A 72,089-nucleotide genomic window follows, 5' to 3' on the forward strand; every position below is an offset into this window, starting at 1 on the left:
ATATGTCATTATGTGATCGGTTCATTCATTATATATGTCATTACGCTCCTACCTACAAGCCCTCTCACCTGCCAAGCTGGGGTTTCGCCCTACACCCCTACACCTCGAGCTACTCATGCTTGCTCAGATAAGAAGGTCCTGGAGGGGCTTGCGCTTCCTAGTGCAAGGAAAGAAACTGGCAACAGCAGACAAACTCTTCTACGCATCGAAAGGAGGCTTTGAATTGATTCTAGCAAAGCGCTAGTAAGCACCCATTTGTTTATAGACTTCAACAGTTATCGAGATCGAAGGTATCATCCATCTTCGGACCATTTTGACTGGAATATTCTATATAAAAAATCGAAATATATGACTAGAACCGAACCTCCTTGGCTTGGATAGCGGGGTGGTGCCTCGAACCCTAGACTTGCCTCGCTAACAGGAACCCTTACAGTCTGTTTATAAATGTATGATTGAGTCCGGGGCTTCCACACTGGGGTCGCTGAGAAAGAGCCGCCCTTTCCTACTGCGGATCCCTGCTGAGCCATAGGAAATGTATTAGATATACTACTTTCTATCTTTCATTTTCCCAGGGAAATGACATTATAGTTGTATTTTTCAGGACCTTCTCGGGTCTTTTCTCATATCAAAAAGGCCTCTCCTTCCTCCCTTTTGTTGGTGCCTCTTTATTGGCAATCCCCTATGTTAGTGTCGGTCTTGAGCCCTCCATCGGTGATCAAAATCTCTTTGCATATGCATAGGTAGGTGTCTCATCAGTGTCAGTTTTGCATCCCGTTAGGCATGCCATAAAACTGATGGAGGAGCTGGTCCTTGTCCCCTTCTTGGCTTTGCTGGATCAGGTCATGTCAGGTATTAAGCTTGTGTCATATTTGTTTTGTTTTGTCTTGAAGTCCCAAGTCTTAGGTCTAGGGTTTTGGTCAAAAATCACTGCAAGGTCATGAGTCAAAGGTCCATGAGTGCCCAGCAAGCCAGAAGGAGGTATGTACATATGTTCCATTGATATTTTTCATCAGGTACAGCTCATTTATACCTTGGATTTAAAAACCCTGTTTTTAAACCCAAGGTCATGTAATATTTGTAAAAAATAAGGAAAATTTCAAAAGTCTTCAAAATGTCGGAAATAACCCTGGTCTCCTCGCCAGAGTCCATCAGATGGTCAACCTGCAAAAAGAATGAAGTTAAAGCGCCTCAAAAGCTAAATTCAGGACAAAGCAACTCAAAAAGCAGTGTTAAAAGTGAATGTCAAAATAGAACATTAGAGAGTGGGTTTTGTAAATTAGTTTTTTCAAATTGAACCTACAAGAGGTAAATTTCCCTCTAAACATCTTCATTATGCCTCTATGAGCTAGCAAACAAGAGCAAGAGGGCGGAAAGAGAGAAAGAGGGCGAATTGCAGAAAAATTAAGGAGATTTCTGGTGCGCGACCACTCGGGCAGTGTGTGCGACCACCTGGGCGGTGCGCGACCACTCGGAGCCTCCTCCACAATTCAAATTTCTAACGCGCGCGACCACTCGGGGTGTGCGCGACCACTCGGAGCCTGCGCGCGACCACTCGGGCTCCCACTCACAGAACCTTCCTAAATCCACTCAAATCGCGTTTTGGTTTGCTAATTGCTCGAGGTAGGCCTCTCTAATGTATTGAATGTTTGAAACATGGATGATGAGCTTGTGTTCATGCATTTTTACCATCAAAAATATGAAGAGAAATAGGTTTAGTGATTGTTTGTTCATGTAGGCAATTTTGCTAAGGTTGGTGTTTGCTTTCAAGGTTTTTAATTCCTCTTTATTCCCTCCATTACTCCTATTAGATTTACAATTGTCATAATGTGTCTCTATCTCATCACATTTGCAATGAATATCAATTCCCCATTCCCTATACCTAAAACCCTAATCCCTCTCATATGCATCCCTTAAACCCTAATTCCTTCCCCACAGCAATATTATAAAAAATATATATATATAAAAACACAGCAAGAATCAAAATAGTGATGTGTAAAAGGAAAGAGCAATTGCAATGGTAAAAATAATAAAACCAAAAAGACAAAAAACAGAGGAAAAGATTACTATGTGTAGCCAAGCCATTGCAAGAACAAAAGAAACTTATTGCTGTGCATAGTCCTCACAAATACAGTGAAAAGAAGGCTGTGTTATTCAAAGAAAAAATAAAGCAAATACAGCTGTACATATTTATTAAAGGACATGCTGCTCTGAAATACTGTTTGCAAAAGAATGTTGCTGTGTCTCCAAAACCAAACCCTACGCATCCTTTTCCCTTCTATCCCCCTAATACCCTTGATGCAATGCATCTCCTTTCTCTTTTGAATTTGTTAAGTAAAGCCCTCCTCCCCTTATGACAAATGTAAATTAATTCCTTATTTCCCCTTAGCATCAAAAGTACATCAATCCCTTGGAAAAACAGAGTATGCCTAATAATGTACAGTCAAAGGACAAAATCTAAGAGCTATCTGTTGATGCTAGTAATCAGTGCTGCCCCATCTCCTGTATTACATGCTACCCCTTACCCCCTGTTGAAAGATGTATTGTCCTTTCCCTTGGTGACCTTATTACATGTCTTCCCTGATAAAGATATTTCTTTGCAAATGATTTCCCGATGATGAGAGATGAGATAACATGTTTGACATTTTGTGAATTATTCCTTAAAAGTTCCCTGTTTTTATATATTTTCCCATTCCTTATGAAAAATTCCCTCCCCTAACATTTCCCTCATGATTTTTTCCCCTTGAAAACAGCATACTTCTCAGCATTTTGCAGGCAGGGCAGCAGTCAACTTTGTCTATTTTCTCCACCTTGCTCAATAACACCATGTCAACCACTGAAACTAATGAGCAAGGTGATGACCGGTCTTCTTCTACGGAGGTTGAGGCACAGCAGAGGCCTCGTAGGGGTGGAAAAGGTGGTCATCATAGGAGAGAAGAGCCCACATCTTTAGCAGAATTACAGGCTTGCCCATTGGCAGTGACTTGTTTCCAGTACATGTCATGTTTCCAGTTTTGCGAGAGGCTTGCCCAGATTCAGCACCACAGGGAGTTGGCCCGGCTATTTGTTTTGCGCCTTCATGATGGGCAGGTTACTCTTGCAGGGGTGAATTTTGTGTTTTCTCCTGAGATGATTTCAGAGGCTACCGGGATACCCAATGTGGGTGAGGTGTGGCCAAAGCGCAAATGGTTGGATTTTGTTTATTTTGAGCCATATGTCAGGCCAGCATTCGTACATCACTTGTCAGGGAACTTTCCTTTCAGATTCCTCCGAGAGGAGTATGCTCCGATCATGCGGCTTATCATGCATTACTTCACATGTGAGGGAAGGTTTTCACAGGTCTTCTCTTGTCACATTCGCCTGTTGATGCACTTTACCCGAGTGAGGATGATGAACATCCCGGTTTTCTTCTTCCAGGACATTCAGAGGATGGTGTCCGTGTTTCAGAGGCAGTCCCCAGCTCAGCAGCATAGGATTTTGTGCCATCATGGTCTCATCCAGCTCATTGTTTCCCATCAATTGAGTCAGCAGGGCATTCCATGGGAAGACTTCATTTCTCATGAGTTCTTTACAGTGCCACCACAGCCACAACCAGAGCCAGAGGCCATTCATGAGGAGGGAGGTCCATCTCACCAGCCCGAGATCATTGTTCTGAGACAGGTTGCTTCCTCACCTCAGGTCACCTACCAGAGAGGTCACAGGACCTTGTTTGCAGCAGGTGGAAGGGGTCTCGCCATCATCATCTACAGGTCGACAAGTACTTTCTCCACAGCAGGTGGAAGGGGTCTCGCCATCATCATCTACAGGTCAGCGAGTGTTATCTCCACATCAGGTGGAAGGGGCCTCGCATTCTTCATCAGCAGAGGCAGTACGGGAGGGCAAGCAGCCCATGGTTGAGGACGAGAGAGTTGGCGATACACATCATGATTTCATTGACCTTGATGCTCGCTCCCCCACTTCAGATTTGCATGAGATCATCCGACAGAGAGAGGCGGAAAACCGCTTGTTACAGCAAAAGCTCGACATGGCCCAATGGACAATAAACTATCTTGAGCAGCGCAACAAGCAACTTGAGGATGAGAAAGAGTTGGATGAGCTGTGGAGGATTCGAAGTGACCGAGTCATCAACCGTAGGAGGCCCGGTGACTTGCTGCCCAAGGAGAGGGAATCCATGCTTATCCGTGTGAATGCACACTTGGAGATACTGTTGGAGAAAGCCAACCAAGACAAGAGGCTACTACGGAACATGAAAAATCATTATTGGGCGAGAATGCATGTTTGCCAAGCAAAGATGAAGATACTCCAAAGGAAGTTGTCCGAGGCCCGCAGGAGGAAGAAGAAGACCAACCCACTCCGTATCTTGGCTGAGGCCTCTCTCACTCACCATGATACTCATTAGCCTCCTCCTAGCAGCAAACCCAAGAAATTTTGAGAATTTTGAGACATTTTTGGCATTTTTGAGAATTTTACAGGTTTTGGCCATTTGAGTGGTCTCACCCCGCGCGCGACCAGTCATGGGGAAAGCTCAAAACGGGGAAAACTCTACATTTTTGGAATTGTCATGCAAAAATACACTTGCCTATGGATGGGTTTCAGATTTTATGAAGATTTGGGCTTCCAAAAGCTCAAAATACATGCAAATTTTGACTTTCTGCCCCTTTTTTGAGTTGCAGAAAGCTGCCTTGGGAGAAATGACTTTTGAGGGGTCAAATCAACTCCAAATTCAGAAATTCCAGTGGGGTTGGAAAGTAGACTCATAGACCTTTCCAATATCAAAATTCCAATGCAACCAATCAAGCAGATGCCTTCTTGATTGGTTCGCCTGATCAGATCTTCTGGTCAACAATACAAACTTATAACTGAGCATCCAAAAGCATAGCTGACCATGATCTCCTTCATCACTGAACATTGCAATAAACACTATCACTGTTGGTTGCAACAAACTTGCTAGAGGATCGTGAAAGACATGAAGTCTTGACATTGCCACCTCCTGCTGAAAGAACAAGGTTTCCTTTGCTTCAAATTCTGATCTACCTTCATCATGTGCTTCAGTAAAAGTATGCTCATGGGCTTCAAAAAACTCTGAACAGGTAGATGAGCAGATCTCTTCTTGGAAAAGCATTTCAGCACATGAGACATATGAAGAATCTGACAGGTAATCCTGTATGCTCTGATCTTCTATAGTCTGACAATATGGTAGGTCATCTTCAAATGATATGACAGCCGGATTATCATCTTTGTGAAGGAAAACATTATCTGTTTGTTGATCTACATGACAATCATCTTCTTCAACAGAGGAAGAATTTTCCCCAACACTTTCCTGACTATGTATGCATTGCAAATCTGTTGTAGCTTGGGATGTAACAAGACCTTTCAAGAGCTGATCTATCTCCTCTTCAGACAAAGGAGATAAGACTTTCTGTTTCCCTTTGCTCAAACAAGTCTTGTCTTCTTGAAATAACATTTCAAAACATGAAAAATCTGAATGACAGTCCTGATCTTCTGAAACTTGGAAACATTGTTGATCATCTTCATATGACATGGCAATCAAACTATCCAAATTATGATTGAAAGAAGAGTTTTCACTTACTTGAACAAAGATCTCATCTTGCTGTTCATGAGCTGGCTGAATTACCTCCTCATGCAGGCTCTGTTCTGATGGCATAAGGACATTTGGATCAAGAACTTTGTCCATGATCTCAACAGCAAAACTCTCCTTTTCAGGATTCGGCACAAGGCATTCTTGGTCACCATGATCTGAATTTTGATTTGAAATAGCTGAGTTGACTGCATTACATTCTAAAATTGAATCTTGGCTATCTTGCACGCTGTCTTCTTCTGTAGGCAGATCTGAAACAAGCTCTTCTCTTTCATCAATTACAGCCATATGGCCATCTTCAACCTGCTGATCTTGACAAGTATCCTCTAAGATTTCTATGTGCTGCTGAAACGGCTTTTCATACAAGGCTTCCATGATCTCTTCATCCATGAAATTATCATCTTCATAAAACTTCTCAAGACTTTCAATAAAACTATAGGCATGCTTGCAACAGTCTTGAACTAAATTTAATGATGGATAAGAGTCCTTATATCGTTCAATGAACATAGCATGAAAATCCTTTAAACAGTAAATACAAGCAGGCGGCAAACTTTCATACCATGATTGAGCTGTACCTTCCAGAGTGGCCAAGAATATCTTCAGGAAAATCCACCTTCAATTTGCGAATATGCATATGAAATCTAACCAGATGTAAAGCGGCATCTTTCTTACCATCATCATTAAATATAGGCAGATTCCTTGACCAATCTACCTTCGGAATTTTATTCGGAAAACCTGGAATGTGATCTCGGCTCAAGGGAGCGTATCTTCTTGCAATCCGATCCATCTTGAAAAGCTCAAAGCTACTGATCTCTCTGCAGTGAAGTCACCATGAAGCATAGGCTGTTGGATTCTTCAGTGAAAGGAGTCGCCAAGTGAATGATTTCAGCCTTTCAAGTGTCTGATCGTTGTCCACCATCAACAATCAGATCTGAACTTGATACATGTACTGGGGTAAAATGCGAATGAAGTGTTATATCCACAAGCTCACGAAGATTGACTGAAGCAGCGTTTATCTACTAACGCTGATGTAAAACAAGAGCGTTTTCGAAGGCTACCTGGCGTAACTTCAGGCTCCGTCTAAGACTTACGAAACAAACACATCAACCCACAAACAAGTTTGTTCTCCCCAGTATGGTCGCCAATATGTTAGAGCTTGAGATTTCACCCTAGGCTGAGGAAGGTAAACCTTCAAGGCAACATCAAACCATTTCACCTCGTAGCTAGCCCTACGGGGTATGAGAAGGCTCTCTCCGGTCAATCTCAGTAAAATATTCAATGGACAGAGATGACCAATACGGTGACACTGATATTAGGCTAGTAAACTGATAAGGAGGGTTGATTTAAAGTTTTTGGGGTTTTTGGTGGCAATTGGAGGGAGTGCAATTCAGGGTGTGGGGATTGAGCTCAGTTTTTGCAGGTGGGTCTTTGGGGCAAGGTAGGAGTTTTTGCTGATGCCTTAAGCTGAGATGGATGATCAAGGAAGAAAGAGAGGGAGCTAAAGAGGGAAAACAATGACTTTGAATCCTCTTTAGACAGTGGAAAACATAAATATTAAACAAAATTGAAAGCTGAGCATGGCATGCATGAATTCAAACTTTATCACTTCTTTTGTTTAATTAGCAGCAATAGACTAAGAGATGGAACACATAAACACACTTACAATGACAAGTAGGAAACACACCATCAACATAATAATCCACAAGAATCCACAATGATGTCTGCAAAACCCTGGCCTTCCTTTTTCTCAAATTGCAGAGATACAAGTAAAATATACAATAGAGCTTCTCCCTCCAGAGTCCAACCATGAAAATGAGCAAGAGAAGGCATAATATAGATGATCTAACTCCTTTCCCCACCTCTAGGGGTCGAGCTCAGCTTCCTAGGAGCAGTTTGAACTAATTCTAAACTGAGCACTAGATAATAGGCAGTCAAAACAACTTGCCTCTAAAACTTAGGTAACCCATCCATGCATTTAATATTCACTATTTACATCAAGGAAACTTCTAGAAGTGTTAAAGGAGAGTAAATGTATCCATGTGCCATGAAAATTACCCAACAATCCATCATTTACATACATCAAAAGTCAACCAAAGTAAAAACAGTGTTTTGCAGGCCGAAATAGTCAAAATGGTGAAATTTCCCTGAGTGGTCGCGCCCCTCCCTTGGAGTGGTCGCGCACATTGGCAGCTGTGTTTGAGGGCCTTTCTGGTGTCCAAATCAGGTGCAAGATAGTATATAGTCTTGTAAGAAACACCGGTGGTTGTCATCATGATTTCACATCTTGATGGACTGCTGCCCTTCTCTTGTTTTAGTTAAGACAGTCATGAGTCATTTGTGTTTGGTCTATTAAGTGAGTTTTTTCAAGTTATTTCAGTTTGCCATCGAGTCGGTTTGAGTCAAGCTTCAGTTAAGTTTCAGTCAGTTTTCAGTCAAGTTTTCATTCAATAAATGTGTCAAAGTTTTGTGTCAAAGGTGTAAATAATGACTCCATCGCCCAATGGTTGCAAGCACTGGTCTGCTCTCCCAGAGGTCTAAGGTTCTTGGCACCTCCAAGGAGCTACCATCCCCATTGGAGCCAATGTTAGTGTCGGTCTTGAGCCCTCCATCGGTGATCAAAAGCTCTTTGCATATGCATAGGTAGGTGTCTCATCAGTGTCAGTTTTGCATCCCGTTAGGCATGCCATAAAACTGATGGAGGAGCTGGTCCTTGTCCCCTTCTTGGCTTTGCTGGATCAGGTCATGTCAGGTATTAAGCTTGTGTCATATTTGTTTTGTTTTGTCTTGAAGTCCCAAGTCTTAGGTCTAGGGTTTTGGTCAAAAATCACTGCAAGGTCATGAGTCAAAGGTCCATGAGTACCCAGCAAGCCAGAAGGAGGTATGTACATATGTTCCATTGATATTTTTCATCAGGTACAGCTCATTTATACCTTGGATTTAAAAACCCTGTTTTTAAACCCAAGGTCATGTAATATTTGTAAAAAATAAGGAAAATTTCAAAAGTCTTCAAAATGCCGGCAATAACCCTGGTCTCCTCGCCAGAGTCCATCAGATGGTCAACCTGCAAAAAGAATGAAGTTAAAGTGCCTCAAAAGCTAAATTCAGGACAAAGCAACTCAAAAAGCAGTGTTAAAAGTGAATGTCAAAATAGAACATTAGAGAGTGGGTTTTGTAAATTAATTTTTTCAAATTGAACCTACAAGAGGTAAATTTCCCTCTAAACATCTTCATTATGCCTCTATGAGCTAGCAAAGAAGAGCAAGAGGGCGGAAAGAGAGAAAGAGGGCGAATTGCAGAAAAATTAAGGAGATTTCTGGTGCGCGACCACCTGGGCGGTGCGCGACCACTCGGAGCCTCCTCCACAGTTCAAATTTCTAACGCGCGCGACCACTCAGGGTGTGCGCGACCACTCGGAGCCTGTGCGCGACCACTCGGGCTCCCACTCACAGAACCTTCCTAAATCCACTCAAATCGCGTTGTGGTTTGCTAATTGCTCGAGGTAGGCCTCTCTAATGTATTGAATGTTTGAAACATGGATGATGAGCTTGTGTTCATGCATTTTTACCATCAAAAATATGAAGAGAAATAGGTTTAGTGATTGTTTGTTCATGTAGGCAATTTTGCTAAGGTTGGTGTTTGCTTTCAAGGTTTTTAATTCCTCTTTATTCCCTCCATTACTCCTATTAGATTTACAATTGTCATAATGTGTCTCTATCTCATCACATTTGCAATGAATATCAATTCCCCATTCCCTATACCTAAAACCCTAATCCCTCTCATATGCATCCCTTAAACCCTAATTCCTTCCCCACAGCAATATTATAAAAAATATATATATATAAAAACACAGCAAGAATCAAAATAGTGATGTGTAAAAGGAAAGAGCAATTGCAATGGTAAAAATAATAAAACAAAAAAGACAAAAAACAGAGGAAAAGATTACTATGTGTAGCCAAGCCATTGCAAGAACAAAAGAAACTTATTGTTGTGCATAGTCCTCACAAATACAGTGAAAAGAAGGCTGTGTTATTCAAAGCAAAAATAAAGCAAATACAGCTGTACATATTTATTAAAGGACATGCTGCTCTGGAATACTGTTTGCAAAAGAATGTTGCTGTGTCTCCAAAACCAAACCCTATGCATCCTTTTCCCTTCTATCCCCCTAATACCCTTGATGAAATGCATCTCCTTTCTCTTTTGAATTTGTTAAGTAAAGCCCTCCTCCCCTTATGACAAATGTAAATTAATTCCTTATTTCCCCTTAGCATCAAAATTACATCAATCCCTTGGAAAAACAGAGTATGCCTAATAATGTACAGTCAAAGGACAAAATCTAAGAGCTATCTGTTGATGCTAGTAATCAGTGCTGCCCCATCTCCTGTATTACATGCTACCCCTTACCCCCTGTTGAAAAATGTATTGTCCTTTCCCTTGGTGACCTTATTACATGTCTTCCCTGATAAAGATATTTCTTTGCAAATGATTTCCCGATGATGAGAGATGAGATAACATGTTTGACATTTTGTGAATTATTCCTTAAAAGTTCCCTGTTTTTATATATTTTCCCATTCCTTATGAAAAAGTCCCTCCCCTAACATTTCCCTCATGATTTTTTCCCCTTGAAAACGGCATACTTCTCAGCATTTTGCAGGCAGGGCAGCAGTCAACTTTGTCTATTTTCTCCACCTTGCTCAATAACACCATGTCAACCACTGAAACTAATGAGCAAGGTGATGACCGGTCTTCTTCTACGGAGGTTGAGGCACAGCAGAGGCCTCGTAGGGGTGGCAAAGGTGGTCATCATAGGAGAGAAGAGCCCACATCTTTAGCAGAATTACAGGCTTGCCCATTGGCAGTGACTTGTTTCCAGTACATGTCATGTTTCCAGTTTTGCGAGAGGCTTGCCCAAATTTAGCACCACAGGGAGTTGGCCCGGCTATTTGTTTTGCGCCTTCATGATGGGCAGGTTACTCTTGCAGGGGTGAATTTTGTGTTTTCTCCTGAGATGATTTCAGAGGCTACCGGGATACCCAATGTGGGTGAGGTGTGGCCAAAGCGCAAATGGCTGGATTTTTTTTATTTTGAGCCATATGTCAGGCCAGCATTCGTACATCACTTGTCAGGGAACTTTCCTTTCAGATTCCTCCAAGAGGAGTATGCTCCGATCATGCGGCTTATCATGCATTACTTCACATGTGAGGGAAGGTTTTCACAGGTCTTCTCTTGTCACATTCGCCTGTTGATGCACTTTACCCAAGTGAGGATGATGAACATCCCGGTTTTCTTCTTCCAGGACATTCAGAGGATGGTGTCCGTGTTTCAGAGGCAGTCCCCAGCTCAGCAGCATAGGAGTTTGTGCCATCATGGTCTCATCCAGCTCATTGTTTCCCATCAATTGAGTCAGCAGGGCATTCCATGGGAAGACTTCATTTCTCATGAGTTCTTTACAGTGCCACCACAGCCACAACCAGAGCCAGAGGCCATTCATGAGGAGGGAGGTCCATCTCACCAGCCCGAGATCATTGTTCCGAGACAGGTTGCTTCCTCACCTCAGGTCACCTACCAGAGAGGTCACAGGACCTTGTTTGCAGCAGGTGGAAGGGGTCTCGCCATCATCATCTACAGGTCGACGAGTACTTTCTCCACAGCAGGTGGAAGGGGTCTCGCCATCATCATCTACAGGTTGGCGAGTGTTATCTCCACATCAGGTGGAAGGGGCCTCGCATTCTTCATCAGCAGAGGCAGTACGGGAGGGCAAGCAGCCCATGGTTGAGGATGAGAGAGTTGGCGATACACATCATGATTTCATTGACCTTGATGCTCGCTCCCCCACTTCAGATTTGCATGAGATCATCCGACAGAGAGAGGCGGAAAACCGCTTGTTACAGCAGAAGCTCGACATGGCCCAATGGACAATAAACTATCTTGAGCAGCGCAACAAGCAACTTGAGGATGAGAAAGAGTTGGATGAGCTGTGGAGGATTCGAAGTGACCGAGTCATCAACCGTAGGAGGCCCGGTGACTTGCTGCCCAAGGAGAGGGAATCCATGCTTATCCGTGTGAATGCACACTTGGAGATACTGTTGGAGAAAGCCAACCAAGACAAGAGGCTGCTACGGAACATGAAAAATCATTATTGGGCGAGAATGCATGTTTGCCAAGCAAAGATGAAGATACTCCAAAGGAAGTTGTCCGAGGCCCGCAGGAGGAAGAAGAAGACCAACCCACTCCGTATCTTGGCTGAGGCCTCTCTCACTCACCATGATACTCATTAGCCTCCTCCTAGCAGCAAACCCAAGAAATTTTGAGAATTTTGAGACATTTTTGGCATTTTTGAGAATTTTACAGGTTTTGGCCATTTGAGTGGTCTCACCCCGCGCGCAACCAGTCATGGGGAAAGCTCAGAACGGGGAAAACTCTACATTTTTGGAATTGTCATGCAAAAATACACTTGCCTATGGATGGGTTTCAGATTTTATGAAGATTTGGGCTTCCAAAAGCTCAAAATACATGCAAATTTTGACTTTCTGCCCCTTTTTTGAGTTGCAGAAAGCTGCCTTGGGAGAAATGACTTTTGAGGGGTCAAATCAACTCCCAATTCAGAAATTCCAGTGGGGTTGGAAAGTAGACTCATAGACCTTTCCAACAAGCTATCTTGCACCTAAATGTGACACTAGGAAGGCCCTCAAACACAGCTTCCAATGTGCGCGACCACTCCAAGGGAGGGGCGCGACCACTCAGGGAAATTTCACCATTTTGACTATTTCGGCCTGCAAAACACTGTTTTTACTTTGGTTGACTTTTGATGTATGTAAATGATGGATTGTTGGGTAATTTTCATGGCACATGGATACATTTACTCTCCTTTAACACTTCTAGAAGTTTCCTTGATGTAAATAGTGAATATTAAATGCATGGATGGGTTACCTAAGTTTTAGAGGCAAGTTGTTTTGACTGCCTATTATCTAGTGCTCAGTTTAGAATTAGTTCAAACTGCTCCTAGGAAGCTGAGCTCGACCCCTAGAGGTGGGGAAAGGAGTTAGATCATCTATATTATGCCTTCTCTTGCTCATTTTCATGGTTGGACTCTGGAGGGAGAAGCTCTATTGTATATTTTACTTGTATCTCTGCAATTTGAGAAAAAGGAAGGCCAGGGTTTTGCAGACATCATTGTGGATTCTTGTGGATTATTATGTTGATGGTGTGTTTCCTACTTGTCATTGTAAGTGTGTTTATGTGTTCCATCTCTTAGTCTATTGCTGCTAATTAAACAAAAGAAGTGATAAAGTTTGAATTCATGCATGCCATGCTCAGCTTTCAATTTTGTTTAATATTTATGTTTTCCACTGTCTAAAGAGGATTCAAAGTCATTGTTTGCCCTCTTTAGATCCCTCTCTTTCTTCCTTGATCATCCATCTCAGCTTAAGGCATCAACACAAACTCCTACCTTGCCCCAAAGACCCACCTGCAAAAACTGAGCTCAATCCCCACACCCTGAATTGCACTCCCTCCAATTGCCACCAAAAACCCCAAAAACTTTAAATCAACCCTCCTTATCAGTTTACTAGCCTAATATCAGTGTCACCATATTGGTCATCTCTGTCCATTGAATATTTTACTGAAATTGACCGGAGAGAGCCTTCTCATACCCCGTAGGGCTAGCTACGAGGTGAAATGGTTTGATGTTGCCTTGAAGGTTTACCTTCCTCAGCCTAGGGTGAAATCTCAAGCTCTAACACCCTATAGGATTGACTATTCTCTAGATTATATAGGTACACGTACAATCCTATATGACAATGGTATATGTACAATCCTATTTCACAATGGGTTGTCCCCTTCACCTCGCCTAGCTTTTTTGGACCTGACCCTTGACCTTGAGCTGGTTTGGTACTCACCCTGCCTAGCTTGATGAAACACCCCTATACGGCTCAGCTTTACACAGCCTTCGTTATGGCCTATACGGCTCAGCATTTTAGCCTTCGTTAGGGCCTAGACGGATCAGCATGCCTTCGTTTTGACGTGCTTCATCATTATATATGTCTTTATGCTGGCCTTGAAAGAAGCATGCTCATATTCAACCTAGCCTTTGAGCTTGCTTGCCTAAAGAACAGGAAGGCCAATCCGAGGGGGACACACACTGCACCCCCCCTGGCCCCCTGTACTTACACCGCACACACACACTCAAGTCCGTGAAATTAGACACTTTCAATCTGGCATTTGAGCGGAGGTAAATGGCTCAATGGAACATTTGTCCATACAACTTGAGCTATTGCCTTAGGGGAACATGCTCCGGAGTTGAAGGGACCGCTAAAACCCTACTGCTTGAGGCTTTCATGAGCTTTTCTCCTTAGACCCTGGCCTTTCTCTTTGTATGCTACTTGACCTGACTAGAAGAGCTCCAGCTAGGAAGAAGCTCACTGAGGATGCGTAAGCAGGCTCGACCATAAGGGAGAGGACCGACAGGGTGCGTAGCACGCTCGACTAATAAGGACCCTCACCATATGAATAGTGAGTGACTCCGTCCCTTTAGGGGGCTCGACTGATAAGGATGCGTAAGCAGGCTCGACTGTTAAGGAGAGGATCAGAGGACCCTTTAAGGGGCTCAACTGTTAAGGAGAGGAGATGAGAGGGGCTCGACTGATAAGGAGAGGAAACCTGCTACCTTCAGAGAAATGAGAATTGTGAGGTACTACGAGAGTTGAAGTCAAGCCCTCCTAGCAGCTCTTACCGAGAGGAACTGGCATTTGTTCTTAAGGAAGCTAGCCTTGTTCTATTATGCTAAATAACTCTTTCATCTTCTCAAGCGGTAAAGCCTCAATGCCAGAGTGTCGTTTAGCTTAGTTTGAGGAAGATCAGTCTATGGGACTAACTCTCTTAGTCTGAGGAAAGACCATCTCTCTCTGAGCATGAGATTCTCCAAGCTAGCTATCCCTCTGAAGCTCACTCTCTTAGGCATGAAGTGAAGGAAAGGAGCTCTCTATCTTATCAATGGAACAATCCTAATCTCTGGTCTGAAGAAGGAACACAAACACTAGGTTGATCGATCCATCAAACTATGAGCTTGAACTAAGGAACGGTTAGAGCTCTAGGAGTTTGAGTTCAAGGCCTAAAAATCCAACCTCTAAGACAAAACACGCTTGATTGCTACTTGAAATCCACAACGAGGAATCTATCGTCGATATACCCAACGTCGATATACCCAAACTAGTCATACAGCCCTCGTTTGATGAATAATTTGATGTTGTCTGGCCATTAGCGCAATATCACCTTTTTCAAGAAAAAGTGCGTTTATCGCTAGTTTGTCGAGATCCATTATAGATTATTTCCAATATGAATTTTTTGATTAGGGAACCTCATCATTTCTCATACCATTTGAAGTAGGATCAGTTTGATCTTCTCAGTCGGCGAAGCCTCACTCCTTTAGGTAGCTCGAAGAAAGAGCTCTTTGGACTCTCTATAGCTCATCAGACTATCTCAGGAAGGGTCCGAATAGAGACAATCTTCATCTGGAAGGATAGGAGCCTCATGCTCAAGGCAAGGACCCCTGAGGTTGAGCTGCCCAAACAAACGCTTCAAGTTCCGTTCTCATACCGCATTCCGATGGGTTAGCCTCCCCCCTTGCGGGGGCCGTCTGGCTCTACCCCTGCCTGTTGGTTTGAACTTCAGGTTCTGGAAAGATTGAGAGGTGTTCTCCGAGGGGCCGGACCTTGAGGTGTCCTCCGGAGGCCGGGCACCGTACTGAGAAGCTATCTCTCTATCATCCTTCTCCCCCTCTCTGTTATTGGGGCCCCTCCCCCAATAGAGCAAGCTCCTATCGTCGCTTCCACCTTCTATTACTTCATTTACCATCTTCGTAAGGCCAGGTTCATGTGGGATAACTTGATAGGCCCCACCCTGAAGGTGAAACTGTTGGGAATTCCTACCTCTATAAAGTCAGCCAAGTAAATAAGCAAGCCATAACTCCATAGATCACTAGGCGAAGTGTTGCTTCTTTGTATAACGTAAAAAACGATTTCATTTCGGTCACTAGCCAGGTATCTAAATGCATAAGGATCAGTTGGCAAGTGAAATCCCGCTAGCATTCGCAAGAAGAAAGTGTGAGTTCGGTCTTTAACTGTAGAAAAGCCCTGTAACGTTACGGAAGGCAGGGAAAAGTGTCTTTTTTCTGGGTTATACCTTACCTGAGCATATCGAGTTCGGAAAGAACTGAATCCACCCCGCCCAGTCAACTTGCTTTGTAACGGACTATCCAATGCTTGTGGGGTCTTTCAATTTCGATATGGATCTCCACCTGGGTCGAGAACTATGAGTGTGAGTGCTGGAGGTAAGGTAAGGGGTAAGGATCACTTACATTGCAAACTAAGTGGTTCCTGATAAATTGGACCTAGAACGGGGTCCGGATCAAACTTATGGTGGTGAGACAACCGGGTCTACGACGGATGCTTCAAATATGGATTTGGATCTACCATGGTGGTGAAACTCTCATTTTTTATGCTTCTATCGTCTCTACTCCTGGTGGCATTTCTTAAACTTAGTCCACTGGTCCCGGCACCTGGATATGCATCCGTTATCACTACTACCTAGAGCTTCACAGTCATATCTGGGCATGGAACTCAATCTTCCGTCTTAAGCCTTACTTGTATTTTTAGAACTAACAGTGGCCCTCAAGCCAAGTATCTTATCTGCCCTGCCTTACTCCAGATACTTACTGCCTACATGCTCTGCCCTCCCACAGACGGATGCTACATGCCCTCCCTCTCTCTATATGGCCCTCGGTTGGGCCCTTCTTTAATGCTGCGCCAGCTGACCGAAGTGGGATTGATATAATAAGCTTCTATTTCCTGAGGTCAGATGAGAAATATGATCCAACACGCTCCTGCATAATGAACAGGCTCGGTATACCTTGGTCCTGAATAAGGGATGCGCAGAGTACTTATACCAGATGGAGGGCTCCTGCTGTTTCGAGTGCTGCTCCTCTTTGGACACTATTCAGTATTATAGTGTTATTACATATATAATGAATGACTGGAAAACAATGAATTCAATGATGTTATTACGATGGAGCTTCACTGAGCCAACTTCCCCCTATTACTACCTCAAATTCATGGAACTATCCATCCCTGATAAACACCTCCCACTTCGTACTATCTATATTACTATAGGCCTTTTATAACTTCTTCAAACCTCAAGTCGCCCTTCCTACAGTGCGGTATTTTGATATGAAGGACCTGGTGGCATTCATCAATGGTTGGTGGTTCATTATATGAGCATTCATTGTGTGGTGGATAATAATCTTAATTCAGAATTTCATTCTCTATATTGCATTCATGGTGTGGACCTCTTTCCCCGAGGGTGTTGAGGGGGATTAAGTGACCCATAGAACAAATTTGAAATGCTCAATTTACTTATTGGGTGGGGGGGCTTTTGGTCGAGCCTGCTGTCGCATCCTTTGAATTGAAGCCATTTCCCATCGCCCCCCATTTCAAGGACTTAGGGATTTCTCGATTGTTGTCCTTCTTAGGGCTCTTCTCTTGTGGTTGTGGTTCTCTCTTCTTATTCTCTGGCAGGGGTGGATGCTGTGAAGACGCCAGGTTGATAGCATTCACATAAGTAAAGGCGAGGTAGGCTTCATAAATTCAATAGCACTCGCTCACTGTTCAGCCCACCCAAGCAAGCCGCCCTTCCAAGATAAGGGGTCTGGTTGTAGTTCCTTTCCTCAATGAGGGCAATGCAATATTGTGGGTAGCTTTCAAACTTCCTTGCACTAGGAAGCGCAAGCCCCTCCGGGACCTTCGATTGATCGGCTTCAAAAGTGAATATGAATGGTAAAAGTGCCCACCCACCCATTTGGATAGGACTTATAAACAAAGCTGAACTCATACACCAGTCCCAGGTCGGTATTCTAGGGTAATACGTTCTCCTCTATTCCCACCCAATCACGGGGCCCCAAAAAAGGAAGGGGCAAGGTCACAAGCCACTCGACTAACGTAGGAGGGATTTCTCGCTCAACCATAAGGTCTGGCAGGGCTCGACTGTGAAAGGAGAGGCCCGGTAGGGTGAGGGTGAGCCTGTTAAACTCTCGACCTATGGGAGAGGTAACGAACTCTCGACTATAAGGCCGCCATCGACTCACTCATTCATATGGGTGAGGGAGAGGTACGAAGTAAGGTAAGAGTGGCTGCTGGTCATTCTTTATATGTGTAATTACACTTGAGTTAGAGTCACATTATATGCGAGCCAAAGCCTGAGTTAGCGGGGCAGAAAAGAGAGGGAACCCGATTAGGTGAGGTCTGATAGATAGAATGAACCAACCCGATTAGGTCTGAGAGGAAGAACCCAACCTTGACTGCTTGAGACACAACCCACCTTAGTACCTAACCCTAATTATCCTTCCTCACCCTCATTCTAGATGAGTGAATGGCGTCATGACACAACTCCAGCTCCAGCGATTGGCGTCTATCGAATGATACAACTCCAGCACAGCCAGCGTCTATTGAATGAACCAGGAACAAGACCTCAGTCACTATAAAGGAAATGGCTCCCCATTGACCATAGGAATGAAAGAGATCGATCCCCAAATTGAGACGACTTCAAACATGAACAAATCGATGAGCAATAATCACGTGAATAATAAGAATGCCTCGAACGCGAATCAAAAGGTCTGAAAACCTGGAGATAGAACATGCGGATCTCTTCCGGTTGGGTATCGTTTCTCGCCGGAAGCAACTTGGGTGTACACTGTGACCGACTGATAGGTATACGAATTATGGGACCCGGCCTGGATAGCCTCAGCTGTCTGGGCAGGGGTGGCGGAACCAGGAATGAAAGTCATAGGCACATTCTGGAAAGATAGAAAAGGAGCTAGGGGGCTTTTCTCGGCGAATGCACACGCTTATCAGAGAATGCACACATGTGTGTTTTGGCATGCTGAGGTAGGAGGGGGCATACATTATAAACCGGGCCCGGGCTCCGCAGGATACTGTGGGGGTCGTTGGTTTCCAAAGCATCATAAGTCAAATCAAGGTGCGAAGCCGCTTGTCCCTCCGGGGGCAAGGTTGTTCCTGTGCTACCACCCACTTCAATTCATCATGTAGGCTGATCAAGTCAAGTCAATAGTCAAGGGTCTAAGTGCCTAGCAACAAAGGATTCATGAAGCAAGTGTTTAGGGCTAAGAGGTCTAGGTCTTCTGGTTGGTGAAGCAGGTGGGTGGTTTATAACAGTTCAGTAGTAGGCAGCAGAGTCAAGGGTTAATAGTCAAGGTTCAAAGTGCCCACCCAAGTATTTATAATGTAAGTAGTAAGGTGCGAAGCTGCTTGTCCCTCCGGGGGGCAAGGAGTTCCTAAATCCAAGCAGACGATTCCAACAAAACTGGTGTTGTAGGTCCAATTGGCAGTCATCCATCCATCCAGTAGGCAGAGGTAATACTCAAGGTCTAAGATGCCTACCCCCTCCTTATTTTCAGGCAGAGTAAGGCAGTTCCTAAAACGATCCCACCCACAACAGTTGGTTGGTTGGTTGGTAGCTGTAAAACATCTATTCATTGTGCAGGCTTCTAAAGTTCATACGAATGTTCTAAGTGCCGACCCAAGCGTGTAAGATATTCTAAGTAAGGAGTAAATCCAAGAGGGTAGTTAGTTCCTTCCCACGATCCCACTTCCTGTGCCACCCACCACCCAAGCAAGCAAGTGCTTCCTTCCAAGATCGTCTGGCTATATTTCTAAATGAGGGCTTTAGCTTTAGGGTAGCCGCCGTCCAACTGACAGTTTCAAAGTAGGCATAGTTACCCACCTTACCACCGAAAGACCTAGACCTGTGGTCTTATATCACCAACTTCATGAATCGCTTCATGGGGACTGACTGCTACCCACACTCAAGCTTAAGCCCTCATCAGTTCAAAAAGGAAAGGACGATCTTGAAAGGAAGATCCTACCTGAAATTCTCTCATTCATTGACTTTCCTAATGAAACAAGCAATTTAGCGACCCAGAGGAGGCCATATAGACTTTTGGAACTTGAAACGCCATGCAGCTAAGTTTTTTTTACGAAATCTTTCATCTTTTGATTCGCCCGCTTCGCGCCTTAAATATGCTGGCTGTTCCGCCTGTTTACTACCTGTTTACTATTTGATTTTTCTGAGCTATCCATGATCGATTGCTGGATGACATGGCGGGCGGAACTATAAGATTTCTTATTCTAGAAAGCAAGCACTGACTAGACACAGCTGGCTGGATGGTCAAGTAGCTTAGTTTCGTAGTTACCCTTGCCCGATTATGGATGGCACGGACTGGCTGCTGGATGGTCAAGTAGCCCAGAGGGAGGGTTTCACTTTAGCAGAGATCGTGGAACTGCCGGATGGCTGGCTAGATTTAGATGTTGGTCAATCAGAGAGCCTTGTTTAACAACGGGCGGACTTAAATAACAACCACTTAATGAATTGCTTAATGAGTCGGGCCTAGTTATTCTGCCATAACTTATTAGATCAGATTTGATTACGGGATCAGCAGAGCAGGGTCGGTCATCACTTACCAACCTATCCACCACTGGAAGAGCTAGCTAAGCCCTATCGAGCTTGATGAATGATGCCCTGAATGATGCCCTTAGGAGGTACCACTAGAAGGACTTAGATGCAGAAGCAGAACGGGATCAGACCTACCTTCCTCTTACCCTTTCACCCTAGGAACAATCAGTCAGAATAACCACAACCTTCTAGTATTGTATCGGTGGAACCTTCCCACCCGCTAGGAATAGACCTAGAGCCCTAGACCATGTCACTTAGGAAGGAAGGCTATGAACCTACCTTAGAATAAGACCGGATTGGACTGACTGGATGGGATCGCTTCGTTTAGCCCTTAGGAATAGACCCAGCACCTTGAATCAAGACCATATGCCTTCGATTAGAATCCTTACACCTTCTCCCCCTTACTTATCAGTGTTCACTATACCCTTCAGAGCTAGCACCTTTAGAACTTTAGCCATGAAGCAGAGGGAGACAAACCTTCCCTTGGATGCTGCTGGTATCAGGACGGGATCAGACCCACGAAAGACTTCAGTCCCAATCAGCCAGAATCACTACCTACCTCCTAGTCTTGCTTTCACCTTCCCACCTGCTAGAACTAGACCGATTAGCTCTGGACTTGATGGAAGAGCTTCATACATGGGCACAGCTAGGAACAACCCTTATCGGATCAGCAGAACCGGATCACTTCGTACCTCACCTCGATCTCCCTTACTTTAGTGTTTATTGACTTATTACCTATCCTTCTTTAGAGCTAGACATGTTAGCCCTATCGAGTCGAGCTTGATGAATGAAGACCTTAGGAGGTATCACTATCAGCACTTAGAAGCAGAACAGGATCTGACTTACCTATGACTTACCTTCTCTTACCCACACGAACATCCTCTATTCACAACAATCCCTCTTAGCATCCTCTATTAGCTCCTACAGGATCGTTATTAGCTATACGTTCTTCTCTATTAGCTTCATTTACTTAGTTTACTTACAGCCCGGGCTAGCGCCCGGATCAGTACGGTTCAAGTGAACCTACACCGGGATGGGAGGGACATCTTACCTTTATGAATTACCCATCTTGCCCTCAGAAGCGCAAGCCCTCCGGACCTTGACTGGCCCCACCAGACCTTGAAAAACCTCCGCCTCAGGGGATTGGGGTGGGTGGGTAAATAGTGGTCGAGCCTGCTTGCGCATCCTCAAATGGCAAGAATAGGACCTTTAGGTGCTCGACCATAAGGACCTTTAGGTGCTCGACTGATAAGGACCCTTTAGGGGGCTCGACTGTTAAGGACCTTTAGGTACTCGACCCCAAGGGAGAGGATGCGTAAGCAGGCTCGACTGTTAAGGACCCTTTAGGGGGCTCGACTGATAAGGACCTTTAGGTACTCGACCCCAAGGGAGAGGATGCGTAATCAGGCTCGACTATTAAGGAGAGGACCCTTTAGGGTGCTCGACCATAAGGACCTTTAGGTGCTAGACTGTTAAGGATGCGTAAGCAGGCTCGAGAGAATAAGTATCATCCATATGGTGAGGGTCCTCACCATATCGGGTCGACTGATAAGGAATGGGAAAAAGCTGCTTTAAGAAATGGGAACTACACCCTAGCTGCTTTAAGAAATGGGAACCACCCGACATTCATTTGTTAAATGATACACTAGTTTATAATAAGGATGCGTAAGTCGACTGATAAGGAGAGCAGAGGACCCTCACCATATGAATAGTGAGTGACTCTCTAGGGTTCGTGGATAAACACCTCAGTCATTCTATTATAATATAACTGCGTACTTATTCTCTCTCCCACCTAGAGAGAAACATGAATGGAGGAGAATTGTCAATTAGAGAAGAGAGAGCCTTGTTTGACGGGTGGACATACCGCATTCACCAGCCTTACCATTACACTTGATAAATGATTATGGGTACCACCTATTACCTATTGGTTCTAGCCGAGCCTTGACGATACGATTCATCAATTAGAACCCACTCCATCGCCAGGAATAGACAGACCTACCCGCCTTTCATTTGTCCCTGCTACCTACCCACCAATAGACTCTTACCCAACCTTACTTCTCACCTATCGCTTAAGCCAGGAAGACAAGGGTCAGCACTAGGATATTCACCCTTTACCCCTATGACCCCTGATGACTTCTTCTAGGTAGGGTACACTCTTACCTTTTGTTCTCGCCAAGGAGCCCCAATATGATTCATCAATTAGAACCCACTGCATTGCTAGGAATGATTAGAACCACCTGCCTTTCTTTTCATGCCTCCACCTTCTAGTTAACCACCTGAAGATAGAACTAGACTTGCTTATCCCTAGACCACTTGGATTAATGAAGCGCTTAGGAGGTAGGTACTGCTTAGACCTTCGATTATTGGGTCGGGATTAGATCGGCCAACCTTCCCTTAATTAATGCCTTCACCCTAGGAGAGAGTGTGGTATCCCCTTAACCATGGCTTGCAATTATGGTCTATCAGAGCAACCTCTGAGATGATGGGGACGAGCTTCATATTATAGGAGATTCTGTCCAGCCAGGATATGCTTCGTTTATCACGCGTGCAGGAATCTTAGGAAGGAGGTCTGGGGCATCTATTAGATTATACCTTCGACTGGTATCAGGACGGGATCAACAACCTCATCCTTACCTTGCTACTGCCTGAAACCTAGGAGAGGGAGTCTTGACTTACCAACCCATTAAGTAATAATAACAGTGGAGTGGTGGAGGAGCAGAGCGCTTAGTTTACCTTGCTTTCCTAACGTCAAGCAAGCCCCTACCGGTCCTTGCTTTCCTAACGTCAAGCAAGCAATAAATTCCTCTCCTTATCAGTCGAGCCCCCTCCGGGTCCTTGCCCCCGGAGGGACAAGCGGCTTCGCACCTTGTTAATCCAGCAGCAGATGATCTATGAAAAAATCTTGCATCGTTTATAACATGATTCACTTTGATTACTTTGATGTGCCAGTTCCAGCTTTCCTGCCATCACTTCGACCAGCATTTCTGCTAGCAGCATATCCTGTTCCAGATTCGTCGGTTGTGGATTCATAGCGAGTAGATTCACCAGCATCTAAGGCGTATAAGGCAGCAGGAGGAAAGGCATAGGCCATTAGAAGGGGCAACAAACAGGGGCAGGCACTAAAACAGATACTAAAATGGGCTCCTACTATATCCAAACGAGGATAAGGTGAACGATGGCTAGAAGGTAGTTAGCTAGTGTCCAGACCTAGGTGGCTTGTCCTTTTGGTCCAATGTGGCTGGGGCAAGGTTTCATGTATGCCAGAGATCAATATGTGGAAAAAGAAGGGGCATGAAGCTTAGCATAGGTAGGGGCTTTAGCCCGATTAGTGCGGCTCGAGGCGTATCGAAGTAACCAGGACAGATGGTTTTCACCTGATTAAGATTGCACTCCCATCCCAACCCAAGACAAAGCTCCAGTACTCTAGGCAAGAATAGCTATAAATCCACCCATGCTATACATCGATATATGTCTCTCTAGCTAGATAGTCGGGCGGGATGTAGTACCTAAACCACAAGACCTGCTAACATCGGGTGAGTGACTCCAGCTCTCCAGACGCTTCTTGGGGGTGTTTATAGTAGTGAAGGTGTGGCCAGAAACAGAAACTTAGAGTGGTTTAGGGTGTTTGGCTTAGGCCATCTCACCCCCGGTAAGCTTGTTAGATATTTATCAAACCCCAATTAAGGTTTTGTCTTTTCGTCATTCTTGATAGGTTAGGCATATATCGATACATAGATATCGGGATGAAGGGAATTTCAATCTTTTCCCTAATGGGAGGTAAGGTGAAGGTTGTAAGGGCAAGGGCTCACTCGAACTAATTCCGCCTTAGATATTGGTGATTCCGGCCGGTCAATAGGCTCTCGAACGGGAAAAGATGCTTGCACCGGCCAAATTGATTATGAAAATGGTTCAAATACAACCGCAGGTTCTGGGTCAATAAGGTAAGCAACTTGCTCAACTAGCTAACCAAACCAAACCTAATCTAACGCCTAATGAGATCTCCGCTCATCTCATCTCATATAAAGAACCAATCTATCTCTAACCCCAGAAGACACTGAATCCGGCATGAGCCAGCCCCAATCGAATTAGCAGCCAAAAGTAGAAGTCTTTTTTGCTACGAACTCAATATTTGCATTAGGGTTCTCCTCAGGGATATAAGGGTTTCATGAGTTTGATGTTGAGCCGCCATCCAAGCACGAAGACCTTAGTGAAATAGAATAGATCTCAAATCCCCTACGGTATGACGGTTAGACAGTGATAGAGAGAAATGCTTTTTCAGGTTGTCCTCCGTGGAGATAAATGACGTTGATAGATAGACGGGATGACGGTGAGATGATGAGATAGCTGAATGCTGAAGGTGTGTAACTCCTCTGTGGAGCATAACTAGCTGCTCCATATGGTAGAGTTGTGTTGGCTGAGACCAGATATAGATGAATGCTTCCTCAGGTTGGTTGGCTTCCGGTGGTGATAGAGATGAGGGTGATATAGATAACGGTGAAATGCTCTGGCTGACAACCCCATTCTTATTCTGTTTCAACCCAACCAGGGTAGAGCCCCCGAAGGGCAGCTCTAGTTTGATTCTTCTTTTTCTTTCTTCCTATCCATAAGCAAGGTCAGCATTCTGACACGATTCTTCTTGTCCGGCCTTAGGGATCAAAGGAAAGCTCTTCTTCCTCTCCCTATGGTCGAGCGGCCTAACGGAACCTCTTTCTTTCCATCTGGTTATTTCCATAGTGCTTATCTTGAACCAGCCAAAGTGATCTTCTGTCTTCTAGGCCGTTAGGAGGTAATAGTGCATTGCTTCTTAGTACTGTCTTACACCAAAAGTCCCTTCTTAGTACTGTGTCCCACCATCAAGCAAGCAACACCGAAGCTTCAAGCATGGTTAGCGAAACACAGCAACAATTAGGGGATTCAAAAGCATGGTAAATCAACAAGAACCTCGGAATCAAGAACAAGGGAACAATCTGGAACAAATGAGCCACAAAAGGCATTCTCCCTTAATCCAATTGCTTCTGCCACCACCCACTGGGCAATCGTCTCAGGGATCACAACTCGCCTGAACCTGATGTTGGCTTAAGAAAGTAGGGGTCCTAATTGACAAGCATAACCCTTTAGCAGAGATCCCGTCAACTCAGAGTAGCTGGATACGCCACCTTTTAGTAGTGAATTTCCCATATCTCAAGGCATGGTACGGCCGGCTGGTCTTGCTTGCTGGTATGGCTGGATGGGATGGATGGCATCGCTGGGATGGCTGGCTGTTGGGCATAAGAAGGTAAGTTGGTGGGCCTGTAGCTGGTGGACTGAGACGCTTATCCTCTCTCTTTCCTAGCCGCATCAAGCGGTAAGTACGAGATACCACGAAAACCACACTGATCAAGTTGGTCTCATATATAACATGAGATGACATTGATGAGGGAGGGGTGAGACAAGAGCACGGTTTCACTTGCTTGGCATATCCAAGTCCATGGCAAAGAAAGAGTTCGGAGCGGCAGACCTTTTCACACAGACAGTGAATGAAGGCCGGGTGACTGAATGAAGGGTGGGTGGAAACAGTAATAGTATATGTCTGCAGTATGTGTAGCAAGCAAGAATCGTGATAGTTGTCTAGGTGGGTAGCTGTTCTCGCCCGAACTATACCTTTGGGGAGAGTGACCCTTAGAAAGAAGGTCCAGGGGTCGTTAGAGAGAGTGTTAATCATAACACATGAAGTAAAGAGGATAAGTCATCTTCATTTGGATGACAGTCAGGCAGGGGTGCTCAGCTTGTAATCTTTCCTTGTTCGCCGAATGAAGGTCGGGCGGGTGGAAGGAATCAGGGTTCTATCTGAGGAATAGGAGCTTACGCTGCACGAGTAAGTCAGTGATTCATCCCATTCCTTCTGGGCAGGCTTAGCTCGGCCTAGTGTTCAGAGACAAGCTCCGGCTTGACAAAGAAAGTGTATTATTGATAAAATAGAAATGTAGTGAGTGATATGTTAATGATAAGTCTTACTAAAGGAGTAAGGTTGGTGAAGCAGGTGGGTAGAAGGCTCAAAGTACGGGACCGAGTAAGGCACTGCCAGGAGGTTCAGAGCCGATTGTCACTAATTCACAAATGTAACTGACAGGATGCCGAGAGAGAGAACCTAATTCACCACCGGTATATGCCAGTCGGCCGAGAGAGGTGTCCTTAATAGGAGGCCCTTTCACACCATGTTTCTGGATGGCCCTTTCACCCTTCAAAGGCCCACTTCTATAGCCGAGAGGGAGAAGTGACCCCATGAGCTGAGACTCGCATATCTACGTCCTTGCCAATTAGTCCGATGTGAAATAAATCCCATCTAAAAGAAATCTCTACATCTCTAGCTAGCTCTCCATGGGTTTCTGGTGCCATTGAAAAAAGAAATAAATAATAACAACTGTCCATTCTTGTTCAAAAGAAAGAGAAGAAAAAGAAGCCTAAAATATGATAAGAGCTCTAGCAAAGAAGCTGTTTCTTGTTGTGTCCTTTGAAAGAAGGAGGAAGACCTAGGGCCCAAGGAAATGAGGCGAGGTACGAACCCGCTCGCCTTAAATGGGGGAAGCCGAGGGCTTTTCACCAAGGCTGATCGAACCCGATGAATTGATTGATTGATTTGATAGCCCACATCTTTACAAATAGGCGTTCCCACGGATGAATGAAAGCTTCACCACCGGCCAAGAGGATTAGGCCATGATGTTACCGCAAAAAGAATCCCCCACAATGTGAATCACCTAACACGGGCGGGAATAAGCCACGGGACGGTACGGCAAGGGAATAAGCTACAGGATGGTGCGGGGCCGAGTTAGTTAGTCACAGAGTATATATAATAGCAGGTAGTAGATCCAAGAGTCAATCACTCAATGCCCACCAGTCATTGTCCCTAGTAATTGGCTTTTATCCATTGCCGATAGTACCTAGTCGTAGTTACCGTTGGAAGTATTAGCTAGAAGGTTGATGCAGCTAGGCAGTGCATTAAGTTCTTGTCAATCAGGAATTAGGTCTAGTCCATGGAAAGACTCATTGGACACTCAGTTAAGTGCGTGAACCTCTGGTCAACATGAATGAAGCTCTGGTCTGCCCGTGAATGAAAGAATGAAGCTCTTTTCAGTGCAGCAATTAGCTCTTGTCGGTGCAGCTAGCCTACTATAATTAGGGGGCAGCAGCATGATGAAGCTATGGTTGGTGCAGCTAGAAGTTATTGCCTTGAGACAGAGAACATCATTCCAATAAGAAGAGACAGGAGACCTCGACCCTCAACTAGACCCAACCGTGGCCCTCGAAATAGACCTCGAAATAGACCCTACGAACTCTAAGAACTACACCCTACACGGTACGAGGCCGAGTGAGTGAGTCACAATTGGGTTCATAGCTGATTGACACTCATTCCAAATAGAGAGTAACAATCAAATCCCCATCTCACGTCCCAATACGAGGTGACATCCGCAGAAAAAGACCAACTCCCCTACTCCCTAACTCCAAACTACTACTCCAACCACCTACCCTACCTACACCGACTACCCTACACCAATCACATCGCTTAGAGCATACTTACTTGTGCTTACCCAGTTGAGCCTTGCTTTTCTCCTTATAGCCATACACATCCAGTTCTCCTCACGCCCAGTCCCTACAGCCCTCAGTTCTACCTACCTGATGTGATTGATCTATCTTCCTGCCTGCCTTCCCATCGAACCAGCACCAACATCGATTCACCAAACAATTCACCACCGACATTCATGACAATTCTCCACCATGACTATGACTCCTACCAACATCCAGCAGCACGATGATACCAACAACAAGGAATTCCTACAACTAGACTACCACTATAAGGACTTGACTACTAGAGACTGGCCTCTATAATGATACTCTTGAGAACTCTTGGTCTTCTTTTCTCACTAGAGCTGACAGTAGAAGCTATTCACTAACCAGGGCCATAGAGTAGGGCAACGGGGGAAGGGTTCTATTTCACAGGTGAAACCTAAACCTAAACACCCTTCTCACCATATATAGGGAACCGAAGGAAGAACCTTGAAACTATAGTGGGCCCTACCTACCTAACCCTTAGAACAGAGAGCAATGAGTAGGAAAGATACATATCCTACACAAGCAAGGAGTTTCACCATGATGACCTACATTCAAGACGTTGTCACCCTACCCAGGGCGCCCAGGAACCACCTATTGAATTGATAGCGGCCTCAGGAAAGAACCCTCATGAAATCGTAAGCGGGGTCAACAGCGGAGCGGGGGATATATTAGATAGCTTAGAGCTCCCTCACTTCATGGGTCGTAGCTAGGAATCAAAGAGAGATTGAAAGGCCTTATGCCATGTAGCGTATATAATATCATCAGAAAAAAGATCTATTATATATGTCATTATTGAGCGATAAGATGGCGGAGGTTTGAACATCCTTCTCTCAATTTACTTATTGGGTGGGGGGGCTCTCCTCTCCCTCTCCTCTCCTCTCCCTTATGGTCGAGCACCTAAAGGTGATGGCGGCCTTAACAGTCGAGCCTGCTTACGCATCCTTATCAGTCGAGCCCCCTAAAGGATCCTTAACAGTCGAGCACCTAAAGGTGATGGCGGCCAATCGAGCTTGCTTACGCATCCTCTCCTCTCCCTCTTGGGTTTACTTATTGGCCCCCCCAAATAAGTAAAAAAAGAGTCGAGTACCTAAAGTTCCTCTCCTTAACAGTCGAGCCTGCTTAGGCATCCTTAATAGTCGAGTACCTAAAGGTCCTATGGTCGAGTACCTAAAGGTGATGGCGGCCAGTCGAGCCTGCTTACGCATCCTCTCCTCTCCTCTCCCTCTCCTCTCCTCTCCCTTATGGTCAAGCACCTAAAGGTGATGGCGGCCTTAACAGTCGAGCCTGCTTACGCATCCTTATCAGTCGAGCCCCCTAAAGGGTCCTTAACAGTCGAGCACCTAAAGGTGATGGCGGCCTTAACAGTCGAGCCTGCTTACGCATCCTCTCCCTATGGTCGAGCACCTAAAGGTCCTCTCCTCTCCTCTCCCTAATGGTCGAGCCCCCTAAAGGGTCCTCTCCTTAACAGTCGAGCCTGCTTATGCATCCTTATCAGTCGAGCCCCCTAAAGGGTCCTTAACAGTCGAGCCTGCTTACGCATCCTTATCAGTCGAGCCCCCTAAAGGGTCCTTATCAGTCGAGCACCTAAAGGTGATGGCGGCCTTAACAGTCGAGCCTGCTTACGCATCCTCTCCCTATTGGTCGAGCACCTAAAGGTCCTTATGGTCGAGCACCTAAAGGTGATGGCGGGCTTAACAGTCGAGCCTGCTTACGCATCCTTAACAGTCGAGCCGATGGCGGCCTTATTAGTCGAGCGTGCTATGCACCCTGCCGGTCCTCGCCCTCTTAATTACTTATTGGTTAGTGGGGGTCTTTAGAGCGGTCCGTCCCTCACCCTCACCCTTGCCTTTTCTTATCTTATCAGTGCGGGCAAGCAATCAATTCCTCAATTCAATTGGATATGCCTTCACTTGGCCGCGAGCTCGTATCCTTCCTTGATGTCGGTAACGAGAGCCAGGGAGATAAGTATAAAGCCAAGGAGATAAGCACATAACTCTTTTCATTTTCCTTATTTCATTAATAAGGTTGGTTTCCAGGCCAAGGTTATACCTTACTTTAATAAGATGAAAGTAAGTAAAGAAAGACTTCGAAGATAAGGCTCTAGAGGGTAGACGGTCCTGGGCCTTAACCTAAAGTCTTTGAGGGGAATAAATAGAAGTGTCCTGTGTCGGTGTGGGCGGTAAGATCCTGGCCTTTTCTTTCTTCCCCTCAAGAGCCGAAGGTAAGGGAGAACCTTACCTGAGCATGAAGGTAAGGTCACTTACCTTAGCTCTGCTCAGGAAGATAACCTGACCTGAGCTACGGGAAAGAAAGGGGATAACCTTCTCTCTCTTTTTCGGTATGCCGCTCCGCAAGCAAGGAGTGACACGAGCGGAGCGAGGAACAAAGTGCTAGGATCGAATCATTATATGTACGTATCCCATGCGGAATCCTATCGGTTATACCTCCCCCCCCCCCCTATAGTCAGTCGAGTATAACCTTGTGGTATAACCTTAGATAGATTATGTATTCCATATACATGCATGTATCTTTCGTTCCACTAGCTAGGATGAAATTCTAACATGTTCGTCCCGTTATTACAACCTTCTTTCTTTATGTCAAAGACCAGAAGCTACGCGCAAATCCCCATTGGATTCCGGTGGTTCTTAACAGCGATGGCTATTCATTTGAGTATTCGGGTGGCACCATCAGATTCTCAACAAGGTGAAAATCATCGAATCACCCATGTACATGTTCCTGCAGCTCGGATGAGTATACCTGTTCATATTGCAGTGGCTATCAGCAGTTTCTTGCTCTCATTAACAAAACATCCCCTTTTTCCCCGCTCTCCCTGAACTGGTACAGAAATAGGTGCTTTCTCCACATTGTTGACCTCAGTAACTGGAGGGTTTCGGGGGAAACCTATGTGGGGCACCTTTCGGGTGTGGGATGCTCGTTTAACCCCTGTATTCATCTCATCTCTTATTTACCCAGGTGCATCGCGTTCCCAAAAGCTTCCTGTCGAACCGGCTCCTATTTCAATCCGTGTTGGACCGATAAATATACCAATAATTAAGTCCCCCGTCAACCGGTGGAATACATCGCATCAACCTAGGAGCATTAGCCAATCTGGTACATCGATACATGTTCCTATGCTCATTCCAATCTTGTTCAACTTTGCTAACTTCCTCTTTCCAACCCGTATCTTGCTCGTTTTGGAAACACGTCTTCCTATTCCATCCTTTCCCGAATCTCCCTTAACGGAAGAAATGGAAGCTCGAGGATGGGATGCCAAAACCTAGTTCACTCACTGTTCCGAAACCCCCTTATTATATATAATAGTAGCATAGAATGTACAATTCGTTGGGTCCGGATCCCAATCCTTTGTTAGCGCCCGTACCAACCAAGCGGGCATCCCAACAACTACTTATTGGTTGGTTGGGGACTCCGAAGGGTTAAGAAGATCTCATTCATCGGACCGAGCTCATCTTATTTCTTCATTTCATAGGGGGGGGTGGGCGCAGAGCTTAGAGAGAGGTCCTCTCACTTTCTAAATCAATAATCGAGCACAGCCTTGAGCAATATATAAACCCCAAAATGGTTCGTTCAGGTGCTGCAGGCAATAGCATGTGTCGAGGGGGGAATGAATTGTAGGGTCAGGCCATGCATGATAGATATGGCGACGTGAGATTGATTTGACCTAAAATGATCGGCTGCAGAACCCGCCCTATTTGTTTGTTCAGGCAGGGGAAGAAGCATTGCGCGCCATCATGCATGATTGAGCAAGCAAATATAAGTGGGGTGAGGTTAGTAAGGCTGCTCTATTGCTAACTATTTACCCACCCACCCCAATCCCCGAAGAATTGCCGACAACGGAGGGTGAGGAAGAGGTGCCGTAAGGCCACTCGACCAACCTTTAGTTACTTATTTGAGAGAGGCCCACCCAATAAGTAAAATGAAGGATGGCTCACCTGACAACGGAAGGTGAGGAAGGATGGCGAGGAAGGTTATACCTATTGGTCCCCCCTCCCCTATAGTAAGTAGCGAGGGGAGGGTCTAACCTTGCGAACCTTCCAGCCAATGAATAAGCCAACGACGATCCCGAAGGAGGGAGAAGGAGGAGCCCAAAAAGGAGATCGAGGGAAGGAAAAATTGGACAATTATGCCATTCGGGAGAAGTATTCTACAGAGGAAAACCCAGGACATCGGGAAGAGATCTCCAGAGATTCTTATCTCATTCCATTCCAGTGGCTCGACCAGTAACCAATGGCGAAAACCCAAAAATCCATGGTTTCCCGGTAGAACCCTATTTCGACCAAGTTGCAGAACCGACGACGGCGAACTAATGGATAGAAAGGAGAAGCAAGGTTGGTTCTCCGCGCACCTTGCTCATAGTGCAGGTCCCACTTGTATATTGTATTTGACCGAGAAAGCACCGGGCAATATATGGTCGGAGTTTATACCTTCTCGGGACTCCATGAGCCAAAATATTATTCCATCATACGGGCAATACCAATATAATTTAGTAGATCATATGGATGTTGAAAAAGCGTCTGATTTGGAAAACGAATCGGAATTGGAAACATCTCTCTTCAATTTCCATTTACCCAGTTCATATCCTTGTTTCGTGTGTTCCCCAATCTGATGAGGGGGTTAAGGATTTATATCCCGGGAATGACTTGACCGAATTTCATTTGTGGAGGCCAGAATGAAAATTCTGTCACTCTAGATCTAGCCTACACAAATTCTTTCTGTTATCCAGGGTGCAGAGCAGATTTGTGAATTTGTTACGGCAACTACGATCGATCCATAGTGCCTTCCCTTCTACCTTCGCTAGCTAGATTGAGGGAAGAAAATAGTATCCTGGTCTTACCAAAAATAGCTAGTGATTTATATAAGAGTATCCTGGCCCTTGATTTCTTCCCCTCAAATCGCTAGCTAGAAGGTTATACCTTACTTGAGCTATAAGTGATGACCTTACCAGAATGGCCTTGCAATGCCTTCCTGTAACATGTAAGGGCCTTGCCTTATGTTTAGAAGTATTTGCCTAACGACTTTTCTTGATGGGCTATGAAAAGAACAATTTGCTAAATCAAAATAATAGATACATGTTGCAATTACCAAGCTTGAGATAATATTGAAATAACTAATTGCAATTACCAAGTGTTTTTGAAATAAGTCTTTGCACATTTTGCTCCTACAATCAATGTATACTCCTGACTGAGGAGACGTAGCTCCATCGATGTTATGTGTGCTTCTTCTGATGGATCTATGTCCCTGCATGGATCTGTATGCTCTTCCTTACCTGTGTTCACCGATTGATCTGCTCCTCCCTACTGATATGTGCTCCGGATGATGTTTGGTTGCTTAGGGGTGTCCATTCGGTTGTACTTCCCCCCGTTGTCAATATGTGCTTCCCTCTGTCTCTCTATGTGTTTTTACGACTTTCGTGTTTCTCCCAATGTGTATGATTGGTGCTATTTGGAACGAGGTGTGAATGACGTGAACTTAGTGTTTGGTTGGTACCTGTTGAGGCCTCGAAAATCACTGCCACAACAAAGGGGAAACCACCCGGTCCGGACCTTAGAGCAGCTCCTTTTCCGTTTGGAATAGTGGTTCCGACTGGGGATAATGGGACCAGTTTCCCAAGAATTATAAGTAAACGGAATGGATGAGTGATTTATGACATAAGATGGTAATAAGCGGACAGCTAAACTATAAACGAAATGTAATAACTATAATCTGATCCCGGGACTTATCACTTGGCAAAGCGTAGCGTTTGATGATCTGTGCTTTAAGGCAGGCATATAGATGACTCTAACACTTTAAGCATAGATATTTAAACCATTTAAACATTGCTCTGCATAATTAGTTATGCAGAGCGATTAGAGCGAATTACTACACTTAATCATTCATATCATTGATACATGCATGGGTAAAAGAGATAACAAATCACCAAAACATTCAATAGTGAAACGAAATGAAGATTCGTTGTTATATCGCATACATGCATTCAACAATAGCAAAGATAATAACACAGTAATTCATATAATAAGAAAGAACACAGATACAGATAATAGTACCATGTAAGCTGCTCGATCAATCCAGTATATTAATCACTATGTCGCAGTCCTTCCTTCAAATCAGAAAGCATTCCAAACAACAGACAGTCGTGCGCAATTGTGTAAAACAGCCTTCTAATCAAAATTCAGAACCGTTGGTCGAGTTTCACAAAAGAATATAGACTGAAGCACAATAGTGCAAACTTCAGCCTTTTTAAGTCTATTACAAAATTTTACGACCCTTTCCAAAACAATGAAAGGGTCTACAAATACTATACTAATCTAAATATCTAAACAACTGAAAAGCTATTAAATTGGCATCAATAAATGCTTTTTCCATCTTTCTTGGCGATCTGGCAGTTGGCGGCAATGCTTCATTCGGTGGGTTCTTTGCCTTTACTCCTTAGCTGACATATCGCCAGCATTGGCTCTACTTCTGGTGGAGTGTTGAGACGCGAAGTTAGCTGGGCATCATATGTAGCATCCTGAATGTCGAGGATCAGGCATCCGAGGGCATCTGTTAAACACTTGAGAGCAGACCTTTGCGTATGTGGCTTGACTAGAAAGAGCCAATATGCTTCAGAGGTTAAAGTGTTTACTCCGGTAATTAACTTCCTCTGTTCCTCCAAGCCATGATAACTTGCTTCTTCAAGCATATCTGTTGTTGTTATGCTTCCAGGTGTGCACTTGGAGATCATGTTTGCCAAATAAAGTGTATCATTGACTAGGTCGATCATATTGCTGGCAATTATTTTACACCTGGAAGCCACCCTTTCTGCTTTCATTACCTGAGTGTTCCATTCCGTGAAGAGTATGTCCTTGTACGCTTCATGGATTCGGGACAAATTCGCCGCTTTCCCTTCGTCAGTGTCTTGCCACTCAAGATAATCGGATATGGCATCTTCGGCCTGATCCAGCTCATTTCTGGCCTTCTCTATTTGCTCACACACTGTTGTAGATATTTCGCATAATGGCTCAGCCTTAGCAAGTTGTTGACATAGAAGTCTGATCTGAGACAGTAATGCGCTATTTATTTGAGTTGCCTCTGCTCTGAAATTTTTCACATTCTGTGTGCTCTTGATACCTTCGAGCTGTGCTGACAGTTGAGCTATTCGCTCATCTTTCGATTGCATCATCAGCTCATTTGATGCTTTCAACTGTGACAATGCCTCCGACAATTCTTTTGCCTTCTGCGTTTCATTTTGGTTTATCTTTTGTCTTTCAATTTGTAGTTGCTGGGTTAACAAATTGTTTTCCTGCTGTTGAGCCAACAACTGCTCTTCCACCTGTGCTGCTTTGTTTTTCGCTTCTATTACCTCTGCCTGTAATGCATATATTTCATGGTCCTTAGTCTTCAACAGAAGACTCACCTCCGATGCTTTGTCGATAGTTGCTGCAGAATAAGCTCCCGCAAATTGAGACAGCTTTGTTAGATCATCGGAGGGATCCAAATCCTCCTTCCAGACCATATTGCCCGTGACTGTTTGCTCAGGCAAGATAGAAGGTTGATCAAGCCTTCGTCTTTTCTTAGAGCGTTTAATAACGGCTCTATGCTTTGGGCTGTAGAAAATATCCAGGGGAGGAATTTCTTCCACCTGGAGAACAATTTGATCGGAAGGGTCCTTATTGATTATCTCGACATCCTGAGAAATGGGTGGGTCGCTGGTTCCTCCTAGAACCTGAGAAGAAGTGGTATCGGGCGCATCGCTTGTTTTAGAGGAGCCTGTGTCTTTGGAGCCTTCCTTACCACTGATAATGGAATCGAATTGGTTCCATTGTTTAATCAATTCAGAATCGATGGAGGTTTGCTTATGTTGCTCTGTATGGGCTTTGCTCCGTTCTTTTTCTTGTTCTAACTTCTGCTGTTCTTCAAGTGCTTTTCGCTGTTGCTCCTCTTGCGTTTTCCGCTGCTGCTCCTCCAATTCCTTTTTCTGCCTATCTGCTAGTTCTTTCTTCAGTTTTTCTTCTTCCTTCTTCTTCCTCTGCTCTTCTTCCTTCTTTGCCTTTTGCTGCCTTTTTATCTGCTCCTTTTTCTGCCTCTCTGCTTGCTCTTTTCTCTGCTTCTCAGCCTGCAGCTTCTTCTGCCTTTCCTCCTATTGTTTATCCTGTTCTTTAGTTGTAACAGGAGGTGATTGTATCTGTTGCCGACCAGGCTCGCTTGAGGAAGACGCTGGGGTTGTGGATAATAACTCTAGAGGCAGAGTTTGCAACCTCTGCTCCCTAAGTTTATTAAACTCAGTCAACGCCTCATCATTGTATTTCATTATGGAAAGCTGTTTGGTTTGGCTTATTGTCTCGGCACCTACGAACAGGTCATCAAACATATCCTCTTGATGATCAACTTTTGTTAATTTTGCTTGTTCTAGGGCAGTGTAGGCAGTTTGCTTTGGATCATAGAGTCTGTTCGGGATAGTGGCCAGGGATAAAGCTTGGATTTTTGTCGCTTCTTTTTCTGCGTGCTTGTAATTAAGCAGAGTAAAATCCCCAATTCTGAAAGGAAAAGAGGGCCAACCTTTCTTCTTCTCCTCTTTGAGAGTTTGTGTGACACTCTCGGCCATAATCTGGTAGCAGATTTCCCGGGCTAACAGCTTGTCTGGGATATATAAAGGGAGGACATGTGGCCTAGCCTTACTCCCAAAAACTCTGATATAGGTGAAATACTCCTCCCCGAACCAACTTGCTACGGCTGGTAAGTCAAAAGAAGCTTCATAGGAAATTCTGGAAATGGGTCTGTCATAAATAGAATAGTAAATGGGCACCATGAAACCATTACAAATTTGGTACAAATGGTCCTTGTAAGAGGACTTCCACAATTTCTGATGGTATAAATGAATGGGTGTTGGATCTTGGGTGGTCCATCTCCAACCGAGGACAGGAAACTCAGAATTAAAACACAGGGTATCCATAATGTAAGCAGTATAGTAAAATGGCGGGATTTTCCTTTCGGTGACTATAGTTTTGGCTCTAAATTCACGAACAGCTACGACCAGCTTATCAGAAAGAATAGTGGCCCAATCCATAATTATAGCATTGATAGCCGCTTCCATTAGGGGAACCATGTCAATATTGATATTAAAAGAGTCATGTAATCCCCACAATATACACATCATAATCCCCGCATAGCAATAGGGAGAAGCCAAAGAAACGTTGGAGTACTTACCCGAACTTTCATGCTTGTGCTTGGCTGGGTTCTGCCTCCAATCTCGGAGGGGTTCGGATGGTGATTCATTTTCTTTTGCGAATTTCTCCACGAAGGCTCTGTTGTAGACTAGCTCCGGTTCAAGCAGATGATACATTCGCCTCAGGTCATCAGACTTGAATGACCCGAAAATCCTTCCATCCCTTGTATGAAAAGTTCTATCAGTGATGGGGATTTCTTCAATTGCCCAGCGCACCACATCTGTGTAAGGGAGAACCTGCTCTCTGGCCGCTATTCTGTGTAAAAAGGAGTCGGCCAAGTCTTTGAGCATTGCATCAGACTTCCTTAGTACATCTACACTAGCTGTTCTCACTGTCAATTTTGGATGCTCGGCCTCCAACAGATTATATGTGCCCTGCCATGTGGTCCTAGCAAGACCAGTGCACGTAGTGTCCGAGATTAGGCCTTTCTTCGAAATTGAAGCCGCTTGACCTGCAACAGGTGTTGTAGTAGAACCAGAACTCCTCTTATTTTTCTTCCCCATCATGTTCAGGCTTTTCTCAACAAACGAACTCTACACAAATGCAAGAGAAATCGTAACACGAGAAATAATGAAGACAAAGCATAATGGGGAAAGATATATATCACTTGAAGCGTGGCGATATTAATTTTCAAAAAGTGGCTGCGGATCCAATCACTGGTAAGAGATCGCATATGCATTAATGGTGTTTTTAAGGCCTGCTACCCATTAAATGACCTTTACACTATTATTCAGTTGAATGGCCTCCTAACGCGTGCAACAGATATGATAATGCCTTAGACGCAAGTATTCGTTAATCGAAGGGGCAAAGTTATTAAATACGCATGCATTACCTTATCCCTGCATTTAACGGCATTTTTAAATCTGCGCTTTATCAACCGGATTTAAATATAACTTTAAAGCTTAAAGCAATCACTTTTTGAGAATGCCGATTACCGATGAAAAATGTCGCATCGCATGGGGGAAAGAGTTACACTATCGTTTGAAAGTAGTCCTGGCGAACGCCGATTGCGACATCGCATCGGACTAGCATGTGAACACATTACCAGATGCATATTAAGTGATTTGCCGACTTCCGATAGCGAAATCGCATCGCATCGGGGGAAAGAGTTGAGTGCCTTATGAAAGTGCATGGGAGACCGCCGACGGCCGATAGCGATATCGCATCGGGTCGGGGTTTATAACTTAAAGCGTTTTCCCACAAGAGGCAGTGTCGATAGCCGATTGCCGATATAGCGTCGCATCGGGGTATAAGATATGTGCTCTTTTTTGTGTATGCATTGAATACCGCCGATCGCCGATAGCGATATTCGCATCGGCAAAGACCGAAGTGTTGTTTAAATGCGTCTCTGTTGTTATTGCGATATGCGATCTTGCGATCGCTTCATCGCAATAACAAAAGATTGTTTTATTTTAGGAACATTGTTATTCGAAAAAGGCTTCAATTCACAAACCCATTTGATTATCATACCTTTTTCGAACAAATTCATTAATACCAATTAATTTTTTAAAAGGGACCCATTTCATATGTTAATTGTTTGTAAATACAGATGATATGAAATGGGGGGTTGTTGTAGGGCACAACAATTGGCGATTCGTTGGTAGAACCAGTTATCTCTGAAATTAATATAAACACTCAAGCTTTTCAAAAATAGAAACTCAATCAGAAGGAGAAATTTCTAATATAACTAGATATTCATGTGTTTTGAGTAAAGTGAATTTGATTTTGTTAACTTCGTCCCATTTAGTTTCAAGAAACTGAATACATAATAAGTTTCTAAAATAAGTCTTTATTGGTTCATAGTGATAAAATAGAAAACTTTCCCAAATCAGCTTTTATGATTAACTCCTTTGTCATAGGTAGAGCCTCTGTTGCCAGCAAACATTTATAGTCTCGACAGGGATACCTTTTAACCATAGTATTGTCTACTTTTCCATTCACATAAGAGTGTGATTAACAGAATGAATCCATAAAATGTTTTCATATTTTATTTTTCATCTGTTTTCAGATTAAAAACCACTGTCCTGGTTTGGTAGCCAGCTTATGACAATGCCATTCACTGGTAATAATTTAACTGATCAAGCTGGCTCGTGATGAGACCCCTTGTCTTGAAATTTCAAGCCATTACCCTGTTTTGGTAGGCAGTATTGGTAATGTCAGTTAACCTATTTCCCTATGAACATGGTAAGCAGGCTTATGATAAGACCTCTTATCTTTAATCTTTTATATTTTAGAATTACACTCTGAGTAATCATAACCTTTAGTGAATGGGGTGAACAATTTTCTCCTTAAGAGCAGATGGATGACAGGTGAAGAGTTGAAGATACTGAAAATGGGTCAGCTTCTAGCTTTTAACAGATAACCTTTAGAGACTAGTTTTGAAAACAGAAAATGATTCAGAACTTTTACCTCTTGAGAGGAGTCTTCAAAATTTAGATTATAGTTTCAGAACACAAGGATATCTAATTTCCTAGAAACTATTTCTTTTGATTGAGGGTTTTATTATCTAAAAACAAATATTTATATTATTTTTGTGAGACAGCTTTCTCAAACACAACAAAAGGTCAATGGAGATACTCTACAGTTTTATTTCCTACCAATCCTACAAACTACGCAAATCTACAAAAGGAGAAGGGGTTACCTTCTCAATTAAAGAATTTCTTCAGGATCAGGCCATTGACGGGGAGAGAATCTCTCAACCTTGACAAGTCTTGTAATATAAAAGTTGAATGGCCTATCTTTTCACAGATCTGAAATGGTCCAAGCCACATTTTCTGAAATTTGGTATGCTTACCTTTATCCTCATGGGCCTTGTCCCATTTGAGAACTAAGTCACCAACTTGAAGTTGTTTGGAATCGGATGATGCTGAGTCAAAAGATGCTTTGATGATTTGTTGATGTTTGGCGTGAGTGATTCTGGCCTTTTCCCTTTCTTCTTCTAATTTGAGAATTTGGTCATGTCTAAGTTGGATAGAAGAAGACGGAGTCTCTTGAATGAACTGCACTAGGGCTAAAGATGGAAGAACAAGATTTGTAGGCAACACGGCTTCTTTTCCATATACCAGATTGAAAGGAGAGGTCCCTATAGAAGCCTTTTGTGTTATTCTATCAGCCCATAATGCAAAGACCAAAGATTTATGCCAGTTTCTATGATTCTGTTCAACAGTTCGCTTAATGATTTTGATGAGATTCTTATTAGTAGATTCGGCTAAACCGTTTCCCTGGGGATAATAATTGGAAGAATATTTCAGTTTAAACCCCCTTTTAATAGCAAAATCATATATAGCGTTTCCTGAGAAATAGGAAGCATTATCAAAAACAAGAGCATTTGGAACACCAAACCTGGTAATGATGAATTGGTCAATGAACTCGATGATTGCCTCTGCATTTGCCGCCTTCAAAGGAATAGCCTCTACCCATTTAGTAAAATAATCAGTAGCGGTAAGGATATACCTATGTTGTTTGGAAGATGGTGGAGTAATTTCCCCGATGATATCTAATCCCCATTGTTCGAATGGTTGTTCAATGTTGACAGGTTGCAGAGGGAAAGCTGATTTTCGTTGTCTTCCACCAGATGTTTGGAAATTAAGGCATTTTCTTACGTGCTCATGGCAATCTCTAAATAGAGTAGGCCAATAATATCCAGCATGAATAATCTTGTGAGCTATTGTGTCAGCTCCAAAATGTCCTCCAGCTGGTCCATCATGTAGCTCCTGCAAAATCTTTTGGGCTTCAGGTTTCTCAAGACATCTTAACAGGATAGAATCATAATTTTGTTTAAACAACACATCATCAATGAGAGTGAAATTCTTAGCTTTTAACCTAATGGCCCTTTTATTCTTGTAAGATAAATTTGGAGGAGCATAACCGTTCTTCAAATAGAATATCAAATCAGCATATTGAGATTCAGAATCAGTGACACTTATCTGATTGATGGATTTAATCTGATCCTCATCGCTTGATTCGTGAATGTTTGATGCTCCTGCCAATATCCTGCAAAAACCTTGGCCCCTAACAATCTTTGCTGGCTTTATTTCTAAGTCATACTCTTGAAGCGCTGTAACCCAATTAGCTCTTTTTTCACCCAATTCTTTATGAATTAATAGTTGTCTTACCGCTGGGAAAGGAACTATAACTTTCGTGTGGGTTTTCAAAAGGAAGGGTCTATAATGTTTGACTGCTTTGAACACAGCAAAGGCTTGTTTCTCCACATCCGAATAATTCAATTCGGCACCTTGAAGATTTGAACTGAAAAATGATATGGGTGCTTCTAAGTTGTTATCCTTCAGTTGTGTGAGTACTGCGGCATATGAAGTGTTGGATGCAATAGTATATAGTGTAAAATGATTAGAAAAATTTGGAGTATTCAAGGCTGGGGCATTGATTATTGACTGTTTGATAACATCAAAAGCTTGCTTTTCTTCTGATCCCCATTTGAAGACTGAATTCTTCTTGATCATTGTCTAAAGTGGTAATACAATCTGTGAAAAATCTGGAACAAATCGTTTGACAAAATTAATCTGACCTAAAAATGACTGCATTGATTTTTTGTTATGTGGGAAAGGGATTTCAGAAATTTCATTAATTCGATCAGGATCAATATAAATACCATCTTTGGATACTATAAAACCTAAGAGTTTTCCTTGGTCTAGAGCAAAGAAGGACTTTTTTGGGTTTAGAGAAATACCATATCTTTTGCATCGTTGAAAGATCTGATTTAAGTCGTGCAAATGATTGTCTCTCTTCTTAGAATACACAGTAATATCGTCCAGATAGATGACTATTGATCGATTAATTAACCCTCTGAAGGCCATATCCATAGCTCTCTGAAATGTCGCTCCGGCATTTATAAGACCAAAAGGCATTTTCTGATATGCATAGGTTCCCCATTTTGTTCTGAATGTAGTTTTAAGCTGATCCTCAGGATGTACGAGAACTTGATTGTACCCTGAAAAACCGTCTAGAAAAGACATCAATTCAGAACCTGCCACCGATTGGAGAATTTGCTCCATAGTAGGCAATGGGAAGTTGTCTTTTAAGCTCGCTTTGTTCAAATTCCTGAAATCAATACAAATTCGAATGTCGCCATTTTTCTTTCTGACTGGCACCATATTAGAGACCCAGTTTGAATGTCGGACTGGAAAAATAATTTTGGCTTTCAAAATCTTATTAAGCTCCGACTTAATCTGGCTCTCCAAATTTGGGTGTATTTTTCTTAATTTTTGCTGAATTGGTTTTTTATCAGGAAGCATAGGAATGGTATGCTGGATAATAGATGTATCATATGTCTTTAAGTCATCATATTTCCAAGCAAAAACCTATTTGTTTTTTCTTAACAATTTAATAAATGCTTCCTTTTCATTCTGAGATAGTCCTGTTCCTAAATTGATGTTTTGAGGAGACTCGTTGGTTCCTAGATTTATCAATTCAAACCTAAGGGTAGAACTTTGAAGCTTTGTGTTAATTACAGTTTTAAACCTGTCTTTGATATCATAAAGATCTTCTAATTTTACCACTGGTTTGGGGATCGAATTTTCTTTGGGCACTTCTTTCATCTGGGAATCATGATCATCTTCCTCAATAACTTGCTTATCATAAGAATTCTCAGAAGTTAAAAATTGCAAAATATCATCATCATGATTAAATACTCTCCAATTAGTGACAGTGTCAGGAATTAAAGGTCTGAAAAGTAATTCTACAGAAAATCTATCAAGGCTGTAGTCTTCAGAAGGTAGAAGCTTTGAAGCTACATTGGCTAGTAAATCTGCGGCTGCATTTTGAGATCGAGGTATAGAAGAAATGTTGAATGCCAAAAAGTGTGAGGTAAGCTCTTGAACGAGCGATTGGTAATGTTTAAGGTGAGTTGAAAGGTAATGAATTGCATTTCTAACCTGTTTGACAATGATTTCCGAATCACCGAATACCTTTAGATATCGCACCTCCAGGCCGATTGCTTTGTATAATCCTTGGATTAAAGCCTCATATTCGGCTGTATCATTAGTGCACTCAAACTCTAACCTACAAGACAACTGTTACACTAAAAAATGTCACCATGACTATTTACAGTTAGTATGGCTCAATCAACAGTCATGCTACCCTCTTAGGCAAGTCTTATGCCTCTGCTCTCCATGTCAAACTCCAAAAAAGAGAGAAAGTCTTGTATAAATGTATTTATCTCTGGGGACGCAGGTTCTCTCAACCTTACCTGCGGGGACGCTCCCAATGTTCACAAAAGCTGCGTCCAAAGACGCTCTGTATGTAAAGGGACAGGTGCATCCCCCTGTAAAGGTTAGAATGCGCAAGTTTCATCTTTAAAAAGTTACTTGTGGTCATTTCTAGAGCATTCTAGAAGGTTGTTCGACGTGTATTGGGCGCCTCCAAATGGTTCATGCACTCCTATCAAAGAGGAACTTATCCCATCAATAAGGGAGCTATCCCACCCAAAGAGGGGATTATCCCATTGATGGTGGACCTGATTAACCTCCTCTTGAGCACTATAAATACAGGCATTGGGCCAGAAGGAGGGGAGGTTGAAACTATACATTTTCTAAGGGTAAATGCTGCAGGAATTAGGACTCCCATTTAGAAGCTTGTGAGGAGAGATTACCATCTTTGCTTGTTCTATTTGGAAGTGGGTGAGCTTTGTCAAAGTAGAGGAAGACTCTTGTGGACCCTGGAAGGAGCTTGCACAACACCAAGGCTCAGGTTGTAATGGTTCCTTTTGATTACTTTTAATGCAAATTGGTCCATTCTTCTCAATAACTTGTTGTTTATGGGTTATTTCATGTACTCCTTGGTCTATATGTTGAATATGCTTTGTTTTATGTTATAATCAGGTGTTATTTAATTGTTTAACTGTTGGTGATTGCAGGTTTTGGAGAAAAGGAGGAGCTCATCCAGATCAACAAAGCTTGGACTTCTACAACAGCGTTTGGACAAAGGTAAGAATGAAACACTTGATTTCTCATATCATAATGCATGTTTAGAGAAGGATAGTTCCAGTTTGTTTTGTTTGTCATTAGAATGTCTTAGACTTCTAGGAAGGTCGGTTGTGTCCGCACTTTTGACTGATTCCGTGTGAAACCAGAGATTCTGGGTTCGATCCCCAGTGGAGTCGCCAATTTGTCGTGGCGGAAAAAGTCAAAAGTGCGGACACAACCGACCTTCCTAGAAGTCTAAGACATTCTAATGACAAACAAAACAAACTGGAACTATCCTTCTCTAAACATGCATTATGATATGAGAAATCAAGTGTTTCGTTCTTACCTTTGTCCAAACGTTGTTGTAGAAGTCCAAGCTTTGTTGATCTGGATGAGCTCCTCCTTTTCTCCAAAACCTGCAATCACCAACAGTCAAACAATTAAATAGCACCTGATTATAACATAAAACAAAGCATATTCAACATATAGACCAAGGAGTACATGAAATAACCCATAAACAACAAGTTATTGAGAAGAATGGACCAATTTGCATTAAAGGTAATCAAAAGGAACCATTACAACCTGAGCCTTGGTGTTGTGCAAGCTCCTTCCAGGGTCCACAAGAGTCTTCCTCTACTTTGACAAAGCTCACCCACTTCCAAATAGAACAAGCAAAGATGGTAATCTCTCCTCACAAGCTTCTAAATGGGAGTCCTAATTCCTGCAGCATTTACCCTTAGAAAATGTATAGTTTCAACCTCCCCTCCTTCTGGCCCAATGCCTGTATTTATAGTGCTCAAGAGGAGGTTAATCAGGTCCACCATCAATGGGATAATCCCCTCTTTGGGTGGGATAGCTCCCTTATTGATGGGATAAGTTCCTCTTTGATAGGAGTGCATGAACCATTTGGAGGCGCCCAATACATGTCGAACAACCTTCTAGAATGCTCTAGAAATGACCACAAGTAACTTTTTAAAGATGAAACTTGCGCATTCTAACCTTTACAGGGGGACGCACCTGTCCCTTTACATACAGAGCGTCTTTGGACGCAGCTTTTGTGAACATTGGGAGCGTCCCCGCAGGTAAGGTTGAGAGAACCTGCGTCCCCAGAGATAAATACATTTATACAAGACTTTCTCTCTTTTTTGGAGTTTGACATGGAGAGCAAAGGCATAAGACTTGCCTAAGAGGGTAGCATGACTGTTGATTGAGCCATACTAACTGTAAATAGTCATGGTGACATTTTTTAGTGTAACAGATTGCCCCCTAAAGTGCGAAGCCTGGAATAGATTAGGGTTTGTAATATCTAGGAAGGGTGAAGCGCTTTATCATTTCAAGGATTATCCCGTGGAGAGCCTGGTCAGAACCTGCAATTTTCAACACAAAATACATGTATAAGATTATATCATCACTGAGGTAGGCATTCCCATACTCAGATCAAAACTTTAACTAACAAACTAACTACTCTGATACAGGAATGATCTTGCAGTACATCACAATCATAGACTTTTGTAGACACAGTATGGACGCAGCCATCTGTTTATGATTAGTCTACTTAGATAATGAATACAAAACTCCTCGCAGCCTGGATGGTGGAAACTAGATCCAGGGTCTTCATTTCTACTTCCCGAATTGGTACGATTCTAGCCATGCGAATAAATGAGTTGATGTCGAACATGGTAGAAACCACTTGATTACCAGTCGATGATGTAAACTGTTAACAAGCGTGAGAGAGACCACCAGTAATGTCAATGGTTCTCAAAGTACCCAGTACAATCCATGAGATGTGAATGAATGAGTTGATGTCGAACATTTCACGGAATCCTTCGATCGAAAGTCAATGATGTAAACTGACGTCAAAGGCGAGAAACCTGCCATTGATGCATGCAGACTTCAAGGTACTGACGATTTCTAAGTCATCTCTCTAGATAATGTGCTGATGTCGATAGAAAGCGACCCGTTGCAGGCAAGCCCGCAACACGAAATCATTGTTCAAGTTGAAGAAATGTTGCTGTAAGGACTGACTCAGGGATGGTCAAATGGATGACAAGTATTTTGCAGATGAAAGTTTTGCTTGCAGACCTCTTGAACACATAACGACACGACAGATGGCTTAGTGACGAATAGCTCAAAGTTAATCCCCGGAACCTGGTTAAAGACTTTCAAAGTGGTTTGATCAACTGTGAGGTAAAAGATTTCCCAACCCAGGTGAATGAAAAGTGTCGTGTTCAAGAGTGGTAATAAAGTTTCTTTTGAGACAAAAGGTAACAAACAGGTTCATTCTTCTCTCTTTTCCCCCACCATTTCTGGCAAGTACCTCTTTATTTTTAACAAGCTTGAGGAGGATAACATATGCTTGATTATAAGCTCATCCTTCGGATGAGTCCAACCTAGTTTTGATTCGAACCCTAGGAAGGAGTGGTTCGTTCCTGTTTGTAATTGAACAGGTCCTTTACTGTGAAATGTTTAACGAGCCCAGTATAGGAGAAACTCGGTGTTTTTCAATTTTAGAGAGTCTGAAAAACTTAAGAAGACTCCAAGTTGAACTTTTTCGTAGATTTGTGTCCCTCAAGCCCGAAAAAGTATAAAATAATACCTGGGGGAACCGCTTGATCTTGCGACCAAGGAGTACTTTCATAATTAGTGCCACTGACCTGAAAAGTAAAAAGCGATCAAGGACACGTCGTTTTATTTCCGTATCGAGTTTGAAACGACAAAAACCCGGCAATCTTTTCCTGATTTTACGGTCAGAAAAGAGCTATAAGGGGACCGTCTTTTAATTCTGTTTTAACGAGTGTAAAAGAAACGCTCGGAAATATTTTCATGTTTTAGGAGTCTGAAAAGGGCTTAAAAGAGAACTCCAAGGTTTCACTTTTTCGTAAGTTTTAATGAGTTTGAAAAAATGATAAAAATGTACTCATATGGCCGACTTTCAATTTAATTTACGAGCAGGAAAAGAAGGAAAGAACTCGGCGTTTTCATTTGTTTTACGAGAATGAAAGATAGCAAAATAATCTCGGTATTTTCATGAGTTTAACGAGTCTTGAAAATAACTGAAATTGACTCGAAATAGGTTTCATCTTTACAAAAGCTTGAAACAAAGAAGAACTATGCTTCAAAGTAGTTTCATTTTTACACAAGCTTGAAACAGAGAGAAAACTGTGCTTGATGCCCCCTAAGCATAACTGCTAGAGCACACGCCCCCCAGCTTCATGTCATTCAACCAGTTGGATGAAATGAAGGTTCAAGACGAGATCATTTGAAAGACTCGACCTAAAACTATAAGAAAATTATGCAAAACACTGAAATAACTAACCTAAATACTTAACATTTATGAGATCTAGTCAATCTCTCGACTCAAGTAGAGGAGGATTTGTTTCATTTTTTAACGAGCTTGACACAGGAAAAGAACTATGCTCGGATTCAGTTTCATGTTTATGCAAGCTTGAAACGAAAAACTATGCTTGTTATAAGTTCACATGCCTCCAGCATAAAGATGCAAACCAAGGTACATGCCCCCCAAGCTTCATTGCATTCAATGAGGTGGATGGAATGAAGCTTTACTTTCAAGATCTTGGAAAGAATTGTGGGAGTTGTTTCATTTTTTAGTGAGCTTGACACAAGACAAGGAACTATGCTCATAACTACTCTCTACAATCTACCTAACAAAAACTTAACTCTAAAAACCTTGATTCATTTTTTAACGAGCTTGACACAAGACAAGGAACTATGCTCTAAAATCCTTGATTCATTTTTTAATGAGCTTGACACAAGACAAGGAACTATGCTCATGACTACTCTCTACAATCTACCTACTTAACCTACCCTTGTTTCATTTTTTAACGAGCTTGACACAAGACAAGGAACTATGCTCAAAAAGTTCGCATGCCCCCAGCATAATGATGCAAAGCGAGGTACATGCCCCCCAGGCTTCATTGCATTCAACCGGCTGGATGGAATGAAGGTTTACTTTCAATATTTAACTTGAAAAGGGAGTTGTTTCATTTTTAAGGAGGTTGACACAAGAAAAGAACTATCCTCATACCTGATTCATTTTTTAACGAGGTTGACTCAGTAACAGGAACTATCCTCAAACCTGATTCATTTTTTAACGAGGTTGACACAGTAAAAGGAACTTTCCTCGCAATCCTACTTTCTAACTATCTATATGACCTAAAAACTAGCTGATTCATTTTTTAATGAGGTTGACTCAGTAAAAGAACTGTCCTCATGACAGCCTGTTTCATTTTTTAACGAGGTTGATACAAGAAAAAACTATCCTCGTATACACTGATCATGGCTTCCAACTGGAGGAAAGACATGTCAATGGACACACCTTGATCATGGCTTCCAAGAGGTCTTCATCCGAAGGAAGAATACTTCTTGGGAAGGAACACATGTCAAGGGACTCAAAAGGGATAAGAACATCGTGTTCAAGTAATCCCATAGAGTTTTCCATGTCAATTACCGGAGCTAAATCAAAGGAAGATGAGCAAACAGTGAGAGGCTCACTTACATCGGTAACTGAAAACATGGGATCGGTTGCCACATAATTAACCCGTGGCAGGGTAGATACCACTTTAGAATCAAGAACAGTTAGGGGTGTCATATTATTGGTAGTCGAAACAAGACTAGGGAACAAAAGCTGGTCTACAGTCACAATATTTCCATTGTGAGGGAAAGACATCACGCGAAAGAGTGTCGATACGACAGCTTTCATTGCATAAACATAGTCTCGCCCAAGGAGTAAATTGAAATCCAAGGGACCTCGAACTACCATAAGATCAATACAGACAGTTTTACCTTCCAAGGTAATAGAAAACTTAGGAAGGATCCCTAAAGGTTCACTAATGGTTCTGTTAAAAGCTTTCAGATTCTGCGTAATAGGCGCAAGCTGAGGGGAACCCAAAGCTTTCCAAACAGTTGAGGATAAAATACTAACAGAAGCACCTTCATCTACCTGTGTACGATGTATGTCCCTACCACCAGCCTTGACAATGATTTGGAAAGGGATGGAGGAAGGAAGACGGGGTTCTGTCAGTCTATTCCAATCAAAGGAAAAGATCTCAGTACTTGGAGGGGGTTCTGTAGAAACAGGTGAAATGCCCCCCGGCATAGAAGAATCTGATGTAACAAGAAGAACCTGAGCAGTATAAAGTTCACTCTCCAAAGGGAAAGTGGGATCGACCGAATGTGAAATTGAATCGACCACTTGATCAACTAAGGGATCATCAACCTGAGTGACATGAGTTTCACTCTCCAATGGAAGAGTGTGATCGACTGTACGTGAAATTGAATCGACCACTCCGTTAGTTGACGGTAGGTTGGGAGAAAGTTTACGGTAACCAGTTGGAAATTCTTGCTGTGGAACAGTAAGGTTTTCCAACAACGTTGAGGCTTCATCCATGTGAGGGCAAATGTGAGTTTGATGACTCCCTTTGCATAACTTACAAGGAAACCTAACTTTACCCTTTTTCCCAGGAACCTGACTATCACTGGTTGATGGATCAATGGAAAGTTGATGAGATTTTTCTGACCATACTTCCAGGACCTTTGGAATACCAGGACAATTGACAAGGAAGTGGTCACCCTTACAAAGCCTGCAAGGGTATTTTGGTTTACGATGCATGTCGGAATTTTCCTCAACACAACTAACACTTACAGCCATGGTTGGTTGGTTGACTTCTTTCTTATCTTGCTTCTTCTTCTTCTTCTTCTTCTTCCCTTTCTTCTTCTTCTTAACCTCCTGGTTACTAGCATCAAGACTTTTACCAGGCGAAGAGGAAGAAATGGAGGAAGAAAAATTAGGCGAAGAAGGTAAAGGGTCAACAGAAAGTTGGTTATGTTGAGATGGTGAACTCTGTGAAGGTGAAGCATCCGGTTGAGGTGGAACAATTGGAGTACTTTGGGCCAACGAAGTTGAAAATAACCATATCGGTAAACCTATTGTAAATCCAGGTAATGACAAAGTAGCCATATAAGGAGGACCAACATTTCCAAAGTAAGGAAAAGTACTAGGATTCTCGTTAGGAGGGGTTCCTAGGTTGATAAATTCTGGAGCATTTGCCATTATATTCAACTTCAGTGAATTTTATTAACAATTTATAACTAAAATTAACAATTCACAATTCACACCTAACAATTAAAATTCACAAATCACACCTATGGTCTCTAAAAGTAAAAACAAACAAATTAACACGCGCTATCAAATCTAGGAGTCAAACCATACACAAACAGTAAGCTCTCCGGACCGAAAACACTAGTTGGTGATGAAGCCCAACCTCGTAGAATTCAGTACAGAAATGGCGGGTGGAACAGTTACCCCGGCAACCTGCTTAATGAATAGACCGGCACAAGTTCCTCCACTTTAACCGTCTCGAGTGAAGTGAACCCCCCGGAAAATCCAAGTGAGTATAACCGACGTCTGCTCCAGGTACAGTGGGATCTTCCCTCCACCGTCACCTTGGGTAGAATCCTAAGATTATGGCCACTAAGGTTACCAACAGCAACAAATGCACCTGGGGGAACAGTCTACACTCCGACAGCACGCAAGGGCAGAGTATCAAGCTCAATCCCCTTGCCGACTCCTTGACAATAATCCAAGGTTTACCGACAAGTGACCCCTGGCTCCTCGACAATGGTTAATCCGAGGTTTACCGTTTGTAATACGTGCGTGTCTGGCGTCGTTCCCAACGAGGGGGGATTGATCCCCTCACTGGTTCAGACACGAGCTCGTGCTTCTCCTTTAAGAGGAGCTTTCCCAGAGTATAAATGCAACAGTTGGATTTATCCTACCACAAGATGAGCTACTTGTTTGGTTTTGCTGTCTTGGAGAGTTAATTACTATCCTACTCCAAGACACTAGCCTAAGCTATGTTGGTGTTTCAGAGCCCTAGAAATGTAAAAATTACTAGATGAATTTTAATTAAGCGTTGTGTTATTAAGGCTGTTATTACTCAAATGGGTAAATGGAGATGAAACCAATGGTGTTATGACCCGACTCAACTGAATGCAATCGAATATGATAATGTAATCTTTTCAATTCGATGAATCCTAACTAAAGTAAGGAGAGAGTTTCCATTCACGTCCAACAATGCAAAAAATTGATCACTAAGAGAAAATATAACAAATTCTCTAATGCACTAATTTCATCAAGAAAAAATAATGCAAATCAATTCCAAACCATTTTTATTTTTATATTTTTGTGTAAATTCAAATCAAAGAAAGCTGATCTAAATCTACAATTGATTTTTCAGAATGTAAACTATGCAATTGTAATCTAAGCACAATTCACTTGAAAAGTATGCAAATGTAATCTATGCACATTTTTCATTCATATTCTGAAAATGAGAATTCTAATTATACAAATGTAATCTATGCAAGAGAATTCTCAAACAAAAGACGATTCTAATGTAATCTAAGAACCAATCAAGTGCAAGTCGAGAAAATTGGGCAAGAGTTCCAAAGATCAAAAATAAAAACACTCAAAGGCGATTAACACTCATACACAATTTAGCCCCCCCCCCCGGGCGAATGAGGGGGAAATTTTTTTGCAAAAACAGAAGCAAAAAGATGCAAAATTGTGAAAGGACTGAGACAAACCTCCAAGTAATGACCAAAGGAAATCAAATTAATAATTTCTCAAAAAAGAGACTCAAAACACCCAATTGATGAAAGCTTAGAGCAGGAATGCTAATGAAACAAGCTTAGGTGAAGATTTTTGGCAAGGGACTAATGAATCTGGGCAGAAAAAACTAAGAAAAAACAAAATCTAAGAGCAAAAAGTGTAAAAAATGGAATTTTCTCAAATTTTGGCAGGGGACGCAGGCAACCCGTTAGCACAGGTGCGGGCCCACTCTGTGCACACAGCAAAAGTGCGTCCAGGGACGCACTGTGCAGCATTCAGAGGGTGCGTCCTACTGAAAAACTCAAGAAAAAACAAAATAAAACTAATCCTAAGCTAACCCACCCAGAGACAGAATCACAGAGCCAAAACCAGAAAAATAAACCAATTTTCTCAAAGCAAAGTTCACACAAAGGAAAAGATTTTTCTCATCAATGGAATCCCCAGTGGAGTCGCCAATTTGTCACACGGAATCAGTCAAAAGTGCGGACACAACCGACCTTCCTAGAAGTCTAAGACATTCTAATGACAAACAAAACAAACTGGAACTATCCTTCTCTAAACATGCATTATGATATGAGAAATCAAGTGTTTCGTTCTTACCTTTGTCCAAACACTGTTGTAGAAGTCCAAGCTTTGTTGATCTGGATGAGCTCCTCCTTTTCTCCAAAACCTGCAATCACCAACAGTCAAACAATTAAATAGCACCTGATTATAACATAAAACAAAGCATATTCAACATATAGACCAAGGAGTACATGAAATAACCCATAAACAACAAGTTATTGAGAAGAATGGACCAATTTGCATTAAAGGTAATCAAAAGGAACCATTACAACTTGAGCCTTGGTGTTGTGCAAGCTCCTTCCAGGGTCCACAAGAGTCTTCCTCTACTTTGACAAAGCTCACCCACTTCCAAATAGAACAAGCAAAGATGGTAATCTCTCCTCACAAGCTTCTAAATGGGAGTCCTAATTCCTGCAGCATTTACCCTTAGAAAATGTATAGTTTCAACCTCCCCTCCTTCTGGCCCAATGCCTGTATTTATAGTGCTCAAGAGGAGGTTAATCAGGTCCACCATCAATGGGATAATCCCCTCTTTGGGTGGGATAGCTCCCTTATTGATGGGATAAGTTCCTCTTTGATAGGAGTGCATGAACCATTTGGAGGCGCCCAATACACATCGAACAACCTTCTAGAATGCTCTAGAAATGACCACAAGTAACTTTTTAAAGATGAAACTTGCGCATTCTAACCTTTACAGGGGGACGCACCTGTCCCTTTACATACAGAGCATCTTTGGACGCAGCTTTTGTGAACATTGGGAGCGTCCCCGCAGGTAAGGTTGAGAGAACCTGCGTCCCCAGAGATAAATACATTTATACAAGACTTTCTCTCTTTTTTGGAGTTTGACATGGAGAGCAGAGGCATAAGACTTGCCTAAGAGGGTAGCATGACTGTTGATTGAGCCATACTAACTGTAAATAGTCATGGTGACATTTTTTAGTGTAACAACAACATTGTCTTTTCTCCTTGCGGACTAACCAATATACATCCAGCTCCTAAACCTTCAGAGGACTTAGAGCCATCAAAATACAGAGACCAAAATAAAGGGATATTAACTAAAGCATCTACATTTTTCTCAGCATCATTAAAACATCTGGACCTATCAGTTTGTGAAAAATTTTCTATTTGAGATGTAAAATGATTGACTGAAAAAGGAGATGGTTGGGCAACAAAGTTGCCAAAGAATGATTCTGCCGAATAGTTCCCCAAAATGTTGTTGTTGAACGCCACAGGTTGGTTTTCTTGCTCGAATTCAGTAACCGTGTGGGTCATATGCTTCTCACGATCAATCCTTATTTGATTTGGCTTTCCCTTGTAGGGAAGCCACATGTGTGACCAATCTGTAGAAATATACCCGTGCAGTTTTTCGGACTAATCTCTGCTCAATATTAAACCATAAAATTCAGGTATGTCAGCGATTAAGATGTCAATTCTTTGAACAATTCTGGGGTCGGCTGACAACCTGATGGTTACAGAATTAATTTCCCCCACAACCTGCACTTTAGTTCTATCCAACTGTACAATATGAATGGCAGACTTCTGGGGTTCAATGTTCAGCTTAGAGCAAACTGAAGCTGGCATTATATTAGATGAGGCCCCTGAATCTATTAAACAGTTGTGTAGATTTCTATTATAAATCTCATAAGTGAGCAGGAAGGGTGGAGTGTGAGAATTTGATTTATCTCCGATTAAGACTGAATCGGTAATTTCAACCATGCCTGCAGGAGGCTGGCCTGAATCGTTGGCAGCTCTTGCACTGGGAAGGGGGATAGAGGGAACAACATTTAATTCTTTGAGGAGTAGCTTTTGCTGATGTTTCAGTTTACTGAGTTCAAACATGGTTATATTTGCCTTGGTTTTCTTCATATCATCAACAATGTTATATTCCATTGAATCGGATACCACTAGAGTCTTGGATGTTGAAGGAGAACTAGAAGTTGAAGGCTAGTTTTGAGGAACTACCACAGGTGATTTCTTTGGGGGAACTTTTTCCTTTGCTGTAGTAGCGCCTGCGCTCCTCTTCTTTGAAGTTGCCTGGGGAAATTCAGAAGTAATTTTACTTCTTGTAGTAACCGGAAAGGCTTCTTCTTCATTCTCAGTATCAGAGTTTGGGAGTATAAAATCCCACATTCCGTGACATTCAGCTACTTCTTCATCATCATCGATCTGTGAAGGTGTTTCCTCTTCCTCTTCTTCTTGGTCTGAATCGGCGTTAGATATAACATTAGGTGGCTTTGATTCGGATTTCTTAAAATTCCTAAATGGTCTTTTGCTTGAAGTTTCGGTCACCTGCTTTTTAATCTCAACCATTTCATTAGACAATGTTTTAAGGACCTTTTGTAAACCTTCCATGTCATATGGGTCCTTTGGGGTTTTCTTCTTGGAATCTTCTTTAAACGAGACTTTTTTAGCTTTTCTATCTTCTAGAGCAGCTTTCTTTTCAAGAGCATTGATGCGCTTTTCAACGGCAAGTGCTTCTCTCATATTTTCAGCTAAGGTAGGTTTGCCAGCCCTGTCTACAAAGATAGCTATGTTGGCAGGTAGGGCAGTGATGTACCATTCGCTTCGGATTTGCTCACTTGGTTTAGAAGCGGTAGGGATTTTATTCAGTAGTTTGTTAAATCTGGCATTAAACTCCTTTATTGGTTCCCTGTGCTCTATTCTCAAATTGGAGAGGTCATTTATTAAAGTTGCTAGGGACCTATCATCTCCATATTTGGTGAGAAACTGCTCTTGGCATGTATTCCAACTGGTAATCGAACTAGAGGGTAAGGAAAAATACCAGGATCCTGCTGATCCTTGTAAAGTGTAAGGGAAAAGTCTTACTACGACATCTTGCTCTGTCACTCCTTTTAGGTTAACTGCTAACATGAAGTTGTTGATGTGTTCTTCAGCTTGGGTTCCATTATCTGGATTAAATTTAGGCAGCCATTTTTCGGGTGCATCTGGTAGATCATGTAATGGTCCAGGCATGTTGACTGCACCCGGCCTAGTCCATGGATCTGCCATTATGCTAGCGACAGTGGTTGTCACTACTGTCGGGATTCTAGATGTTTGGTGAGGTATTAAAGATGAAGAGTAAATAGGTTGGGATATTGAGGCTCCTGTTCCCTGATGAACAACAATTTGTAATGGAGGGGTGGGTGGTTGACTTTGCAGATGAGGAGATGAAATGGAGGATGTGGAAGAAAAATCCCCACTATCAGATCCTTCAGTATTTTTCTTTGGCTTTTTCCTTTTGGGTAAAGGAAACTCAGTGGGTTCAATACCAAGTTTTTCGCTCTGAAGTCTGGTAAGAGGATGAGTGAGGTTGAACTGCGAAGTCGCACTGCTTTCTGATATCTCAGATTTCTGTGGTGAGATCGAGAAGCTCTGAAGTTTATGGATTAGAGACTGGACTTCAGGAGATTCAAGACTTAGCTGTTCTGGGATATGATGGGATTGAGCAGTGGTGGTAGATTCCTCTTCTTCTTGGTTATGGGCTGGCGAACCAGCATGTAATTGAGAAGAACGAGGAGATTTGGAGGGAGAATTACTCTTAGAATGACTTGCCGATTTGGGTCCGCTTGCCATTCACAGTCAAGACCCTCCTTCTAGCGCCAATTTTGTTGAGGCCTCGAAAATCGCTGCCACAACAAAGGGGAAACCACCCGGTCCGGACCTTAGAGCAGCTCCTTTTCTGTTTGGAATAGTGGTTCCGACTGGGGATAATGGGACCAGTTTCCCAAGAATTATAAGTAAACGGGATGGATGAGTGACTTATGACATAAGATGGTAATAAGCAGACAGCTAAACTATAAACGAAATGTAATAACTATAATCTGATCCCGGGACTTATCACTTGGCAAAGCGTAGCGTTTGATGATCTGTGCTTTAAGGCAGGCATATAGATGACTCTAACACTTTAAGCATAGATATTTAAACCATTTAAACATTGCTCTGCATAATTAGTTATGCAGAGCGATTAGAGCGAATTACTACACTTAATCATTCATATCATTGATACATGCATGGGTAAAAGAGATAACAAATCACCAAAACATTCAATAGTGAAACGAAATGAAGATTCGTTGTTATATCGCATACATGCATTCAACAATAGCAAAGATAATAACACAGTAATTCATATAATAAGAAAGAACACAGATACAGATAATAGTACCATGTAAGCTGCTCGATCAATCCAGTATATTAATCACTATGTCGCAGTCCTTCCTTCAAATCAGAAAGCATTCCAAACAACAGACAGTCGTGCGCAATTGTGTAAAACAGCCTTCTAATCAAAATTCAGAACCGTTGGTCGAGTTTCACAAAAGAATATAGACTGAAGCACAATAGTGCAAACTTCAGCCTTTTTAAGTCTATTACAAAATTTTACGACCCTTTCCAAAACAATGAAAGGGTCTATAAATACTATACTAATCTAAATATCTAAACAACTGAAAAGCTATTAAATTGGCATCAATAAATGCTTTTTCCATCTTTCTTGGCGATCTGGCAGTTGGCGGCAATGCTTCATTCGGTGGGTTCTTTGCCTTTACTCCTTAGCTGACATATCGCCAGCATTGGCTCTACTTCTGGTGGAGTGTTGAGACGCGAAGTTAGCTGGGCATCATATGTAGCATCCTGAATGTCGGGGATCAGGCATCCGAGGGCATCTGTTAAACACTTGAGAGCAGACCTTTGCGTATGTGGCTTGACTAGAAAGAGCCAATATGCTTCAGAGGTTAAAGTGTTTACTCCGGTAATTAACTTCCTCTGTTCCTCCAAGCCATGATAACTTGCTTCTTCAAGCATATCTGCTGTTGTTATGCTTCCAGGTGTGCACTTGGAGATCATGTTTGCCAAATAAAGTGTATCATTGACTAGGTCGATCATATTGCTGGCAATTATTTTACACCTGGAAGCCGCCCTTTCTGCTTTCATTACCTGAGTGTTCCATTCCGTGAAGAGTATGTCCTTGTACGCTTCATGGATTCGGGACAAATTCACCGCTTTCCCTTCGTCAGTGTCTTGCCACTCAAGATAATCGGATATGGCATCTTCGACCTGATCCAGCTCATTTCTGGCCTTCTCTATTTTCTCACACACTGTTGTAGATATTTCGCATAATGGCTCAGCCTTAGCAAGTTGTTGACATAGAAGTCTGATCTGAGACAGTAATGCGCTATTTATTTGAGTTGCCTCTGCTCTGAAATTTTTCACATTCTGTGTGCTCTTGATACCTTCGAGCTGTGCTGACAGTTGAGCTATTCGCTCATCTTTCGATTGCATCATCAGCTCATTTGATGCTTTCAACTGTGACAATGCCTCCGACAATTATTTTGCCTTCTGCGTTTCATTTTGGTTTATCTTTTGTCTTTCAATTTGCAGTTGCTGGGTTAACAAATTGTTTTCCTGCTGTTGAGCCAACAACTGCTCTTCCACCTGTGCTGCTTTGTTTTTCGCTTCTATTACCTCTGCCTGTAATGCATATATTTCATGGTCCTTAGTCTTCAACAGAAGACTCACCTCCGATGCTTTGTCGATAGTTGCTGCAGAATAAGCTCCCGCAAATTGAGACAGCTTTGTTAGATCATCGGAGGGATCCAAATCCTCCTTCCAGACCATATTGCCCGTGACTGTTTGCTCAAGCAAGATAGAAGGTTGATCAAGCCTTCGTCTTTTCTTAGAGTGTTTAATAACGGCTCTATGCTTTGGGCTATAGAAAATATCCAGGGGAGGAATTTCTTCCACCTGGAGAACAATTTGATCGGAAGGGTCCTTATTGATTATCTCGACATCCTGAGAAATGGGTGGGCCGCTGGTTCCTCCTAGAACCTGAGAAGAAGTGGTATCGGGCGCATCGCTTGTTTTAGAGGAGCCTGTGTCTTTGGAGCCTTCCTTACCACTGATAATGGAATCGAATTGGTTCCATTGTTTAATCAATTCAGGATCGATGGAGGTTTGCTTATGTTGCTCTGTATGGGCTTTGCTCCGTTCTTTTTCTTGTTCTAACTTCTGCTGTTCTTCAAGTGCTTTTCGTTGTTGCTCCTCTTGCATTTTCCGCTGCTGCTCCTCCAATTCCTTTTTCTGCCTATCTGCTAGTTCTTTCTTCAGTTTTTCTTCTTCCTTCTTCTTCCTCTGCTCTTCTTCCTTCTTTGCCTTTTGCTGCCTTTCTATCTGCTCCTTTTTCTGCCTCTCTGCTTGCTCTTTTCTCTGCTTCTCAGCCTGCAGCTTCTTCTGCCTTTCCTCCTGTTGTTTATCCTGTTCTTTAGTTGTAACAGGAGGTGACTGTATCTGTTGCCGACCAGGCTCGCTTGAGGAAGACGCTGGGGTTGTGGATAATAACTCTAGAGGCAGAGTTTGCAACCTCTGCTCCCTAAGTTTATTAAACTCAGTCAACGCCTCATCATTGTATTTCATTATGGCAAGCTGTTTGGTTTGGCTTATTGTCTCGGCACCTACGAACAGGTCATCAAACATATCCTCTTGATGATCAACTTTTGTTAATTTTGCTTGTTCTAGGGCAGTGTAGGCAGTTTGCTTTGGATCATAGAGTCTGTTCGGGATAGTGGCCAGGGATAAAGCTTGGATTTTTGTCGCTTCTTTTTCTGCGTGCTTGTAATTAAGCAGAGTAAAAACCCCAATTCTTAAAGGAAAAGAGGGCCAACCTTTCTTCTTCTCTTTGAGAGTTTGTGTGACACTCTCGGCCATAATCTGGTAGCAGATTTCCCGGGCTAACAGCTTGTCTGGGATATATAAAGGGAGGACATGTGGCCTAGCCTTACTCCCAAAAACTCTGATATAGGTGAAATACTCCTCCCCGAACCAACTTGCTATGGCTGGTAAGTCAAAAGAAGCTTCATAGGAAATTCTGGAAATGGGTCTGTCATAAATAGAATAGTAAATGGGCACCATGAAACCATTACAAATTTGGTACAAATGGTCCTTGTAAGAGGACTTCCACAATTTCTGATGGTATAAATGAATGGGTGTTGGATCTTGGGTGGTCCATCTCCAACCGAGGACAGGAAACTCAGAATTAAAACACAGGGTATCCATAATGTAAGCAGTATAGTAAAATGGCGGGATTTTCCTTTCGGTGACTATAGTTTTGGCTCTAAATTCACGAACAGCTACAACCAGCTTATCAGAAAGAATAGTGGCCCAATCCATAATTATAGCATTGATAGCCGCTTCCATTAGGGGAACCATGTCAATATTGATATTAACAGAGTCATGTAATCCCCACAATCTACACATCATAATCCCCGCATAGCAATAGGGAGAAGCCAAAGAAACGTTGGAGTGCTTACCCGAACTTTCATGCTTGTGCTTGGCTGGGTTCTGCCTCCAATCTCGGAGGGGTTCGGATGGTGATTCATTTTCTTTTGCGAATTTCTCCACGAAGGCTCTGTTGTAGACTAGCTCCGGTTCAGGCAGATGATACATTCGCCTCAGGTCATCAGGCTTGAATGACCCGAAAATCCTTCCATCCCTTGTATGAAAAGTTCTATCAGTGATGGGGATTTCTTCAATTGCCCAGCGCACCACATCTATGTAAGGGAGAACCTACTCTCTGGCTGCTATTCTGTGTAAAAAGGAGTCGGCCAAGTCTTTGAGCGTTGCATCAGACTTCCTTAGTACATCTACACTAGCTGTTCTCACTGTCACTTTTGGTTGCTCGGCCTCCAACAGATTATATGTGCCCTGCCATGTGGTCCTAGCAAGACCAGTGCACGTAGTGTCCGAGATTAGGCCTTTCGTCGAAATTGAAGCCGCTTGACCTGCAACAGGTGTTGTAGTAGAACCAGAACTCCTCTTATTTTTCTTCCCCATCATGTTCAGGCTTTTCTCAACAAACGAACTCTACACAAATGCAAGAGAAATCGTAACACGAGAAATAATGAAGACAAAGCATAATGGGGAAAGATATATATCACTTGAAGCGTGGCGATATTAATTTTCAAAAAGTGGCTGCGGATCCAATCACTGGTAAGAGATCGCATATGCATTAATGGTGTTTTTAAGGCCTGCTACCCATTAAATGACCTTTACACTATTATTCAGTTGAATGACCTCCTAACGCGTGCAACAGATATGATAATGCCTTAGACGCAAGTATTCGTTAATCGAAGGGGCAAAGTTATTAAATACGCATGCATTACCTTATCCCTGCATTTAACGGCATTTTTAAATCTGTGCTTTATCAACCGGATTTAAATATAACTTTAAAGCTTAAAGCAATCACTTTTTGAGAATGCCGATTACCGATGAACAATGTCGCATCGCATGGGGGAAAGAGTTACACTATCGTTTGAAAGTAGTCCTGGCGAACGCCGATTGCGACATCGCATCGGACTAGCATGTGAACACATTACCAGATGCATATTAAGTGATTTGCCGACTTCCGATAGCGAAATCGCATCGCATCGGGGGAAAGAGTTGAGTGCCTTATGAAAGTGCATGGGAGACTGCCGACGGCCGATAGCGATATCGCATCGGGTCGGGGTTTATAACTTAAAGCGTTTTCCCACAAGAGGCAGTGCCGATAGCCGATTGCCGATATAGCGTCGCATCGGGGTATAAGATATGTGCTCTTTTTTGTGTATGCATTGAATACCGCCGATCGCCGATAGCGATATTCGCATCGGCAAAGACCGAAGTGTTGTTTAAATGCGTCTCTGTTGTTATTGCGATATGCGATCTTGCGATCGCTTCATCGCAATAACAAAAGATTGTTTTATTTTAGGAACATTGTTATTCGAAAAAGGCTTCAATTCACAAACCCATTTGATTATCATACCTTTTTCGAACAAATTCATTAATACCAATTAATTTTTTAAAAGGGACCCATTTCATATGTTAATTGTTTGTAAATACAGATGATATGAAATGGGGGGTTGTTGTAGGGCACAACAGTACCATGGATAGATTTTCGTAGCAAGTGAGCATTGCGATAGGATTTGCTTGTAGGTTCGATTGCTCCAGTAGCGTAGGTTCTGGGCGTCATAGGGTGCGCAAGCAGGCTCGACTAAAAGGAGAGGGGAAGTACCGAAGATGTATATGATTCGGTAGTTTCATAGCCAATTTGTAGCGAAAGTACCGAAGATATACTGGGCTTTGAGGGTAGGTGATTTAGGTAAGGTCTTACTTTGGTTTGACAAGCATGTTAGAGAGATAGCTAACAGGATCCAACGAAGTGGGCAAGCTAGGCTTCAACCAGAAGTAGCACCTTCAGTAAAGAGAGAAATAACTGGCTGCTTGTAGTCACGCTTCAGCATGTTCCTTAGGTCAGATTCTTGTTCACCTTACGACAGGCCTTGAGTCACGCTGCGGGTAAGGCCTTATAGGGGGGGGTAGATGGGGTCTGATAGGATCTGACCTTTACCATTGATTTGCTGGTTTATGTTGTTCATCCGCTGTGAGGGGCAGGCTCTTCTGAGGAGGCGGGCTTCTGCAACCTCACCTCACTTATACGCTTTCGACGGCGAATGACTAAATTCGTGTCCCTATTCCATACCAGCCAGATTTCGAATTATGCAAAATAAACTCATATATAATGGAAGAGAAGGACCTGCCTGTTTCCCACCTAAGGTCCCGAAAGGTCAAGCCTTGGGATCCTCCCTCCAAATGGCAAAGGTCCAGCAGCAGTTGATTAGGTTGAGTCGGTTGAGTAAGCAGTTTCATATCCATAATACCTAGTTGGAGTGAAAGTAGCAGTTCCGTATCCATAAGCATCATAGTAGACAGCATCTTATATAGAAGACCAAAAGCTAGCACTAGCAGCACTAGTAGCTTCAGTAGTATATTAAGCACTAGTTTAAGCCGTTAATCGAGACTGAAAAGCAAAGGTAGCTACAAAGCCATACGTAGCAGACCCAGTTGTTTACCTTTATCCACCGGTACCACCAGCAAAGCCATAAGCGAAGGCACAGGGTACAGAGGCAGAGGTAGAGCAATAGCAGCTTATCCTACACCACCAGTCCCATATTAAGTAGCATAAACAGAGAAAGCAGTAGTTCCAAGACCAACAGTTCCATACCCAGACACAGAAGCAAGGGTAGCCGGAGCAGAACCAATGGCAAGGTAAGCATCTTAACCAGAAGCAGAACTAGAAGCATATCCATCAGTAGCATATCTAGCAACAGCATACCTATACCCAGCAGCAGTCCTTGATGTAGCTGTATATGAAGCAGTTCCAGGAGCAGGAGCAACTCTAGACCCAGGTCCAGATGTAGAGTCCGTTGAAGAAACACTCGTTGAAGCTTCTCCAGTCCTAGTAACAGATCCTAACGTTTACCTTGCTTACTCAAACCCATCATCAGAGGCAAAGCCATTACCTCGCAAGCATCAATGAAAGAAGTCAAGGCAAAGGCAGTTGACTTTTGGAACTAAGAACCAAGAGTACAGGAAGCAGCATCAGTGTAGATAAAATCTCCGCTTATACCTTCATGTTGGAGAATCCACATAAGCATAGGCATGGGTAGCATAGGTAGTAGCATAACTAGGGTAACCAGCGCGCCGCAGAGGCATCATGGGCAAAGGCATTTGATCGAGTTGATCTAGCACCACTAATAGCAGCTCGAGAGCCAGCAACAGATCCAAATCTAGAAGCAGAGGTAACAGGTCGAGTGGACCTTGAATCAGTAAATGATCCCGCAGAGGCGGATGCAGTTCGAGATGCAGCTGACTAAGCACCAGTAAAGGAGCCGGCATCTTTTCCAGTGCGATAGAGCTCTTCGACAGGATAAACAACGGGTTCAACTACGAATTTTGTCAATTGCAATTGGAACTGGCTCCGCTCTAACTTGCTTTGTTCCATCTACCTTTGCAGCTTACTCAGCTGCTGTTGAATCTGATGCTGGGACTGAAGGATCTGAAACTACGAGTGCTGGTTCTTCTTCTTAGATTCAATATCTAACTAAGAGGGCAATGCAAGCTAGGCAGGGAATGACGGAAGCTGGACACCTATAATAACTATATATTGATATATATATTCTAAAGATGAAACAACAGACCATGCGCCCTATACAAACCTGTAGCTCGTTTTTCCATCGGTTCTTATGCCTGCTGGATGGGCATGTTATTGATTTGATGAATTATATGATGTGCAATGCGTTCGTGTCGGTTCTTCGTAAGCTGTAGGTGTAAGTGACTGTAGTGTTTTCCCCCTGTAATGTGTATCGCCCCCTGCTATGTGCCTTTCGCCTATGTGTTTTCCCTCAGCTGATTCCTGCCCCTCCTTCCCCTGCGGCCTTCACTGGCTTTGCTATTCCCTCTTATGATGGGCGATCAACGGGCTTGACCCTTACTAACACATTCACTAGTTCAATGGTTGTTGCTGCTCTTGGAACTACTGAATCAACTGAGTCCACTGGAACAGGATATGCTTCTTGCTTTGTTACTGCTTTCACTAGGTCAATAGGTTCCTGGTCAATAACAAGGTAATCCACCAGTGGAGATTACATAATATCCACGACGACCTGCTGTTGGCAGTTGATTTGCTAGGAGTATCGGGTCATACTAAGAGGACTAATATCATGGTTATGAAACAATAGTCTCATTTTCTTAAACAATGAAAGAAAATATCTCAAAGTAAATGAAAAGTCTAGTCTGGGTAGTTGTCTTGGTCAAACCCTCTGTTTAAGCTGTGTTGTTGGCTATCCACGTGTGTGATGTCGCCGGGCTTATGTTCTCGTTGATTTGTCTTAGTGATGATCGTTTGTTTTTATGAGATGATAGTCATTGTTGTTGTTGTTGTTCCTTGAGATAGATTCCTGTTGCTTGAGCTAAGTTTAGTTGGAGTTAGCCAAGTTTAGTTATATTGATGAAGTTTAGTGAGAGGAGCTAAGTTTAGTTAAAGTGATTAGAGTTTAGTGTTCCTAAGTCTAGTCTAAGTTCAGTATTAGTAAAGTCTCAGATTGCTCCTAAGATTCCTAAAGCTTATTAACCCTATAATACTAATGGAGATAAGCTTATTATTTCTATTGTTCCTAAGAGAGTAGATTTGTAAGATATCTCTTGAGTCTAGTCAGTTGTAATCATGAACTGATCGTTTGTAACCGGCCAAAGCGCATTATGGAAGGTAAGTCTTTATAAAGTGATAACACAAACGGGGTCGCAGTAAGAGACAAGCAATCTTCTTCGCTAACGCCCTGTGATGTATTTCAGGCCCTGACAAAATTCCCCTCAAACCAAATCAATAACCGGAATTGCTTTTCTTCTCTTTTCCGCCCTTTCCGCACATTGACGAGCTCCATCCTTTTGACGAGCATATTGACGAGAATGACTGTACAGGAAAGCCAGCCTAAAAGCCAGCCTTAATGGCCATTACACAACCTCTCCTTGAAGTATATAAGTCTACCTGGGTGAGCACTTCATTTTGATTTACTTTCTGCTTACTAGCATTGGATTCATTTCAGTTTCTCGCACAGGAACAACCGTGGTGGGTGCATGGGATGGGATCCTCAGAACTGCCTTCTTGAATTTAGGAAATACTCCCAGAACTTATGATATTTGATGGGGTACGACACTTAGACTGGTTGTTATAACTTGAGATCCCTACTCGCCTTTACTTATGTGCATCCTCTGGGTTGGCGTATTAACAAACTTTATAGAATTGAACGGATCCATTACCTTAATATAAAAGCATTAGTCACGGGCTTCAGACAGCACATTCACCAGCTGGATTTACCAGCTTACATGACACTTACTTAATGAATCTCTTGGGCTGGGTACCACCATGAATCTTTTCCCGGCTGAGCCCAGGATACGGTTTATAAACTATAAACAACCGTATTCCTAGTAAGAGCCTTAACAGCAGCCTTGACTTTTTGATTACCTCCTACCCCTATACCCATCCACCTGGAGAACTTACTCTACTTATCACCTATTCAGTCAGTAATACCTTGCTAGGCACTCTTGCTATTCACCTATATACCTTTACCTTTACCTTTATAATACAATTCACAACTACCCATCTGACCTTACAACTTACCTTTTGACATGCCCCCCAAGCCTTGCACTCGCTTCCACCGCCTTCCAGACCGCTACATTCACTGGAATCACACCTACTGAATGAATCTGCTAGGTACCACACGTACCTTCTGGGTAACACTATTACTTGCCCAACCCTCTGGTTTCAGTTACTTTTTTCTTTTTGAATCATGGCATTTCACAACGTTCACGCCGATGGCTAGGGGGGAGGAGAAGAAACAAGGATCTGCAACGGTAAGTGCTAAGAGGGAAGGACGGGTATCATCCGCGGTAGCGTCCGTCGAGGGTGCTCTGGATCCCCGGCGCTCTGGATCATTCCCCTTCCTTGAGGCAAGCGATAGTATCAACCACGCACCAGCAACAAGAAGGCAATCTTTCAAGTGTACTGATGGATCTCCCACGGACTCAAAGTGTAACCAACCAACGGCTATCCAAGAGACTAATGCTGTAGGTTACCAATGTATCTCCCACAGACTAACTCATGCTGGATGTGAACGCCTCTAACTAACCCACCTTCTCCCCCAGAACTCATGCGGATGTTAACGCCTCACCTCACACTACGATGGCTGCTTTTTAGTTACAGAATGCCTACTTTGGTAGGTAAAAACCAGAATTGATCATCAAACAAAGACTCCTTTCCTAATAGGGGTGACCCGCCTCACCTCAAAACAACGTGGACTATTTTCCCCCATTGGCCTGCCTCACCTCAACAACGTGGGCTATGGGTATTGGATTCATAAGGCGAGTACTATGACGCTTGGCAAAATACTGGTTATCCAAGAGAAACATTATAAAAAGGTATAGTTTATAACGTGCCGTAAGGCCGCTTGACCATAAGGGAAAGGAATCAAACCCCCTCCTTATAAGTTAATTTGGGTCAGTTTCAACCTAAAGAGATTTGAAGAAGGCCGCCATCGTGCCCCCGGCAGGGTGAGGGTGAGCCTGTCGAACTCTCGACCTATGCCCCCCCACCCATTAAGTAAAATGAAAGCGAACTCTTGACTAAAAGGCCACCATCGATATGCTCTCGAATTTATTGATGATGCATTACTTATGATGCACCTGTTTTGGGTCATATGCCTCATTAAAAAACACCTGTGCTGCCTATGCCAGGACTATTTCCCGCTACTCGATCCAGGGAGGTGTAGAGCCACTAGATGTCGGTACTACCTACATTTCAAGTGAAAATGACAGGTTTCAATCACTCAATGCCAAGAGTCGATCACTCGATGACAGGTTTCGATACACTCAATGCTAGGATTCTTTTCCACTAGTCGAGCCAAGAGGCGATCACTCGATGACAGGTGGTGATCCCAGGAGGAAATGCCAGTCATAGATGGGTTGGGATACTCGGCTGCTTGGCTTTTGGCTGCTTGGCTAATCGACTTGGCTTGGATACCGGGATCGGTTTATCAGTTGGGATATTCAGTTGGAAACATGAGCTGCTTGGCTGGGATATTTCACTGTGGCTGCTGCACTACTCGACTTGGCTAATCTACCGTGGCTGCTACGCTATTCGAATGGACTATCAGCGCTCCCAGGCTGGATACGGTTAGTGACTAGAAGCTCTTTTCAGTCAGTGCTTGAAAGAAGTTCTACTCTTGGGAAGGTCTATTAGTGAAGGCTCTACTCTCGGGAAGGTCTACCCAGTGCATGAATGAAGCTCTAGTCACAGTGCGGCTAGAACTCTTGTATGTCAGTGCATGAATGTAGCTATACTCTCTTTGAATCTCTACTCTTTGGATGTTATACTCAGTGCATTAAGCTCTAGTTCATGCCCAATAAGTCGTTCCCACCTCTTGTACGTGATCAGCTTTCAATCCCCCATGCCCAGTTAGTGGTACGTGACAAGTAGTCATCCACTATTAGATGCCAAGAGTTATAGTCGCCAGTAGGGTTGTCAATGCCGATAGTAAAAGGAGTCGATCCGCTAGTCGATGCTAGAAGGTAGGTCAGCCTAAAGCCAGTGGTACACAATAGCCAGGAGGTTGCGCCAGGAGGTCGACGATACCTAGTCTCATTGATAGGAAGGTGGTCGCCGATAGACAGTGGTGTCCCGATATTGAGGTGTCGCCCAGAGCCAGTCGACAGGAGGTCATTTTTGATAGCCGCTAGTCGATCCAAGAGTCGATGCCAGGGGGCGATCCAGGCTTCAATGCTAGTCATTTCAAGTTGGCAATCAGCAGAGCTAGAAGGTCAGCATTAATCTCTACTCATGGGAACCTATACTCAGTTACCAGTTGTACGTGACTTGTTCTCCATACCCTGTGCCCTGGATGTGTTCATGCCAAGTTCCCCATGACCTATAGTTCACGTACCCACTAGTCCAAATATTCCCAATGGTTCCTACCTGCCCACATAACACTGAACGATATGGAGGGAGGCTTCGCCTTCCTACCTAGATTGGATGACATGAACGAGGCATTACTTACGATGCACCTGTTGATGAGGATCATATGCCAAACACATGGAGATATTCAGAGAGGGGAGGGCAGGTAGATAGAGCCTTCAGCGAAAGAGGCTAGGTTGAGCCATTCATGCAGGTCAGCTAGTTTCATTCACGCTAGGAAGGCAGCGCCAGTAAGGGAGGTGGGTGTTGCCCGGATAGTGATTTACGGCCAACATCTTTCGAAAGGGGCCCTTTTTCGCTACGAAGCGATCCTAATTCAAACACGCTGCATTTGACTTACATAATAGAACCATGGGACTCTTTATAATAGAACCACCCGACATTCATTTATTAAATGATACACTAGTTTATAATAAGGATGCGTAAGTCGACTGATAAGGAGAGGAGAGGACCCTCACCATATGAATAGTGAGTGACTCTCTAGGGTTCGTGGATAAACACCTCAGTCATTCTATTATAATATAACTGCGTACTTATTCTCTCTCCCACCCAGAGAGAAACATGAATGGAGGAGAATTGTCAATTAGAGAAGAGAGAGCCTTGTTTGACGGGTGGACATACCGCATTCACTAGCCTTACCATTACACTTGATAAATGATTATGGGTACCACCTATTACCTATTGGTTCCAGCCGAGCCTTGACGATACGATTCATCAATTAGGACCCACTCCATCACCAGGAATAGACAGACCTACCCGCCTTTCATTTGTCCCTGCTACCTACCCACCAATAGACTCTTACCCAACCTTACTTCTCACCTATCGCTTAAGCCAGGAAGACGAGGGTCAGCACTAGGATATTCACCCTTTACCCCTATGACCCCTGATGACTTCTTCTGGGTAGGGTACACTCTTACCTTTTGTTCTCGCCAAGGAGCCCCAATATGATTCATCAATTAGAACCCACTGCATTGCTAGGAATGATTAGAACCACCTGCCTTTCTTTTCATGCCTCCACCTTCTAGTTAACCACCTGAAGATAGAACTAGACCTGCTTATCCCTAGACCACTTGGATTAATGAAGCGCTTAGGAGGTAGGTACTGCTTAGACCTTCGATTATTGGGTCGGGATTAGATCGGCCAACCTTCCCTTAATTAATGCCTTCACCCTAGGAGAGAGTGTGGTATCCCCTTAACCATGGCTTGCAATTATGGTCTATCAGAGCAACCTCTGAGATGATGGGGACAAGCTTCATATTATAGGAGATTCTGTCTAGCCAGGATATGCTTCGTTTATCACGCGTGCAGGAATCTTAGGAAGGAGGTCTGGGGCATCTATTAGATTATACCTTCGACTGGTATCAGGATGGGATCAACAACCTCATCCTTACCTTGCTACTGCCTGAAACCTAGGAGAGGGAGTCTTGACTTACCAACCCATTAAGTAATAATAACAGTGGAGTGGTGGAGGAGCAGAGCGCTTAGTTTACCTTGCTTTCCTAACGTCAAGCAAGCCCCTACCTGTCCTTGCTTTCCTAACGTCAAGCAAGCAATAAATTCCTCTCCTTATCAGTCGAGCCCCCTCCGGGTCCTTGCCCTCGGAGGGACAAGCGGCTTCGCACCTTGTTAATCCAGCAGCAGATGATCTATGAAAGAAGCTTGCATCGTTTATAACATGATTCACTTTGATTACTTTGATGTGCCAGTTCCAGCTTTCCTGCCATCACTTCGACCAGCATTTCCGCTAGCAGCATATCCTGTTCCAGATTCGTCAGTTGTGGATTCATAGCGAGTAGATTCACCAGCATCTAAGGCGTATAAGGCAGCAGGAGGAAAGGCATAGGCCGTTAGAAGGGGCAACAAACAGGGGCAGGCACTAAAACAGATACTATAATGGACTCCTACTATATCCAAACGAGGATAAGGTGAACGATGGCTAGAAGGCATTTAGCTAGTGTCCAGACCTAGGTGGCTTGTCCTTTTGGTCCAATGTGGCTGGGGCAAGGTTTCGTGTATGCCAGAGATCAATATGTGGAAAAAGAAGGGGCGTGAAGCTTAGCATAGGTAGGGGCTTTAGCCCGATTAGTGCGGCTCGGGGCGTATCGAAGTAACCAGGACAGATGGTTTTCACCTGATTAAGATTGCGCTCCCATCCCAACCCAAGACAAAGCTCCAGTACTCTAGGCAAGAATAGCTATAAATCCACCCATGCTATACATCGATATATGTCTCTCTAGCTAGATAGTCGGGCGGGATGTAGTACCTGAACCACAAGACCTGCTAACATCGGGTGAGTGACTCCAGCTCTCCAGACGCTTCTTGGGGGTGTTTATAGTAGTGAAGGTGTGGCCAGAAACAGAAACTTAGAGTGGTTTAGGGTGTTTGGCTTAGGCCATCTCACCCCCGGTAAGCTTGTTAGATATTTATCAAACCCCAATTAAGGTTTTGTCTTTTCGTCATTCTTGATAGGTTAGGCATATATCGATACATAGATATCGGGATGAAGGGAATTTCAATCTTTTCCCTAATGGGAGGTAAGGTGAAGGTTGTAAGGGCAAGGGCTCACTCGACAGGCTCACCCTCACCCTGCCGGGGGCACGATGGCGGCCTTCTTCAAATCTCTTTAGGTTGAAACTGACCCAAATTAACTTATAAGGAGGGGGTTTGATTCCTTTCCCTTATGGTCAAGCGGCCTTACGGCACCTTATAAACTATACCTTTTTATAACGTTTCTCTTGGATAACCAGTATTTTGCCAAGCGTCATAGTACTCGCCTTATGAATCCAATACCCATAGCCCACGTTGTTGAGGTGAGGCAGGCCAATGGGGGAAAATAGTCCACGTTGTTTTGAGGTGAGGCGGGTCACCCCTATTAGGAAAGGAGTCTTTGTTTGATGATCAGTTCTGGTTTTTACCTACCAAAGTAGGCATTCTGTAACTAAAAAGCAGCCATCGTAGTGTGAGGTGAGGCGTTAACATCCGCATGAGTTCCGGGGGAGAAGGTGGGTTAGTTAGAGGCGTTCACATCCAGCATGAGTTAGTCCGTGGGAGATACATTGGTAACCTACAGCATTAGTCTCTTGGATAGCCGTTGGTTGGTTACACTTTGAGTCCGTGGGAGATCCATCAGTACACTTGAAAGATTGCCTTCTTGTTGCTGGTGCGTGGTTGATACTATCGCTTGCCTCAAGGAAGGGGAATGATCTAGAGCGTCGGGGATCCAGAGCACCCTCGACGGACACTACCACGGATGATACCCGTCCTTCCCTCTTAGCACTTACCGTTGCAGATCCTTGTTTCTTCTCCTCCCCCCTAGCCATCGGCGTGAACGTTGTGAAATGCCATGATTCAAAAAGAAAAAAGTAACTGAAACCAGAGGGTTGGGCAAGTAATAGTGTTACCCAGAAGGTACGTGTGGTACCTAGCAGATTCATTCAGTAGGTGTGATTCCAGTGAATGCGGCGGTCTGGAAGGCGGTGGAAGCGAGTGCAAGGCTTGGGGGGCATGTCAAAAGCTAAGTTGTAAGGTCAGATGGGTAGTTGTGAATTGTATTATAAAGGTAAAGGTATATAGGTGAATAGCAAGAGTGCCTAGCAAGGTATTACTGACTGAATAGGTGATAAGTAGAGTAAGTTCTCCAGGTGGATGGGTATAGGGGTAGGAGGTAATCAAAAAGTCAAGGCTGCTATTAGGGCTCTTACTAGGAATACGGTTGTTTATAGTTTATAAACCGTATCCTGGGCTCGGCCGGGAAAAGATTCATGGTGGTACCCAGCCCAAGAGATTCATTAAGTAAGTGTCATGTAAGCTGGTAAATCCAGCTGGTGAATGTGCTGTCTGAAGCCCGTGACTAATGCTTTTATATTAAGGTAATGGATCCGTTCAATTCTATAAAGGTTGTTAATACGCCAACCCAGAGGATGCACATAAGTAAAGGCGAGTAGGGATCTCAAGTTATAACAACCAGTCTAAGTGTCGTACCCCATCAAATATCATAAGTTCTGGGAGTATTTCCTAAATTCAAGAAGGTAGTTCTGAGGATCCCATCCCATGCACCCACCACGGTTGTTCCTGTGCGAGAAACTGAAATGAATCTAATGCTAGTAAGCAGAAAGTAAATCAAAATGAAGTGCTCACCCAGGTAGACTTATATACTTCAAGGAGAGGTTGTGTAATGGCCATTAAGGCTGGCTTTTAGGCTGGCTTTCCTGTACAGTCATTCTCGTCAATACGCTCGTCAAAAGGATGGAGCTCATCAATGTGCGGAAAGGGCAGAAAAGAGAAGAAAAGAAATTCCGGTTATTGATTTGGTTTGAGGGGAATTTTGTCAGGGCCTGAAATACATCACAGGGCGTTAGCGAAGAAGATTGCTTGTCTCTTACTGCGACCCCGTTTGTGTTATCACGTTATAAAGACTTACCTTCCATAATGCGCTTTGGCCGGTTACAAACGATCAGTTCATGATTACAACTGACTAGACTCAAGATATATCTTACAAATCTACTCTCTTAGGAACAATAGAAATAATAAGCTTATCTCCATTAGTCTTATAGGGTTAATAAGCTTTAGGAATCTTAGGAGCAATCTGAGACTTTACTAATACTGAACTTAGACTAGACTTAGGAACACTAAACTCTAATCACTTTAACTAAACTTAGCTCCTCTCACTAAACTTCATCAATATAACTAAACTTGGCTAACTCCAACTAAACTTAGCTCAAGCAAC

This window comes from Pinus tabuliformis, chromosome 5_2 (genome assembly GCF_031772625.1).
Source record: "Pinus tabuliformis cultivar Carrire ecotype Pingquan chromosome 5_2, CPIR1, whole genome shotgun sequence".
NCBI classification, from domain to species: domain Eukaryota; kingdom Viridiplantae; phylum Streptophyta; class Pinopsida; order Pinales; family Pinaceae; genus Pinus; species Pinus tabuliformis.